This window comes from Lactuca serriola, chromosome 5 (assembly GCF_051521515.1).
Source record: "Lactuca serriola cultivar US96UC23 chromosome 5, Lser_US96UC23_V15, whole genome shotgun sequence".
Taxonomy (NCBI): Eukaryota; Viridiplantae; Streptophyta; class Magnoliopsida; order Asterales; family Asteraceae; genus Lactuca; species Lactuca serriola.
Window position 1 is genome coordinate 123,305,757 of NC_136412.1, and position 72,089 is coordinate 123,377,845.

General features: G+C 40.0%; 3 protein-coding genes and 1 non-coding gene across 5 annotated transcripts in view; all 4 read left to right on the top strand.

Annotated features, from left to right (window-relative positions):
- Positions 1-17, top strand: part of LOC145056076 (small nucleolar RNA R71) — a 107-nt gene extending 90 nt beyond the window's left edge. The window contains exon 1 of the small nucleolar RNA XR_013685614.1: positions 1-17. This exon is cut by the window's left edge and continues 90 nt beyond it. This is a non-coding gene — a small nucleolar RNA (small nucleolar RNA R71).
- Positions 18-23,507: 23,490 nt separating this feature from the next.
- LOC145052914 (PH-response transcription factor) lies at positions 23,508-27,330 on the top strand. Of its 2 annotated transcripts, none has more exons than XM_079000836.1 (9): positions 23,508-23,858; positions 23,971-24,039; positions 24,840-24,896; positions 25,016-25,088; positions 25,434-25,529; positions 25,746-25,982; positions 26,071-26,113; positions 26,779-26,857; positions 26,977-27,330. In XM_079000836.1, the coding sequence occupies exons 1-9, from the start codon at positions 23,580-23,582 to the stop codon at positions 27,067-27,069; spliced, it is 1,026 nt and encodes a 341-aa protein (XP_078856962.1). In that variant the 5' UTR covers positions 23,508-23,579; the 3' UTR covers positions 27,070-27,330. The 2 variants fall into 2 exon arrangements, with proteins under 2 accessions (XP_078856962.1, XP_078856963.1); XM_079000837.1 differs by having other exon boundaries at positions 23,527-23,858; positions 25,437-25,529.
- Positions 27,331-28,406: 1,076 nt separating this feature from the next.
- LOC145049778 (uncharacterized) lies at positions 28,407-28,853 on the top strand. The gene has a single exon (XM_078998136.1). The coding sequence runs from the start codon at positions 28,407-28,409 to the stop codon at positions 28,851-28,853; it is 447 nt and encodes a 148-aa protein (XP_078854262.1).
- An 11,346-nt stretch (positions 28,854-40,199) lies between these two features.
- Positions 40,200-40,625, top strand: LOC145049779 (uncharacterized). Its single transcript, XM_078998137.1, has one exon. The coding sequence runs from the start codon at positions 40,200-40,202 to the stop codon at positions 40,623-40,625; it is 426 nt and encodes a 141-aa protein (XP_078854263.1).
- The last annotated feature ends 31,464 nt before the right edge of the window (positions 40,626-72,089 follow it).

Sequence of the window (72,089 nt, forward strand, 5' to 3'; positions counted from 1 at the left end):
ATTGCCTTCTTGAGTTAAGATATTTTTGATGGTGGGAAGAATTGTTCCAAGAATTTCTCACGCATCTGTACCCAAGTAGTAATTACACCGGGTGGAAGTGCTTTCAACCAATCTTTTGCGGCACCCTTAAAAGTAACAGGAAACATCCTTAATAAAATTGTCTCTCTAGGAACATTTGGGATATTGAAATAATATGTAATGTCATTGACCTCGTATAAATGCTTATAATCATCCTCATGATCCTTCCCAAAAAATGGCACATCCTTAAGTGCAGTAAGAATGTGTCCTTTCAACTCGAATGTTACAGCAGCGAGAATTGCGGGTTGTACTAAACCAGGACCAATATCGTCTCTTATCCGCTTCTTGTATGCCCCCATGGACATATCAGCAATGTCTTCCATCTCGTTCTTTATCTCATCCTCGATATCACTTTCTTTAAACTCGGGTTCTGTATCGTATTCAGTTTCTTTTTTATTTGGATTTTGTTCAAAGCTTTCTATTTTGTTGTCTCCCTGTGAAGCACAAAACCCAGTCAATACTCCCTCAAACCACTGATGTCTACTCTCTACTATATCAAAACGCTCGTCCATACGTCGAGTAAGGTAACGTATATCGATCTCTGGCTCAGGTCCCTGTTGTGCTCCTCGAGAAGCAGGCTGACGCCTATGGACTCTCTCTAGCTTAGGTGGTGGTGCGGCATCCCCCGGTCCTCATCATCAGACACTATCCTAAAAATACCATCACCCCCTTGTGCAATCACCTGCATGGAATCCAACATCTGAACACCCATCACCCTCATGTCATAGCGGACCATCGTCCTCATAGTACCCCTGGTCAACAACGAGTATGATGCAGGTAATTGAGTAACGAAATGTCCACCATAAGTCGGACTATCCTCCCAACGCCCTCTGGCCTTCCACGCCATATAATGTTAAAGCCAATGGAAGGTTCAGGTGCCTCCCTGGGGTAATAAGGGTTCATAAAACTGAAAGATCTCCAGAAGGCACCCTCTCACTATTTTTGTGATGAGTGAGAGAGTTCGCGATTAATCTGTGCAACAATCTGTAAGTAATTGATCTAATCATGCTGCCCCGAGAAGAAGATGGCACATACACCTCCCATGTAAGCTGAGCCCAAAAAGTTTTTTCATTATACTCCTCTTGCGTCCTTACAACTCAGGCTGAAAGAAAATCATGAAAATGATCCTCGTCTCATCTGCAGTATATATCCCAACCCTTATGGCAAGCTCAATCGCACTACATTCTCTACTAACACCACCTAATTGAAAAGAAAATGCAGTCCTATCGTTCATAGGCTTTGTAGGATCAAAAGCAATTGTAGCGTAGAACTCCAGCAAAAACTACCGATAAATGGGCTCCTGAATCCTATATAACCGGTCCTAACCCCGACATGTAAGCAAAGGCACGCCACCTGCGTCCAGGTGAGTGTATGTCAAAAAATCTCGGATGAGGACATCGATCCCATATTGGGCTGCAAATTAACAATCAAAATATGGTGCAATATCAGTTCTTTTCCAAGTAATGTACTGAGCCTCCATTGGTGTTTTGAAAGTGTAGTTGGATTCAAAGAACGGGGAAATTGCAAGAACGGGTTGTTCGTGATTTCCTAGGGAGGTTGCTGATTTCTCCTTTCCATGTTCCCTGCAAAAATTGAAGCACAAAAACATCCAAACACCACAGATTCACTGATTTAATCAAAGAATAAAAGTTGGGCAAAAAGACGAACGCATGGTGCTCGTTTGGCGAACGCAGTGCGTTCGTTCGTTGCCTACAGTTACATTTCGTCCAAAATCAAAATTAATGCCAAAATTTCAAGCTAGGTTTTGGTCTACGGGAAGAATTTGTTCCAATAACACAATAATAAGTATCAATTTGATCAAAATCGAACCATAAATCAAAAATAGCATAAACCCTAGTTTTTCTATTTAGCACAACGCAACACAATTTAAGAAGTTAAACTAACCTCAAGCATAAGGATTACAAAAATCATACCTTTTGAGTCGATTACAGGAAAAAAGAAGAGAATTCAAACACTTTGTGAAGAATCGTCGGAGATAGTGGGCGAAGAACACCGAGAGGGGGACCAGTGAAGTGAAAAAAACAAGGACTAGGGAAAGTAAAAGGTAAATAAGGGTAAGAAAACATAACCTATAACTATGAACAGGGGGCATTCAAAAGTAACACAGCATGTTCACGATGAGCTCCGGGTTCTCTTCATCGCGATTCAAAAGTTGAACGCAATGCGTTCCCACATATTACGCATGGCGTTCGCTCCAGGTTTATTTCAATCATATTATTATTATTATTATTATTATTATTATTATTATTATTATTATTATTATTATTTTTAACTTCATTCAACAATTAAAATTCATTGCATCTTTTATTTTTACTGTTTTCTTTTAATTCCCAACTCCATCGGGTCTATTGAATATTTCCAATCTGTTAAACCAGTAGCAAAATCCTCCAACAAGTGACACATTATCTTTGAAATTAAAAATAAAAATAAAACTAAAATAACTAAAAAGGATATCATGATCACTCGTCTTCGTCGAAATCAAGCAACAATTGTTGATTAAATTCCTTGCATGCAAGAAGTGGTTTATGAAAACTAAAACTTCCGGGACCTATTAGTCTATTTCCTTTGTTTACTTTGCACCATTAACTACTAAGGGGCTGTTTGGCAGGATCTGAATTTTTAAGATCTGAAATTTTAAGAGATCTGAATTTCTAAGAGGGTCTGAAATTTTAAGATCTGAATTTTTTTCATGCTGTTTGGTTTGAACCTCTGAATTTTTGTGCTCAATGATAAAAATGACAATTTTACCCTTTTATATCATTTCTTTCAATTACAACATCATATCTTTGGAAAAAATCCATGGAAGTAGGATGCTAAACATTACACCCAATATTACAAAAAAATACAATAAAAACTAAACAACCTAATAATTCATTATAATTACTAGCCAATAGTTATATACAAGTAGTCTTTACAAAAAAACAATCTTTATTACAAAAAAGTTCTTACGAAAAAAGAAATAGCAGGGATGTTTTGAACATTAATGGAGTTAAAGAAATTTAACTTAATTTCTTTTTGAACACTTTTTGCTTTGACCCTTCTCTTTGCTGCAGACAAATAACATGACAATGTCTTGAGATAATGTACATACCCAAATATGATTCAAAGCTCTACATGATCAATGATGAAATTTCTATAAATCAACATAAACAAAGAAATCTAAATTGGCATAACAAGCATTACAATCAATGAAAATCTAAAATGGCATCCAAGGATGATTACCGATTGACCAACATACCCCTGCATCAAACATTCTTTCATTCATTCCCACATCTCTCTTTCATCTTAAGGAGGTTATACCAGGAAATAGTAAACATTGAATATATGTAACAATTCAAGAACCTGATAAGGATAATTGCTTCAAAGAAACTTTGCAAGCCAATAGCCAAAGCCAACTCATTTTTATCAATATCTTCTCTACTTATAACAGAGACCAAACAGGAGAAATAAATCCATGTTGATTTACCGTCTTTCAAAGCATCTTGGCAAGAATTGTGAAATGATGAAAAGTGAGCATATAACATCAAAATTCAACATCAACATTTGATCATATCCATTGAACACATTCAGATTCGATCATATAACATCAAAATTGAGCATATAACATCATAATCGAGCATATAACATCAAAATCGAGCATAACATCAAATATTGATTTTGATTGAACAAATCAAAAAATGATAGCATAAAAATTTCGATTTTTGATTTTCAAGTTTGAGGGAAAAGAAGGAAGAAACAGAAGATATATGTTGCGGTCGGCTAAAGAACGAGATGGAGACGAAAGACAAGCAGCGGCGGAGGAAGGCGATGTTGTTGGGTGCAGCGTCGTCGGCGATTGCGGCAGCAGAAGAAGGAGGCGTCGCTGGCGTCGTCGAAACTAAGGAGAAGAATATGCGAAGCAAGCAGACGCGAAGTGAAGAAAGAAGAGGAGGCGGTTGATGTGTTTAGGGCAAATAGAACGCGCGTCTCTTTTTTTTTTATTTTTCAGACTTCATTTAATATCTGAAAAAATAAGAGGCATTTTTTATTTTAAGAGGTAAAAAATAATATGCAAACAAACGCTCTGAATCTGAAATTTTAAGACATTGCCTCTTAATTTTGCAATTAAGAGGTAAACAAACGGACCCTAAGTAGAACAAGAGTTGACCTAACTAGTCAAGAGTAACAAGAGTTCGATCTTCCACTTAACCACCTCGATACGTCTCGCTATACTACGCCTCGTGGATTAAGTTGGACAAATCACCAAAGTAGTAGACTAAACAAGTCAAGAATTCCCTAATCGCTTGCAATCTGGAAACCCACGCAAAAAGTAAAACCAAGCAATACGTATGATCATGAATTCCTGCAAAAGAACAACAAAAACATTCGCGACAAGTGACATGATATCAAAGAAAATAAGATAAAAAAAACTAAAATTAAATACAAATAAATAACGAAAAATCAAATAAACTAAATTAATTGAAAACCGTTCCCAGACAACAGCGCCAAAAACTTGATGTGTATATTTAATGCACAAGTTTTTTTATTTATAATTCTTAATTTATCGCATATAAACCACACCTTACAAGCAATGAACCCGCTCGAGTATATTATAGCTTTGATAAGCAATGATGTCGAACACAAGGGGAACGGTAGTGAATTAATTTAAAATGTTTGATTATAGGTTACACAAAACATACAAAAACAGTAAAGAAAGGGTTTTATTAAATTAAATCTCAAACAAACAACTAAATAGCAAATCTTGATAAACTGATCGAAGACAAATCTCTTTAGGTATTTTGGTTTAGAAAAATTACATCTTAAATTCATAGATAATTGCACACTCAAATTTATTTATTCATATTCACCGATTTCTAAAATGATTAGGTTCATATTCATTATTACTAATCCTTTAGCAAACAAATCAATTCAAGTAGTGATCAGTTGATTAAACTAACAAGTTTCCTAGTGTTCAGTTCTTATCAAGCAAGACTTGTAATATTAGTTAATTAAATTTGTCAATTCAATCAACTTTTATGTGGTTGTTCATTACACATGCTCACACATTAACTTACTTATTTTCTAGTTAACCCTAGATTTATGTTCACTGATACCAGACATATAATCTCGTTTTCACAAAACTATATGATTCAAGCAATTAAGATAATGTTCATACAACTCAATAAAATTGATTATTAATAGAAAATAATTATCATTAACACATAAGGGTCTTTAACAAGCTCAACAAGATAAATTAAACACAAATAAAACAATCCACATAGCAATTAATCCATAAATCAAGGTTTATCTAATCATAAACACAAAGCAAAGGGTTTTAACACCCAAATCAGAAAGTAATTGCATATAGAATCATAATGGAATGCTAAACATGTTCACGTTAACAAACTACATGATTACCAACATGAATCTGCTCTCCAACCCTTCAGATCTTCGCTCCATATCAGCTTAACGGCCTTTCGGCCGCCTCCTAGACCCTCAAAGCGACTTACCAGAAGTTACTTGTCGACTAAGGTAGGATAGAAGTCGGAATCTCCTCTTAGATCGAATTAAATGTCGCTATATAGTAATTTTACACTGCCAAGCGAACGCGACGCGTAGGTCCAAGGTACACAGGGCGTTCCTCCAGGCGATCCCGTAATCAGCAAACCACGAACACAACGCATTCATCCTGGGAACGCAGGGCGTTCAGTCCGCTTTCAGCCCAATTGTTCTTATTTTGCAATCCAACTTCGTTTTTCCGGGCTTTTTCTCCATTTCCGATCTAGCAACATCTAATAGCTGTAAATTACAGTTAAAAGCATTATAAAAACATAGAATAAAAAAAATAAGAAAACACTTAAACTATATGTATAAAATAAGCGTTATCATGCGTGCAATCGGTCGAGCTCAAGTAAGTGGTTCCCAAAATACCAATACGTGTTTATTATGTGATATGATATTATTATGTGATTCACATGCTAGATTAGAGTTAAGGATCTAGGAGAGATGCCTTTGTATGCTTATATGAGCTTGTGGATTTGCATGCTAGAACTGATCGGCTAGTGGTAGGATGGCCTGTTTAGTTTATGCCTGATTGTATGAGCCTTCGAATTGGATGCTAGTACAGATTCCTGATTAGAGGATAAAATGGTTTGATTGGAGTATGTTGGTTAGTTTTTCCATTATCCGAATGCTGCTTGCTTTGTGCTTTGTGGGACTCTTAGCAATGTGAGTTTGCTACTAAGTGAGTATGCTAAGTCACATTTGGCATAGGCTGGATAATCTCAAAGTGATGGATTTGACCCTGTTGCGTAGCTCTTGTTTGAGTCCAACTGTTCTAGTGTTGAGTCTTTTACAGTCGATCTCTTATAGTCATCTCTTACAGTCCATTGTCATCCAATACTGCTATCAAATCTCATTCTTAGAAGAAAGATATTATCCTGATGAAGAAGCGAACATCGGCATACCAACCTAACCAATGAAGAGTAACCATCACTACTCTACCCCAAACCCGAAAAAATCAAGACCATGTCTGTCTTTCAGGCAGACGAAATCATTCCGATTCACAACCATAAAGACTCCATTTCGCAACTCAGACCTACAAACTCCTATGAAACTGAATTATCCTACTGATACCGGAAAACAGAACCCTTGAGCATTCGTTAATGTTGATAACCCTACACCCCAAAACAAAGGAAACTCCTAACACAAGTCTCAATGGTGCTATACAACGTACAATCACATCCCGCTAATCAAACCTTCATACTTTTGATTTATCAGAGGCCTCTCGATTTCCGAGCTGACCTACCAGTTAACTAAAGTACCGAATTTCCAACCCGTTGCTGAAGTCGATAACCTTATACACGACAACACCACGAGACTCCAACCAGGAGTCTATCTGACAAAAATCTATCCTAGCTTGCTCGCCAACACGGATCCAACAGTCCTTAATGGACAACATAACCGATCAACACACGAACATTAGATAGCCCACTCTGTTCCTGATGAAGGTTACCTGCCCAGCCGAAGTCTTACATCACACTCGTCCCCAAAACGGCCTACACTCTTCCTCAATCTCATGAATGTTGTGGTCCACCCACAATCTCACAATGTTTCCTGCCATGGTCTAACTCTACATAATGAAGGCTATGAGCCAAATCATAGATTTACAACACTGTATGTAGCAATTGTGAAAATTGTTACTGATCGTTAATCACCAAAGGTAACAAGTGTCAAGTATAATAGAGTTAATACGTAATATTTATCAAACTATGACAAAATACAAGTTTCGTATAGTGAAAATCAACTAAATCATCCGTAAATCGTAAAAATTAGTGTGCCGAAACACAAACACACACACACACACACACACACATATATATATATATATATATATATATATATATATATATATATATATATATATTGAAAGTACACGTCAACGTGATCCCGAAACATATAAATTACATAGAAATCCGAATTCGTATGAAATTAGAAGAGATAAAAATCAACAACACATGTAAAATTTCAATGTCAAAAGCTACGAAGAGAATGATTGACTTTTAACTAAAGTTAGTAATCCTCGAGATAAGAATTTTAAGAAAAGAACGCCAAAATCAGAGTCCATATGAGAGAGATATGATTTTTGCAAAATCATTTAAATTAGTTTCTTGTATACAGGACGTGGCAAGAGAGCACATGAGTGATGGTCTGATGAGAGATCAATGGATTATAGGTCACTAAAATAAATAGATGTTGTAAGGCATATGTTGTTTCTGTTTATGCTTTGATCTGTATTGACAATGACATCCCGAAGTTTTTAATATAATGAAAATACATTTCTTCGGAAACGCTTTGATAAATTCTTTACCATAAGACAAATATTTATAATTGTAATTGTATAATTATAAATAAATAGTTATTATTTATAATTGTAAAAACTACATCTAATATTTATACAACAAATAAATATCAAATATATAGACATAGTTTTAAAACATATGTATATTTGGTTTAAAAATACTAGTCGTTTAATAAACTGATATATAACAATTTTTATAATTATATAAACAATTTAATAATAATTTAACATCTTTGTATAAAAATAATAACAAGTAAATTACACGTATTTTCCTCCAAAAACATTACAAAGTTTAAAAGTGGGGTCGTGAACCTCACTTTCGTAGCGAGCGTCGAAACCGTCGTCGAGTTTGTTACCATAGGCGGAGCTACTTTGTAGCCCGGGGTAGCCCGGGATACCCCTCGAATTTTCCTGTCAAATGCAAATTTCCTGTTATTTTTAGAAAATCCGTCACAAATCCGTTAGAAATCTGTCACAAATCTGTTACTAATCAGTGAGCAATCCATCACAAAGTCTTGATAAATATAAATTTAGTGTAAATTCACTGGTTTAGTGACGATTTTCTGACGGAAACTTACTTCGGTAACAAAAAAATTTCTAGTAGTGCAACCCTAAAGAATTTGTGCAACCCCTAATTTTTCTTTCTGGATCCGCCACTGTTGTTACATAGGCCGGATTCGGACTTCAGCTCGAGATTTCACAAATGACACCTTGTTTCTACGAAACTTCGCACAAGGGTTGTAGATCAGGAAAAAATGAATTGCGAAATCTGGAATTTTTAGTTGTCAGAGTCTTGCTGGAGCTTCAATGGAATACCATCGGCGACGGTGGTTTACGGCGGTTGGCTATTGTTTTGGCTTCGCCGTAACTGCATGATCGGAGGGGAGGGACGACATCAAGGTGGTTGGTCAGAGCCTGTCATCGGTGTCAGCAACATATGTGGTAGAGGGACGGTGGTAGCCGACTGAGTAGCGATGGTGTAGGGCGGTGTAACATCCATGAAAACAACCAATTTAAAACTTTTTCCAAACATTCAAAAGCCATAATTTATTACAATTTGTATTCAAAATAGTTCCATATCATAGTATCCCATAAACAAATCATAAAAATGCGAGGAGGTGAACGATCACGCCTTCGCCTTCCCACGATCATCCGAAGTACCTGAAACAAAATCCAAAACTGTAAGCCCGAAGCTTAATGAGTTTCCCCAAAATACCAACGCCATACAATCATAGCCATAACATAGCAAGTAAACAACAACGTGCATACTAAGCCATCAGCCTGACTGGACCACCTCGCAGGGCCATTAGCCTATCTGGAACGCTCTTTGAGCCATCGGTACGTCTGGACTGCCTCGCGAGTCTTCAGCCTATCCGAACCGCTCGTCGGGCATCCGGTCTAGCTAGTACGCCCTTACCGGGTCTGCAGTCTCTCCGGTCCGCCTTGGGTTTGTTGGCCTTCAGCATAAAACAAGTCCGCCTCAACCCATCCCCAATCACACAATCAACACATAAACATCAAATACTAACATATACAACAGTCAGACCGATCTCACAGATCACTAATCATAGCATCATCCTATATACCAGGATACCGACCTAACAAGTCACTAACATAGCATCATCCTAAATACCAGGATACCGACCTAACAGGTCACTAAGCATATCAACATGCAATAAACTCGGATACAAATTCGAAAAGGATCGACATTGGTGCCTTCAACCCTGTTAGTATAGTGAGGACAACTCACTTCACAATGTTGATCGGAACTGAAATGTCAAACTCCCGAAATACGGCTCCAAACACCAACATCTTCAAATGGATGCCAAAATGATGTAGATACTGGATCTACAAGCCCCTTCTCGTTCCAAGCTTCTAGCTCTTCAAATCTCTTTAAGAAATGCACCAACAACACACTTTTAGCCTCACAAACACTCAAATGGGGTTAAATTGCTTAGGGTTTTCTTCTGAACATGAAAAGGTGGTAAGGAGGCTGGAAGGAAGGACTTAAGGTCCTTTAAATATAGTGCAAACCCTAAAATTAGGGTTTTCATGCACAACCTCTACTCGTTGAGTTGGGTTCCTCCAACTCGTCGAGTAGGTTCCATAAATTACGCGGCCATATCCATCTCTACACGACGAGTTGTGGGCAACCAACTCGCCAAGTAGGTTCTAAAAATGTGAATTTAACTTCAAATTGATACATGGGAGTCAGAATGTTACAATTCTCCCCCAATTGAATTATACTTCGTCCTTGAAGTCCGTTGCAGCAAACAAATCCGGTTAATACTCCCGCATCTTAGCCTGAGCTTCCCTAATCAAGCCCACAAGTGGAGAATCCACTGATATCCTCATACATGTTGTTGGGATAGAAGATCCAACTGACTTGCGGCTCAGGGAGTCTGCAACCACATTCGCTTTACCTGGGTGGCAAAGGATATCACATTCGTAGTCCTTGACTACATCCAGCCACCCACATTGTCTTATGTTCGGGTTCGGTTGATCCATGATGTGTCTCAAACTTTTGTGGTCCGTGTATATGGTACAACAGAGCCCATAGAGACAATGTCTCCAAATCTTGAGAGCGAATACCACCGCTCCCAACTCCAGATCATGAGTGGGGTATTTCGTCTCGTGCAGCTTCAGTTGCCACGATGCATAAGCTGTTACCAGTCCTCTTTGCATAAGGACTGCTCCCAATTCGGTGATCGATGCATCACAAAACACCAAAAAATCCTCGACTCCCTCAGGTAGTGTCAAAATCGGTGCCTTGCACAGTCGCTGACGCAGAGTCTTGAATGCAGTCTGCTGCTCAGGGCCCCACCGGAAATCCACCCCCTTCCTCTTCAGACAAGTAAGGGGTACTGCAATCTTGGAGAAATCATGTACGAATCTATGGTAGTACCCTGCGAATCCCAAAAAACTCCTGATATCCAAGGGAGATTTCGGAACCCCCTACTGCATAACCGCATTGATCTTGGCCGGATCGACCAAAATCCCCTCGTGGTTAACGAGATGTCCAAGGAACTGAACTTCTCGTAACCAAAACTCTCACTTCGAGAACTTGAAATAAAGCAGCTCTTGTCTCAAAACTCCCAGCAACTCCCGGAGATACTCCTCATGCTACTCTCTGGTCTTGGAGTACACCAAGATATCATCTATAAACACAATGACTGAGCGATCGAGCATCGGCCTGCATACCCGATTCATCATGTCCATAAATATCGCTTGTGCGTTGGTGAGCCCAAACGGCATCACCACGAACTCGTAATGTCCATAACGAGTCCGGAACACGGTCTTCTTCACGTCCTCCTCTCATATCCTAACCTGATGGTACCCGAGCCTCAAATCTATTTTAGAGAATCAAGATGTTCCCTGCAACTAATCAAAAAGATCATCTATACTCGGGAGTTCATAACGGTTCTTTACCGTCAACTTGTTCAACTCCCGGTAGTCAATGCACATCCGGTGTGAACCATCATTCTTCCTGACGAAGAGAATCGACGCTCCCCATGGAGAATTGCTCCGACAAATGAATTGCTTGCCCAACAGTTCCTGTAACTGAGATGACAGCTCCTGCATCTCTGGTGGTGCCAATCGGTACGACGCCTTGGCGATAGGGTCCGCACGTGGCACTAGGTCGATCCTGAACTCGACCTGCCTTTTTGGAGGCACTCCGGGTAACTCCTCCGGGAACACATCAATGAACTCTCTGACAATTAGAACATCTAACATCAAAACTTGATTCATGTCCCGCGTATCTACCACGTACGCTAAGTAACCCGCACACTCGTGCTGAATATACTGTCGAGCCCTGGCAGCTGAGCAAAACCCGGAACCCAATCTGGTGCCCTCACCGTAGATAATCAGTTCTCCCCCACTTGGGGTTCGAACTACCACTCGTTGACCTTCGCAGTCGATCATGGCACCGAAGCGACAAAGCCATTCCATACCCACAATCACACATACATCCCCCATGGGAATCGAAATCAAGTCTATCAGGAATGATTCCCCGAAGATCTCCCACACACAACCCCGATATACTGAAGAAGCGGAAACCCCATGTTCGTTGGCGATAGAGACTCGCAACGGACACTCTAGCCCTCCTACTGAATGACTGAGGGTGTCACACCCCCAAACCAAGGATGTCGGAGACGTCCTGGGGTGGAGGACTTCATGTATAGTATCATTACAACAATTTCAATAGTGATTAAAGTAAACACAACCAACATATATATAACTGAAAGAGTTACATCATTGTATGAATTACATGTTTCCAAATCAATTACAATATGTTGACAAAATGTGAAATGTTTGATGCCTTAACGTCCCATCCTCAAAAGCACTTGGTCACCTGTTTAGTGATTTCATGAGAATACAAGTTGTTTGAGAAAGTGTCAACACAAAGGTTGGTGAGCTCATAAGCCTTTGTATGTAGTTATGAAAACCTTTTCTTGTAAAAGTCGTGATCGTTCCAGAAAATCCAATATTTTCCTTAATGTGTAAATGTAGTCTTAAAATCCAAAGACCGGTATGTACAAGTAATTTGTCATATTTATAGTAAAACAATGCAAGTTTAAATCGACATAAACTCGTTTGATTTCAATGAAATCCCCGTAAATTCTATGTTTGTTAATACTTAATGTGAGTTATAATAACCATGCTATGACCTAGTTGGCCCGAAATGACGTTTTTCAGGCGTCAGAAATGTTATGACATTTGTCACCTCAGACCTGCCGGTCTAGCTATTGCATGCAACTAAGGTGTGGGTTTGTCAGACCCAATATAGATCTATATACAAATATCACGCTCTCCCTCCAGGAGACTCTGGTTACAATACATGACTTATTTTATAAAGTGAAGCGAATGTCTCACAAAAGTCATTAACGAATTTACGTGTAATGTAATGAAAAACCCTTTATTTAATAATGTACCCTTTAGTAATGAGTTCGTTACGTAAATGTATCACAAACTATACCTATTATAGTTTATCACAACAAGGGTAGTAGTAGTGTTTATAAACTATAGTTGTCATAGTTTACCAAATGTTCGTGTATAATAGATGTAAACATTTTGTTTAAATGATCTATCATTTAGCATGCCTAATGTAGCAAAATCCATTTGTCTACTGATGTATGTCTATATACTAAGACAATATGTCATACGTTGCAATAACAATCAATCACATAAAGATATACATCTTGCTCAACATGTTACAAGGTGAAATGAAGTTGATAGCATTTTTCTATTGTTAACATTTTCTATTACTGTTCTTAGGAAATTTGTAGAAAATTCATCAAAAGTCCAAATCAGAATCCGTAAATTTTGATAGTTTGGAAAATGAGTCTAGTTTGTTCATAAATTTTCTCATGATTTTTAGTGACCTCCAACTCGTGTGAAAAAGTCCATAATCACAGACTGGTCCAGATTTGTTCTTGAAATGATAGACAGTTTTGTAAAAATCACCATAAATTGTAGTAAATTGTAGGAAACTCTTATGGAGATGTGCAAGTAGTCATTTTAAAGCTAAGAACTTGAACTATTTTCAACTAGTACAGTTTTGAAAACTTAAATGTTTAAGTTGTCCAAAACAGTCCGTGAATGGAGTCTAATTTTTCTGATGAAAGCTGTTAGAAGAATTTAGTTGTGTTCTTGGTGTTTTAACTTGTATTCCCCCCCCCCCTTAAAAGTTAAGAAAACATGAAAAGATAGGGGTATGAACTCATCTTGTGTGATTTCAGTGGGTGGATGTTGAAGGAGAGAAGTTTTCAACTCAAGAACACTGGGAGGATTGCTTGAAGATTCGAGAATTTAACACAATATTGATGGAGTTTGTGTAAGGAATCAATGATCTGAGTAAAAGGAAATGTAATAACCATAAGGAGGGTGATGATACTTACCAAATATAGGAGGAAATCTTGAAAAATGCCTTGGAAATCTCGAATTTGTATGAGAGAATTTGAGAGAAAAGTGGTGTTTGATCTTTGGTGTGGAAATGAGTGAAGTGAGTGAAGTGAAGAGAGAGAATGGGTTTTCCAGCTCTTTGGACGTGGGAATGGAGGGAGAATGAGTGGGAAAGGACTATGAAGTGACTAGGGATGGTGGGGAGGACAATGGCCGGTCATGGAGTGGGTATGGGGGTGGTTGCTTGTGTCAAACATTATGGAAGAGTCAACACTCCACCACAAAATCTTATTTAATGGATTTTATTCTTAAATAAGGATTTCCTTAAAAATATGCTGAATTTATGAATATATGGGACCTTATATGTCAAAATATAAGTTTGGGTGAAAATCCCCCGTTAAAATAATTAAAAACGGGCTTAAAACGGAGTCGTGGTCGAAAACCGGGAAAAAGGGTGGGAAATTTGAAGTCTAGGCGAGGACTCGGTCTCAACAGCCTTAGAACCGGAGTGAAGGTTTGGCTGGAGGATTGGATCCGAGGTGGGAGGGAACTGCGGTCCGAGGAGATACCGCAGGCGGTTCGTCAGGAGGGTCCGGAGCGAAGGTCGGATGCAGTTCGGTGGCTTTGGCTTAGTGACTACAGCTCGGAGGCTTCGGCTTGGTGGTTGCGGCTACTCAAGGGGACTTCGGTCTCGGTTCTTGTGGCCTCGGTTCAAGGAGGGTTTAGCCCCTATAGAGAGGTTTTTCACTAAGTCAAGTGTCGGGATGCCCCAAATGATTATAACACTCAAAAGAGGTTTTGAGAGAGATTTGGGAGAGATTTGACACACTGGGAGAGATTTGACCTACGGAGAGAGATTTGGGAGAGATTCCACATTCTTGGAGAGATTTTTAATAAAGAGAGATAGAGTGAAATAGATTGAGAGAGGCTTCTTTTGTGACCTTATTGAGTGCTTGGCTTCGTAACGCAAGGTCCGTAAACCCCGTTACACCGTGTTTTAGCGTCCTACACACTCCCGATGAGTGTGCAATAGTGTTTTATCGCTTTGGTTCATTGTTTAGCACTATCGAGACTAAGGAAAATTAAACACACGAATTTTCCAAATGATGTTTTCTCATTAAAATAGCGAGTTGTACAGTAATTGCATAACGTAAACCCTAACATACAAGGATTAATTGAGTCGACCGGTTTGACTTGTTGACTTTGTTTGACTTTGACTTGAGCCGAAGTTGACTATTGTCACAGAGGGAAAAATGACCTACTCGCCCCCGATTCAAATAATACCAAAGTAGGTAAGGAGTTGACTAAAAACGTACTTGATCACATGTACAAACATATAAGCATAAAACATATACAATTATAAGGTGAAGGATAGAAACATACCAACAACCACATCCGGTGCTGTCCGGGCCTCCTCGGCTGTAAGCTGGAAGGCACATCCCCGAGCCTTTGGAGGTTCTGCTATACCCTAACCCCCGTCAGTAATCCTCAGTGTAGCCGGCGCCGGACTGGCTACAAGCTGTTGACAGTTGGTCTTCACAAGACCAACCTGATTGCAGTGATAACAGATCCTCATATCCTGAACCGGGACTGGCTGGCGACAATCCCTCGCAAAGTGCCCCTCCTTGCCGCATGTGCGGCACACACTACCCGGTCTACAAACTCCCGAGTGACCCTTCATGAACTTCCCACAAGTGCGGCCGTGCTGGCCCCCAGACCTAGAATTTGCGGTCTTGGGCCGATTCGGCGCAGGCTGCGACTGCGCCGGGGCCAGCCTTTGCTCCCGCAACTGCAACTCAATCTCCAACTCACGCTGCCTAGCGGCCTCCTGTAACTCCAGCAGTGTATCACAACGCTGAGTATCAACAAACTGATGAATGTTAGTCGTGATCATGCTCAGATAACGTGTCCTCTGAGCCTGCTCGGAAGGAAACTCCGGGTAGAATATTTCCCTCTCAGTGAACATACGAGTGATCTCTGTCACCGACTTCTTAACGTGCCTCAGATCCAAAAACTCTTGTGCCGGTCGCGCGCGCTCCACCCGTGGAATGTAGCGAGCGCGAAACATGTCCCTAAACTGATCCCAAGTAACCACAACTCTCTGATCATCAATTTACGACCCAGTCATCAACCTCCACCAGTCCTTTGCTCCGAACCTTAGCAGGTTCAGAGCACATCTGACCTTCTGGTCAGCAGGACATGAGCATGTGAAGAAGCATCCCTCCACGTCAAATAGCTACCTCATGGCTACATTCGGGTCCTGAATCCCGTCAAAAGTCTGGGGCTTCGTGTTATCGAAGTACCGGTACTAAAAAGCCCAGCTGGTCCTACCACCAGTAGCTACTACGGCTGCAGCGACAGCCGTCTCAACAAGAGCTGCATAATGCTTATCAAAGTACTCGACCATGGCGGTATTGATAGACCCAAACATCTCCAGAAACTATGCCCGTAACAGTGCAGCAACCTCATCCTGCAGGATCTCCCGAATCTTGGAGTCCATCTCATCCGGTCTCATCTGGCCAATAGTCTCGAGCACTACTGGTCCCTCCTGATGTTGACCCGGATCCAGTCACAAATCTCCGCGTAACCACGATGTTGAAAATATACCAGGAAGATATCAGACATCCCATATAATAACGGGGAACCAACTCCTAACAAAACTCTAGGGGTTGTGACTTCCTTGATACACGTATGGGTCCTGTGCTTTCAGTAGTACGGACATATACTACCTTCCACACCTACCCACATTTGTCTCAAGTATCATCACAACGCCCTAACAATATATATATGCATGGCGAGCGCTCAATCCTCACTCCTAGAGGAAGGCTAAATATCTCGTAACTGGCTGGCGGACCCCGTACAACTCATCCTACCACAACTGCCACACGACCCTCCATTGGTGCCTGATGACTATCGCATGAATACAATCACATACCCCGTATTTAAACAATCACAGGCTAAAAGATCCAATTCCACAACGGTTAGACTCGGACAAGAGCTGTGCAGCAGGACCAAACCTCTCAGCCTAAGATCCCTTAAACCATGCAGTATGTGACTTATCGTATCCACTCAATAGCCAGTTCACAAGCGAAAGAGTCACACATAGTTAAACAAGGGAACTCTATAAGAACTAAGGCATCACATAATCAGGCAATTCTACCAAGCAATTCCTGAAGATCCCTAGCCTATTACTAGTATGATGTTCTAATATATCATAATATCAAATATTCGTATGGTATTTTGGGGTCTACTTACTAGCTTCGACTGATCGTACACTCTGCATCCTCCTTTAGTATTTTGAAAACCATTTGAAAATCATTTTAAAAAATCTTTTCCTTGGTTTGAGACTGGATTCACACGAGTGTTCCTCCAATTCACTCAAACCAAGGCTTTGATACCAACTTGTAACATCCATGAAATTCAAGCCAATTTAAAACTTTTTCCAAACATTCAAAAACCATTATTTATTACAAAATGTTTTCAAAATAGTTCCATGTCAGAGTATCCTAGAAACAAATCATAAAAATGCGAGGAGGTGCACGATCATGCCTTCACCTTCCTGCGATTATCCGAAGTACCTGAAACAAAATCCAAAATTGTAAGCCCGAAGCTTAATGAGTTTCCCTAAAATACCAACGCTATACAATCATAGCCATAACATAGAAAGTAAACAACAACATGTATACTGAGCCATCAGCCTGACTGGACCGCCTTGCAGGGCCATCAGCCTATCTGGACCGCTCTCCGAGCCATCGGCATGTTTGGACCGCCTCGCGGGCCTTCAACCTATCCGGACCGCTCGTCGGGTATCCGGTCTGACTAGTATACCTTTACCGGGTCTGCAATCTCTCCGGTCCGCCTTGGGTTTGTTGTCCTTCAGCACAAAGCAAGTCCGCCTCAACCCGTCCCCAATCACACAATCAACACATAAACATCAATTGCTAGCATATACAACAGTCAGACCGATCTAACAGATCACTAATCATAGCATCATCCTATATACCAGGATACCGACGTAACAGGTCACTAACATAACATCATCTTATATACCAGGATACCGACCTAACAGGTCACTAAGCATATCAACATGCAATAAACCCGGATACAAATCCAAAAAGGGCCGACATTGGTGCCTTCAACCATGTTAGTATAATGAGGAAAACTCACCTCACAATGTTGATCGGAACTGAAATGTCAAACTCCCAAAATATGGCTCCAAACACCAACACCTTCAAATGGATGCCAAAATGATGTAGATACTGGATCTACAAGCCCCTTCTCATTCCAAGTTGCTAGCTCTTCAAATCTCTTCAAGAAATGCACTAACAACACATTTTTAGCCTCACAAACACTCAAATATGGTTAGATTGCTTAGGGTTTTCTTCTGGATGTGAAAAGGTGGTAAGGAGGCTGGAAGGAAGGACTTAAGGTCCTTTAAATAGGGTGCAAACCCTAAAAATTAGGGTTTTCATGCACAACCTCTACTCGTCGAGTTAGGGTCCTCCAACTCTACGAGTAGGTTCCATAAACTACGCGGTCGTATTTGTATCTACATGACGAGTTGTGGGCAACCAACTCGTCGAGTAGATTCTAAAAATGTGAATTTAACTTTAAATTGATACATGGGAGTCCGAATGTTACAGGGGGTTCGGTGGCTTGAAAAATCCAGAGAGAGAGAGGTGGAGATAGATAGTCGACATCATCCTTTTATACAGAGGATAGGGGATGTGTGGATTACTATTCTTGCAACACTTGGCGCCACGACTTTCTGACATGTGTTGCGACCACAACACGCCAAGCAGCTCCACTACGAATGTGACAATTGTCGCGATCTCAAACCACATGCAAAAATATGATGAAAAATGACATCTCACATTTTTCGAAAAAACTAGTTTGATGTCCCGGAATTGGTGTATCCAAATATGTAAATGAACTTTTCTAATGATAGACGTAACAATGCTAAAAACGCGTTTAAATTCTTTATTTAGTTGTTTCCTGGTTGCTGTGATTTGACAGTTTTTGTAAAAGTGAAACAAATTTTTAGAGTATTGTCTGATTCCAAAAATATGTTAAAAAATACTTAACAAAAATGCGTAACTATCCCTACGAATCGATTTAAAGTTCCTTCAAGGGCAAATTAGTTATAATGTTGATTTGTTTTCGTTAGATGGTCATAACTTTTGCGTACGATCTTCATTTTCAACGTTCTTTATATCAACAAAATCGTGTTCTCATACTCTATCTGTTTAGAGTGTTATTTGTACATAAAAATACTTTATAAATAAATCTTATTTTTAATTCATTAGTTCATTACTTATGTATTGTAAATAGTGTTTGTTCGTTATCAATCTAGATTCATCGAAGACTATAATGGTATTTCGAATGCATTTCTAAGTATAAAAAACTTCATTGCCTTAAAAATTTGGAATATAATACAATAGATCTATCATATAAAAGGTTTGCGGTGGTTTGACTAACGAATGTTGACCTAATTTTACCGATTGTCACAAACTTGCTTCTTGCTTCCTTGCTTCTAAAAATGCACAGTCTCCTCCTTTAAGGTGCATAAACAACCATGTTAAGTTTAAATATCAAAGAGAGAGGCTAAGGTTTTATGGAAGTGCTTTGAGGGTGATAGAGGCTAAGGGTGGAACAAACCATAGACATCACATCCTTTAAGCAGGGCTCAAAGCCCGTGATCTAGCATTTCGAGCCCAGGAGGCTTCGTGACGCTAAACATGGCCCCCTCGATGCTACAGATAATGTGCCCATCGTTGATTGAGTCAAGTCTAATCTCGACGCGATTTTCATAATTGACCAAAACTCAAACTTAAACAATTTCATCAATTTAAATAATTAACGCTTGAAAATGGGTGTTACACACCAAATTTGTAGATTAAGTGGGTCAAGAATTCCTTAATAGCTTGAAATTGTCAAACCCACACAAAAAGTAAAATCAAACAAAATGTATGATCCATTTCAAATTTCGTGGCGCGTTGCGTAAATCGTGTTGTTATAAAGGTTGAAAAATTTTAGTTGCATATCAATAATAATAATCGCGATGCGATTTTGTGTTTGAAAAAAATTATACTAATTTTGAGTAAATACCTTTGGTTGTAATAATATTTCTCTTAGAGTAAATTACACTAATGGTCCCTATGGTTTGGGGTAATTTTCACGTTTGATCCCTAACTTATTTTCTTAACTCGGAAGGTCCCTACTGTTTGTTTTTGTTGCGCGCTTGGTCCTGTTTTACCTAAAAAGACTATTTTGCCCTTGATTTTTTAATTTATTTAAATAAGGTGAGGTAGGTAAGGTAAGGTGAGGTAGAGGTGGGGTTGGAGGTGTATTTATTTAAATAAATTAAAAAATCAAGGGCAAAATAGTCTTTTTAGGTAAGACAGGACCAAGCGCGCAATAAAAACAAACAGTAGAGACCTTCCGAGTTAAAAAAATAAGTTAGGGACCAAACGTGCAAATTACCCCAAACCATAGGGACCATTCGTGTAATTTACTCTTTAGTTATATTTACTCATTCATCTCGACTGACTCTCTCTCTCTCTCTCTCTCTCTCTATATATATATATATATATATATATATATATATATATATATATATATATATATATATATATATGAGTAAATTACACGATTGGTCCCTATAGTTTGGGGTAATTTGCACGTTTGGTCTTTAACTTATTTTTTTGAACTCAGAAAGTACATACTGTTTGTTTTTGTTACGTGCTTGGTCCCTACTGATTGTTTTTGTTATGCACTTGGTCCCTCTATTACATAAAAAGACTATTATTTAAATATGGAAAAATGATGGGGTATGTAAGGTAAGGTGAGGGGTGGGGTTGTGTGTGTTTATTTAAATAAATTAAAAAATCAAGGGCACAATAGTTTTTTTAGGTAAGACATGGACCAAACGTGTAACAAAAACAAACAATAGGGACCTTCCGAAAAAAAGAATCAAATAACACTTCCTAGGCTTAGAAGAACGAAAAAAGGACCACATTGTGGTAGGTACAAAGTACCCAAATAACCACCATGCACACCAAATCTATGATCGCCTGTTCCATTCTAGCCATTTGCCTAATATCCATCCATTCCACCAAATCTGCTATCGAGTTAAACAAAGGGATGTCAGCATCGAGCCATAAGAAACTCGTCTCCAAATCTGAGCTGCAACTGTACACTACACAAACAAATGAAAGACATTCTCTTGGGAGGCTTGAAAAATCGGACACAAAACAGACTCCAAGTCTACGTCCCTCTCAACCAACTTAGTCCTAACCGGTAAACGGTCAAGCAAATCTGAGCTGCAACTGTTGTGCTTTGGTGTTTTCCAACGTTGTCTGTAGTTAGCAACCATATGTGGAATGTCTAGGTATGGCATGATGAGTGGGCGAGATCCATGTAGTCAAAGTTTATTTGTTCCTTCTACTTTAACGGGAGAAGTGATATCTCTTTGGCCCCTCGATGATTTGGTATTGAAATCAAATGTACGGTCATACTCGGACTAAGTTGATAATGGATCAATAGTGTAGCTTGTTGTTGGAAATAAAAAATCTCTATCAGAAAACATATATACTTCTATACCTTACGTTTATATGGATATCACGAAGCAAAGGAATATTTGATAACTTACTAAGGATTGTTCATACTTTTAGATTATAAGTAGAGTTGTAGTCTTAGATGACATACACCTTGCTAGATTAAGGAAGTTATGACTATACATTTGTCGTGACATGTGCAAGTAGGAGACTGTTGAAAATATTTTCATGGTCACAAATTAGTGACTTTCCATAATTAGCAGGGTGCTTTTGGGTTACACATAATACATGATTTAAGCATAAATAACAAATGAGAAATTAGAAGGACTAGTTTATTAACTTATCATCTTACAATGAGTTAATTAGAATCTAAAAGGATTAAAGGATCTTAGTGTAATTTTCCTTAGTTTGAATTGGTAAGTATTTATCTCGTAGATTAAGGGATAAATACACTAATTATATAAGGATAATTGTGACACAAAATCCCAACCAACTCCAGCACATACAAACAATTGATCCCTCTTCTCCCCCCCCTCTCTCTCTCTCGTGGTTTCCTCTTTTATTTCGAGTTTTAAAGATCTAGCTACATTGTTTGATCATTTCACAAAGATCCAACGGCCGAGATGTCTTGACTTTTGGGCAGAGGTTTCCTAACATCCATACCAACATTATGTATGGTTGGATTATCAACATCACCTTTGTAGGCTCCGAAAACTCTGTTCTGTTTGTTTGGTAGACAACATCATTTTCTGGATTTGATTTTGACATTAAGAAAGAGAAGGGTTGTTGTTTTACTTGGGCATTGTCTCGGATGCGACTATATTAGGAGAGGAGGGGGGGGGGGGGTATCCTTTGTGATCTAACTCATCCAAAATCCATGATGGAAGATAATGATTAAAGTTTTTGTTTGTTATTGCTCCCATTACTATTTGCTTAAAATCATCATAACTTAACGCAGGGGACTAGGGGTGCGTATGTGGTGGTTTGGTTCAGTTATTAGCCAAAACCGAACCATAACCAATATAAGTGGTTAATGCATTTCGGTGCCGTTGGATATCAGTTAATATTGGTTTTGGTTAACAGTTTTAGTCGGTTAATGGTTAAGGTCAATGGTTAATATCAGTTAACCATAAAGTCCAAAATGATATAAAAATAAAAAAATTAATAGAAAGCGAAAAACATAAAATGCATAGCTATAAAAAGTGAATGATTGAGTGTGTATAACTACTAATCTCATAGAAGATTACGTATCCCATACAATTTTAAAAAATCCCCTCTAAATTTCAGTTCCTAATATAATTACATATCATATATTTAATATTATATTATATAAAAAATATTTACTAATATTATTAGTTCGGTTCGGTTTATAGTGGTTTGGTTTTAGATGAAAACCATAACCGAACCATATGTATTTGATTAATCAAAATTAGAAACAACACCACCTTTTTTAGTAATGATTCGGTTAAAATAGTTCGATTATATCGGTTAATTTGGTTTTGGTTCGGTTTTTCGGTTAATGTGGTCACCCCTATTTAAAACAATTGAGCCCATCTTTCATGCTCTTAATAAACTCAAATTATAATTATGCCAAACGTGTAATTAGAATCACTAACATTATTTAAGTTTACCAATAAACATATCTTAAAAAAATGATAAACATATCTTAAGATGCAACTTGCTTTGTATTCGAATATTTATACACATGAAACGAGGTAATCATTAATACTAATTAAACTGGTTATTATGCACCTCAAAATTCGTAATCATATTTAACAACTCTATCATTTTTGACCATATTGTAATCATATTTAACAACTTTATCATTTGTGACCATTTTGGACAACCAACTATCACTCCTTTTTTGGGATCGATCATCACAGTAATACTGATAACATAACAACATATCGTAACTTTAATATAATTTTTAACAATAATTTATTATTTTAATAACTTATAAATAATAAATTACTTAGATTAATAAAAATAAAATAATTAATTACTCCACCAATCAAATTGAAGCGCAATGGAATACCACCCACACAATATCTACCAAATTGAAAAATAAGTTAAAACGAAAAAAATCCTTATCTCAGTTATTCCATATCAGCCTCAAAATATTAAAATGCAATTTCACACATTAAAATAAAAATTCTAAGAACCCAAAAAACTTGGAAAATATGTTGGCGAAAGAATCGCTTCCTTCGAGCTTCGATCTTCCAAACGAGGTCTTGGAGGTTTTACCTTCTGATCCATTTCAGCAGCTCGATGTCGCTCGCAAAATCACCTCTCTCGCTCTCTCAACTCGTGTCTCTGCCCTTGAATCAGAGTCCTCCGACCTCCGGCAGCAGCTCACCGAGAGAGACGCTTTCATCGCCGACCTTCACTCTCAGCTTGATTCCCTTGACTCTTCTCTGTCTCAAAATCTCCAAAAACTGTCCCTTGCCGATCAGGAAAAGGTGAGTTTTGTATACTGAGAATGCGAAATTCATTTTGTAACCTGTCGTTTACGTGAAGGGAATTTTTGGGTTTTTTCTTTTTTTCTTTAAGAAGTTTGGTTCGTTATGTTAGGAAAATCTGTTGAGAGAGAATGCGTCGCTGTTGGAAACTGTTAATAAGCTCAAGCGTGATGTTACTAAGGTATATCAGAAACCTAAATTCCTTGCTTAATTCATGTGTTTCAAACTCTTTATTTGATTTGTATATGAATTGGAGTGATATAACAAACAGATTAGCGAGTGATTTATTTGGTTCTATCTTGGCTTCTTGGAATTTACATGGTTTTGTTAAGCTTTATCTACTTTCTACAGTTTATGCTGATTCTTGCTATTTTTGGATTGAGAAATGAGAAAGCTAGTAAAGGATGTACCCACCCTTTCCTTATACTTGCCAACACTTTTCACATGAGAAGCCCCATTAAAATTGCAATGTTTCTTAAAATATCAATCCATTTATGCTATAATTAGTGTGGTTACTTCTTTGATTAAGAGGCGAAAAGTAAAATGGTAGAAAAATATTGTTTTTGTTATAATTATTGGATAACATTGGTCATATCTCATACCCAAAATCTTGCTAATTTGGGGGAGTTAAGTTGAAAAATGTAGAAGAATGCTTTTGAGATTGTACAGTTATTTATTTCATCGATGTTTATCATTTTGTTGAGGGTGTTATTCAAGATAATGCTAGCTTTCTTTGAAATTAGTTTACAATTGCAATAAATGAAACGGAAAATTACCAAAAAGCATAATTTACTTTGGTTATTTTACCAATTTAGCCACTTAACCATTTTTTCTAGTGTGATTAAACCATTGACCTTGTACTTTCGACTAATGACTTTTATTTTGGACTCGTATATTTGTTTAATAAAATGGTGAAAGTACATTGTTTTTTTTTTTTCCCTTTCTGATCCATCAACTAAATCATATTTGTACTTTTTGCAGTTGGAGAGCTTTAGGAAGACTCTCATGATGTCACTTCAAGATGAAGAAGGAAGTTCGGTAAGTAGTTTCTATAATAAAAAGGTCTCATTTATGAAATATAATAATTTTGAGATCCATTTTCGTCTAGTTTACACATTAGTGCTTATTTGTTTATATATTTTGTGAGACTACTACAGACAACAGGTCCTCCCGTTGTTGCAGGCAATGTCCAAAACCATTCAAGCATATCATCTCAAACGTTTTCTGGAGGTCATTTGATCTCTTGCTCTAATTTAAATATATTTTTTTTGAGTTAAATGCTAATAATATCAACGTACTTCACTTGATTTGTTTATTATTGAAACTACCCAATTATAGCAATGCCATCCGATTACCAATCAATGTTCATTCCCATAATTGGTTATGGATTTTAAAGTACAATGCTATAATTAAAAAGAATAAAATTGAAAGTATAATACTGTAATAGAAAGATATGAAAGTATGATGCTATAAAACACAAATAAATGCAAATACTTTGCTATTTCTTTCATTTAGCCCCTTTTTAATCGGAAGAAAAGCTTTATTTGACAAAAAAGTTGATCTAATGTTATCCAGAAGACGAGGAAACCATGCCACCTTCAAGCACTTCATCGATCAAGAGCCAGACCTCAGACATACCAAATTCATATCACGATGAACCTGTGAAGGAAGGTAAATGACCAAAGTACCTAACTAAGAAAATGACCAAAATACCCTCCATTAACTCCTCTTTTTGACATATACTTTATTTTTATCCATAATAGCAACATATTTATATTTATATTCTTTACCTGTAACATTAACATTAACATACTTATATTTGTTTACCAAAAAGGAAATGGTGTTTTAGTTGTGATATGTATTTTTTTTTTTTTTTTCTGTTGTCAGCCTCAAGGCCTCGCATACCACCAAGCCTTTTGTTAGCATCCCAAACAACCACACCTCGGCTTACACCTCCTGGGTCCCCACCAACTCTCTCAGCATCTGCTTCCCCAACAAGAACACCAAAGCCAGTTTCTCCAAGAAGACACTCCATTGCTATTACATCCTCACGACCATTTAATGATGACAACAAATCTTCCGTTTTTTCATCTGCAAACTCAACCCCATATGGCTCGATGTCAGGTACCTTTTTTTTTTTTTTTTTTAAATCCAAAATATTAGCAATGTACTTACTTTTTCTTACCTATAAAACCGTAAAAAACAATTTCAGGAAGGACTCGAGTAGATGGTAAAGAATTTTTCAGACAAGTCAGGTAAACATGTTCAATTTTAGTGAAAATAACTTGTAAGATAAATCAGTTTGTTGTTATAGACTTATAGTAATTAACTTCTCGAATCATCAAACATTTTTTTGAAGTTACTAAATAGCAATCAAGTTTTGAGATTTTTTTTTTAAACGACCCAGCTTTCAAAATTTGTTCCATTGTTATGAAATTATATGTTTTTTTTTTTTTTTTTGTTGATGTGGACATATGACATGGGATGTTCATTGAAACAGTTTCATTAAATGGCAACCAAGTAATCTGAAAACGTTGAAACATTATATAACAATTTGGAAAAATGTTACTTTTTGATGAGGGTGTTTCGATAACCTGCCATGTCATATGTCCACATCAGTGCCACGTCAAAAGTATTTAATATTTCATAATAATGGAACCAAAAAAACAAAATAGAACAAAACTGAAAGTTGAGTGGTGTAACCTGTTAAAGTTTGTTAAATAAACCTGTCACGACAACAAAAATATATAAAGTTCTTAATAATGGAACATTTTTTTTTCACAATAAATAGAATAAAATTAAAGGGTTGAGTAGTTGAACCTTGAAAAAATGTTTGAGGCACCTAGGTGGAACAAATATGAAACTTTGTTACTATATAATGACAATCCTTTTTGTTTTTATTTATTTTTTTTTTCATCAGGAGCCGATTGTCATACGAGCAATTTGCTGCATTTTTAGCAAATGTGAAGGAGTTAAACTCTCAAAAGCAATCAAAGGAGGTATGTGTTTTCAAGCCATTGTGAGTTTTTTATTTCATATATATATATATATATATATATATATATATATATATATATATATATATATATATATATATATGTGACTATTTTACTTTTAGGAGACTTTAAGGAAAGCGGATGAAATTTTTGGACCAGACAACAAGGACCTTTATGTTATATTGGAAGGCTTAATCACTCGTAACTTCCATTGATCCAAAAATTATGCTCTAACTATTTGCACCATTTTGTATATTGTTTGTTTTTTGATGCATTTGTTGTATAATACATAAGGTTAACTACAATGCATCCAATCTTAAATGTATTTTTTGTTGTAAAGCAAAGCATTGATTACCATGCCATCATTGACTGGGATAGTCTTAACTCTTAAATGTCTACGCTCATTGCACATCCATCTTTAAAAGGGGGAGCCTAGTGTTCAATGTTAGCTACATATAGTATTATTTGTTTCTATACATGTTGGAGTCTTTCTCTTCTTAAGGAATTTATTTATTTATTATATATATTTTTTGGAGAAAATATTATGAGACCACACACTGAGGCGGAGCTACATTGGGTCGGAGGGGGTACAAAATTACAATGTTGGTCCTTGTTGTGGTTTGCAAATCAACTATGAAAGCCTTTAGACTAGTGGGTGTGTTCGCGGTTTGTGCCACCTCAGCCATGCACATCTCCCCAGGTTGCGGTTTTGGCCGCACTACGGCTCAAGAGGACCGCGACTCGTGATTGGGTGTCGAATGTTTGACCGGTCCTCTTTGTGCATTAATTTTTTTTTCTTTTCTTCCTTTTTGCCTTTCTGTCCTATTTATACACATACATTTCATTTTTTTAAACAACACAAACCCTTCTTTCTAAAATTTATTTAAAAAAAAATCACCAATCTCTCTCAAAAAATGTCATCTTCATCTTCCAAAGAATTTCAGACTATTTTTGATGTCACTGTTGCGTGTGTTCAAATGGCGGAACAAACATACGATGCTTTATGCAATAACGCAGCTGAAAGTTCTCAACGGAGAACACGAAGATATATTTTTAGAAATCGTGAAGAAGCCAACCAACGTTTGGTACAAGACTGTTTTTAAGAGAATGCCACTTATCATGGTATTATTTTCGTAGGCACTTCAGAATGTTCAAATGTTTATACGAACGTATAGTTGAAGATGTAACGAGGGAGTGCAGTTTTTTCAACAACGCTATGATGCTAGAGGTACATCCGGTTTCATTCCCTTACAAAAATGTACGGCCGCACTTCGTCAATTAGCATATGACATTTTGTTTGATGTGTTAGACGAAAGTTTTAGGATGTCTGCTAGGACCGCACGAGATAGTCTCCACTATTTCTGCAAAACTGTGATTCAGTTTTATGGTCCAAAATATTTACGTAAGTCTACACCTAATGACATCTTGCAATTGCAAGCTCATCATGCTAATGTGCATGAATTTCCTGGAATGCTAGGAAGCTTAGATTGTCTCCATTGGGCATGAGAAAATTGCTCTACGTCATATCATGGACAATTTACCTGAGGTAATCATGGTCATACAACGGTCATACTTGAAGCAGTTGCATCACAAGATCTGTGGATTTGACATGTTTTTTTTTGGTTCCCCTGGTTTGATTAACGACATCAACGTTCTTAACCGTTCACCTATATTTAACAACATATATGATGGATTTGCACCATATTCTTCTTTTGAAGTGCGTGAAATGTCATATAAGTATGATTATTATCTGGTCGATGGAATCTATCCTGAGTATGTTGTGTTTGTTAAATCGTTTACGTGTCCACATGATTCTAGACGAAGAAAATTCAAGAGAGCTCAAGAAAGAGCTAGGAAGGATGTTGAACGGGCTTTTGGAGCTCTAAAGAAACGGTGGTTCATATTGAAAAAACCAGCAGTTAATTTAGGTGAGAAAAAACTTCAAGAAATCATGTATACATGTCTCATACTGCATAACATGATTATTGAAGACGAATGAAGATCGATATGTGCGTTTAACGATAAAGAAACCATACCAGAGACAACCAATAGAAATTGGTGGTGAAAAGTATATGAACAGGAGAGCAGAGATACATTGCACTGAAACATTTCACAATCTTCGTAATGACTTGGTGGAACACATTTACGAGGTTCAAAACATTAATCTTAATTTGGATCCACCGGATGACTCCGAAGACGAGTTCTCGGAGAGCGAATTTATGTAGTTTGCTTTAGTTATTTTATCTGTGTGTTTTTTTAACTTTCTAGGATTATTTTAATGTTATGTGTGTTATTTATTATTATTATTATTATTATTATTATTTTTTGTAATGCAATGTAATGTTTTTTTTTATTTATTTTTTTAATTTTCAAGTAATGAAAAATTATGGTTTTTATTAAAAAAGAAGTTTTATTAAATTAAAATACTTCAAAAAAATAAAAAAATAAAATAAAATTGTGGCACCATTCCTTTCGTGTGACAATAAATCACACTTGTATGGTAAAAAATAATGTGGCGCACATATGGCAGTGAAGGGAATGCGGTTCGATGAGACTACTCCTTTTGGCCATGTGGTTTCAGTTTATTGCATGATTGACCTTTAATGCATGTAAAATGACTTATGTATCTTTTTTATTATATTTTTTAATTGATTTTAAATAAGTTAAAGAACTGACAACATAATAAATTAAAACCATATTGACAAACACTTAGAAGTTTTGATAGTTGTTATCAATTAGTTAGTTTTGACAAACCACACAAGCTAATCGTGTAATTTTGTATATCGTAAATTATGAACTTGTGATACATCTTCTAGTGGCAAGCTTGTATTCCATTGATTGGGGGCTGATTTTCTTTCTTTATAACCGAGCATCCGACTACCAGTTGGCAAGTGCTTTCCTTTTTATCAAGAAACGACTACTAACCAGCAAGTGCTTTTTTTTTCAAGAAACAAAGTACAAACTATTTTCTTTATCTTTTCCGCTATGAGTGTTACATTCACATAGCGAGTTCGTGATTGTGGATTTTTTTTTGTCTTGTTCAATTACCAATCAAAGCCATTATCACATTCATGTATGTTTTTTTTTTTCAATAATTATATACTAGTTTATGCTTTTTATTAAATTATAATTACGAAGTTAGAGTGTGAATGTGTGATTTGTATGATAAATTCATGGGAATTGAGTAATCTAATATTTTTTAATGATATTTAATAAAAATAATAAAAAAGGTTTTTCTAAAAAATGACCCTTCGGTATGTCCCATTATGGGTTGTATTTCACAATGGATAAATGAGTATGTGGATCCGACGTGGTAATGCGGCCCTCCTATAAATACAATTTCAAACCTATTTCGGACTTTATTTCAAACTTCATTCTAAATAACTTACTGTTTTCAGACCAATCCAACTAAAAAAATGTGTTCTAGCAATGAAGAAATTCATTTTTTTGTATGTATGTTTCAATTATCTTTATAATTATATATTTATTTTAGATTTAAAAAGGGTTCTCGGCCGTACACAGGTTCTTGGTCCTAGGTGTTTTCGGTCACTTGAAGATTTGAAGGATGTTCTCGGTATTCTTGGTGAAAATATGAAGATTTGAAGGTTTTTCTTTGAAGGTATGAATGTTCTTGGATGATACTTGGAAGCAAAATGAGAGCGTTTTTGAGTGAAATGGGTGAGAAATGATTAAGTTTTCGAGGAAAAACTTATATATCGGTTGAGTTTTCTCCCGGAAAGGTGGTTCTTGGCCGAAATCCGTTTGCTGTCCGATAAATGTTTCGGTGGGGAAGTTTTCGGTCCGAGGTTCTCGGTTTAAAAGGAAAAACTTGGATTTTTAAGTGTATTTTATTCCAAATACATATATAACATATCATTTATATAATTTAAATCCTATTTAACCCTTATGAATTTAACGAAATGAATAAAACCTTGAATTTTATTTAGCGGATTTAACTTTTGTTCTTGGAAAGTATACACTATCCATTTGAAGTAGTGTATGGTGTGAATCCTTACAAGCCTTTGGATTTGATTCCATTATCAAAGGATGTATTGGTTATAAGGATGCAATTGTTAAGTTGAAAGCCACAATGAAACTACACCAACAAATCCATGCATGGGTCATGAAAACCCAAAATGTGATGGATTAGTGGTTACTAGTGATCTAGAAGGTGGTTTGGGCTCAATGGTTGGATTGTGCATGGTAACCCACAAATTTAATTAGGGTTGCATGAATGATAGGGCAACATTTTTAAGGTATCTTAAATGCTAAAACCCATTACTTTTTGCTTCATAAAGCCTCCTAACCGTTTTTGACACTCTTTGGTGGATTAGGGTTACGTTTTAATGCTTCTTATGGCTCCTTAATGAAGCTTGGACATTTTTTTTCATTCTCAAGTGCCTTGGATGTTTTTTTTGTGTTATTTCAAGAGTTTCCTTAATTTTCATTTAGCAGTTTTAATGAGTAGTTGGTTGGTTGGCTTGTAACCACCAACTTTGTAATAAAGGCTTCATATAAAGCCAAGTTTATGCATGGAAAAGTGATAGATGAATTTAATCAAAGAATCCTTTTGTTCACTTTGAATTATTGTCATAGTTCACAAATTATCATCTTTTGGATGTGATCCTTAGTTGATCAAATTCAAACTAATAGGTCTTAGGTTGTCTTCAGATTTACAAGATATAGGTCTAGTTTGTTTATCAAATCTATCCTTTTATTGTTTTTGTCTTAAACACTATCCAATCTCAATACAAAACAACCCATACACGTATCACCCGTACTACTAAAAGCATAAGATCTGTACTCAAATCGAGGAAAGTCAATAGGATTCTAAAAAGCCTGTAGAATGAGGAATTCTTTGGGCATGTTCTAATCATTTGGATGGTTGCTTTTTAGTATGGTGATGAGCACTCGTGGAGGAGGTTCTAGTTCTAGTTCAGGCTCAACTCTGGTGTTGAGCCGATTGATGAGAGGATTCATGAGTTTGTTTGTTTGAGATCACTCACGGTATTATGGATGCGACTGCTATGATGTTTGGTACCATCAAGAATGGGATCATGGAGTTGCTAGATGAGTGAATTAGGGCTTTTCATGCAAAGATTATGGCTGGTAAGATTGGGGTACGAACTCTCTCTTTTTGGGAGTTCAAGGCTTGCAGAGCCCTATCGTTCTTTGGGAAGGAACCTATTCCTAGTAGATGGTGGATTGTTAACATGAAGAATGCTCAGCATATGAGTTTCTGCCTTGAGGGATCGGAGGTGGTATTTGCATCTTGACTTCTGAGGGATGGAACCCGCGATTGGTGGGAGGAGGTTGGTCACTCTTTGGGAGCAGAGGCCGTAGGGACCATGTCTTGGACATATTTCTTGATGATATTCAGGGCAGAGTTTGCACCGAACATTAAGGTGTAAAAGTTGGTGATGGAGTTTCAAAACCTTTGCCAGACGAAAAAGACCATGGCTGAGATCACCGTCAAGTTCAAGGAGAGGGATTTGTTGGTTCCGTAGTATGCTCGAATGAGGAGATGAAGAAGACGAGGTACCATGATATGAAGTGGGATGATATTCTGGAGTTTACGAGCCTATCAAGTTGCAAGAACTTTTATGAAATGATTGCTAGAGCCCGAAAACGAGAGATTGAGCTGGAGCTTTAGACGAAGCATGGGTCAGAACAAGATCAGACTATAGTGGACTGGACGAAGAGTCCCAAGACTCAGGATCCACGATCAGGAGGCCATCATGGCGGGACTGTTGTATCAACCGTATTCCAGGTACTTTTCAATTTTGACCTTAAGTATGAAATTATTGCAAATTCAGTCCCTACGTGGGGCGTACCTTATGGGCATGCTGTGCGTAGCTCATGAAATGAAGTCGTGGATTCCCTTGCATACGTTGGGTGTACGTATGAGTACGCTGGGTATACTCACGCAAGTCTCAAACCATAATTTTTAGGGTTTGAACCCTATTTAAAGGACATGATGGTCTTAAACCCTCCCTTACCTCTAGCCTCCATCCTTTTTTTCCATGAAAAGGAATAAATGTTGCAACTTTACAATTTTAGATGTTGATTAGGATTAGATTTGAAGTTTAGACGTTAAGTCTTTAATAATTAAGACCATAGTTAAGATTTTGGACTTCTGAAGTGTACGTTAGGCGTAACCCTGAGTATGTTGGGCGTAAAAGGTTGCTGCCTGGTAATCCTTCCAAAACCAAGTAGTACGCGAGACGTAGTAGGTAGTATGCAGGGCGTACTCCCAAAAAACCCATTTGGGCCATTTTGGGCATTGTGTCGTTAGGGTTTTGGGCCTCGTATATTGGGTCATGTATGGGTGGGGAAAAATGCTCAATTACCCTTAGTATGATAGTATATGATTTGGACCATTGATTATGGGTTAAAACCCTGATTATTAATTAGGGTTGTCTTTGGGTTTTGATTAGTGTGAGGAGTCGTGATAGTAGCATCTTGAGTGTGTGATTAAGTTATATTCAGTTAGAGGTGAGTCTCCTTATTGTGCTTGTGGGTCGAAGGCATCACTTCCGACCCACCAACTTGTGTATGTACGATGCTAGTTGTTTTGTTACTCTTACGTGTTTGCATGTTGGGTTGAAATAAACCCTAGCTCTGGGCCCATTACTGACTGATTGGGTTGAAATAAAACCAGAGCTGGGATCATGAGTATATGATGGGTTGAAAGAAACCCTAGGGCTAGGCCGATGAGTATATATTGGGTTGGAGTATACCCCACAGCTAGGCCCATATGTATGTTTGGTATGTGGTACTTTGGGGAACTCACTAAGATTTGTGGTTACTGTTTATTTTATGGTTGTAGGTAATTCTGGTACTAAAGGGAAGGGCCTGTCATGATGGCACAACATCCTCCCCTCATAATTTCCACACTACTTATATATTTTTACTTTGATGATTTTGATATTGTATTTTGTGATTGACTTGGAGATATTTGATGTATGGAACTAATGGTTTAAAAAAATTATCACTAATTTTTGGGTCGTTGCAAGTTGATATCAGGACCTCGTTTTGTGGGATTTGGGCATACTTTCGGGTGTGTCAGATTTCAAACTGAGGAAATGATAATCTTTTCAAAAGAAAAATTAAATTTTAAAAAGATTTTTACTAAGTAAAAAGGGGGTGCGATGCATGTAATCAGTTAGGCTCAAGTAAGTGGTTCTCAAAATACCCATACCCATGTGTTTCAGATATGTGAATTACATGCTAGTGTAGGGCAAAGGATGCCTTCAGGAATCATATGATAGAATTTCCTGATTTGTGTGATGCCTTATAACCTAAGAGGATTGGATGCTATGTGTTACTTAGAATTTATATCGACTCATTTATTTACTAAGTGTATTCCTTAAAGTTGTATACAAGTAGGTTCATGTAGCCATATAATGATCGGTTTATCCTCTTTTCCTGTTCCTTGTTTGGTAATGGACTGGGGGCCTGAGCAACATGCAACTTTTGAGACCTTGAGGTAAAGATTGTGTGAGGCGCCGGTTTTGACCCTGCCTGAGGGTGTGGAGGATTTTATGGTTTATATTGATGCATTGATCACGGTTTAGTGTGTAGTTATGATGTAGAGCGATCAAGTTATTGCTTATGCTTTGAAACAGCTAAAGCCACATGATGCAAACTATACTACACATGATTTAGAGCTGGGGACGATGGTGATTTTCCTCAAGATCTGGTAGCATTACCTCTATGGGGTTTGAAATCTATATACTCACACATGTCGATCATCAACAATATCAACCTCTAATCGACAATCCAGCTCCCCCGGTGCATCGACAAACCTCTTGATGAGCGCTGGTGACGTGCCTAGGGCAGCACGGCAAAATCGCGTCTAGCCTAGGAGCCGGGCACGCCAACCAGGCTTAGCCCAGCAGGCTTAGCGCCCGCTGTCGCTCCTGGGAGTGGAACGCACAGGCGGAAGGCTCGCGCCCGCCAAGGGACGCTCCCGGCTCCAAGACAAAAGAAACGGTCGGGGGACAACCAGAAGAATCAGGCCATTACCATCAGAGCCAACGAGAGCGCCCTAACGGTTGAAGGCGCATGGCCCTCCAATCAGCACCCCTGATATTGTCTCCCCAAAAAGCGATCTTGTCTAGTATGAACCAGGAAAGGGGGCTAGGTATAAAAGGATACGCTCTCAGACCTACGAGGTAAGCTCTCTGGACTCTCTAAGATCGCACACCCAAAGATCCTAAACACTCTCTAAATTGACCGTCGGAGCGTTCTTCCGGGAGCTCCTCCCGGAAAGAGGCTGACGGCCTCCTTTATTTGTGATCTTGCAGTGGCAACCGAGAATCCAAGTGAACAATACCGATCGAGCCAAGCCAAGGTCGCAACATTTGGCGCCATCCGTTTGTGAGATTAAGAACACAAACTAAAAGCACGAAAGTGACAAGTGAATGGTGTCCAACGACAGTGAGGGACAACAGGCTAGTCCCATACGTCCCATGGCAGCGTTGGACAAAACACTGCTGTCTACAACGGTCAGCAGGGCTGCTACAGGAGAAGGAAGCTCAACGGTAACCACTAAAGGTGCCCCACAACCGCCAGTTCACCAGCCAAGAATAACTCCGGTGGGGCCATTTCCAGCAACGTCCTTTCAGATGCCACCGTTCTTCATGCCGCCATTGCAAAAAACACAACCGGTTCACTCAGCGATGCTTCCACCAAGCCACGTTTTCAACATCCCACCGTCGTTTACAGCTACACCGCCGTACCAGGTGACAAGCGGACAAAGTTCAATGCTTTCAGTGCCACCGTTGGCGCAAACCATGATAGCTCATACGCCACCTGTCTATTCACTGGCCGGCACATGGACCGGACCAACCATCACCGCCAACAATAACTTACAGCAGACAACAACGGTTAGCCCTATGACCCTTATACACCCTTTTCCCTCCAGTTACTCCCTCCAACTACCATTCCAGCTGTACCCCTTTTACGGACCAATCCCTGGCTATCACACGCCGCCACCATATGGCTTAAACACACAATACCAGCAGCCGGGAGCGTCCACCATCCCAGGCCACGAATGCCTTTCCTATAGTGTCACATCTCCGTTTGTCAAAGAATTGTTGGACCACGAAATACCAAACACAACCAAACTACCGACGCTCAAGACATATAACGGAACCACTGACCCGGATAGCCACATCGACACATATGAATGGACCATGACGTCATTAAAGCTTGATGAGAGGTTTTGGTGCATGTATTTCCCAACTACACTTGACGGCAACACCGACACATGGTTCAAGACGCTACGACTGGGCAGCATTTCCAATTTTGCCCATCTTAAGTATCTTTTTCTTACCAACTTTATGCAATTACGCAAGTACAAGGGAGACTCTCATTCAATCATATGTTGTAAGAAAAAGGAGGGTGAAACTGTATGTGAATACTTCACAAGTTTCATAAACGCCACGTTAGACGTACCGGGGCATGATGAGGGGTTCATAGCCGACGCCTTCACGTGGGGGATTTTGCCAGGCCCTTTAACACAAAAACTCATGGGAAAGAAGCCTCTAACATGGGCCGAATTGAAGGAAAGGGTGGAACGATATTTGAGACAGGAGGATGGCAAAGCAGCAAAACAGGCCTACTTGAATGCCATGACTGCCACGCACCACAACCCGGGTCACATGGATTTCCAAGGGGGAAGTAGGCACTACGGCCAAGCAAGAAGACCACAGGCTCAGTTCCGACCGTTTGCCAAGGATGACAGGTGTGGCCGTTGCCCGAAGGTGTACACAGTGTCGGAGTAGTAACAACCAGCCAAATCGCCAAAGAACCGGTACTGCGAATACCACAAAAGTAAGACGCATGATACAAATAACTGTTCGGTATTAAAAAAAGAAATGGAAGAGAAGAAGCTTAAAGGGAACCTGGTGGAAATAGCACGAAGCTTGCGTGCCAAATTTGACGCCGAAAACGCTAAAAACACGCCTCGCGAAGGGGTCCAGCCTAAGGAGATATTCATGATACGGAGTAAGAGAAGCAGGGGAGAGCAACAAAGGGAACATGGGACCATTAGAACCTCGATACGTACGCTCACATTCTCTGTTCAAGACCCTGGCCCGGAGGGATGGAGGGGAGACGACCCACTAGTAATCCAAGCCTCCATCAGGAATGTAACCATACACAGGGTCTACGTTGATACAGGAAGTTCGGCGGACATCATCTATGAGCACTGTTTCCGGCTTCTCCCAGATCGTTGGAAAGACAACCTACGGCCAACGACGGGGAGGCTGGTCGGGTTCACCGGCCATAGCTTATGGCCTGATTGACTTTGTGGTCATTCGACATGAGGCGGAACACAATATCATTCTGGGGAGAATAGCTCTCTTAAAGCTAGGGGCAGTTCCATCAACCATGCATGGATTCATGAAGTTCGACAGTCCAACGGGCACAACCACAGTACTGGCCACTCCACCGAAAGAATTGCAATGCTTTACAATTATGAAACCAGTAGAGATAACTAAAGAGGCCAAGAGGCTGAGACGTGACCCCGCAAAAGGAAAGGAGGTGAGCAACGAGGAACACCTTGACCAGCCAGTCAGTATTGGATGCGATCTCCCGAGTCACATAAGAAGAGCGTTGGTTGACTTGTTCAAGCGGTATAAACACGTGTTTGCATGGACCCCCACGGACATGGGGGGTAGAAAGGAAAGTCATTGAGCAAAAACTGTAATTAAACCAAGAGCAAAGGAGGTTAAGCAAAAGAAGAGGGTCCAGGGTGGGGACCCTAATAGGGTAATCAACGCCGAGGTGGCGAAACTAGCGGAAGCTGGAATAGTAAGGGAAGCAATATTCCCGACATGGATCGCCAATCCGGTTATGGTCCGCAAGCAAGATGGGTCATGGCGAATGTGCATAGACTTTTCCAACTTAAACAAAGCATGCCCTAAAGACTGTTACCCCCTCCCGGAAATTGACCAGAAGGTAGAGTCATTGCAAGGATTCAAGCTGAAATGTTTTTTAGATGCATATAAAGGGTATCATCAAATCTTGATGAGAAAAGAGGACGAGGAAAACACATATTTTTACACGGACCATGGAACTTTCTGTTACACCAAGATACCTTTCGGTCTAAAGAATGCAGGGGCTACGTACCAGCGCCTAGTCGACTTAATCTTCGCCAAACAAATTGGGAGAAACATTGAGGTGTATGTGGAGGATATGGTGATCAAGAGTCCACACGATGACAAGATGTTACAAGACATCGAGGAGACTTTTCGAACCCTAGAGAGGGTAAAGATGAAGCTAAACCCGACCAAATGCACGTTTCGAGTGAAAGAGAGGCAATTCTTGGGATACTATGTCACCAGGCAGGGCATCCAATCTAGCCCGACCAAGGTGGACGAGTTTATCGAAACGCCAACCCCAGGAACCCTCAGGGATGCGCAGGGTCTAAACGGGAAGCTTACAGCTCTGAGCAGGTTCATCTCGGAATCCGTTGACAAGGCCATGCCGTTGTTCACACGTTAAAATGCTGCATCGAAAAGAGCAACGTCTAGTGGACAAACGAAGCAGAAGTAGCACTCCAGAAAATCAAGGAGGCATTACACAAGTTACCCACGCTGGCCAGTCCCGTCCCGGGGGAGACGTTGCAAATGTAGCTTTCGACCTCAAACGAAGCGATATCCTTAATATTGACTGTAGAAAAGGAAGGAGAACAGAGACCGGTGTACTTTGTAAGCAGGGCACTATAAGGGCCAGAACTCAACTACCCCACCATTGAAAAGTTAGTCCTGGAACTCATCTACATGGCACGACGACTGAGGCGGTATTTTCAAGCACATCAGATCGAAGTGCTAACAAACTGCCACATCAAACAAATACTGCTTAAACCAGAGATGTCGGGCCGGCTAGCGAAATGGGCAATCGAATTAGGGGAGCATGACATAAGTTACCACCCGAGAACAAGTATTAAGGGACAAGCATTGGCCGACTTCCTGCTAGAAATCCTAGACGAAGGGGGCCCTGTTAAGGAGAAAGTGTGAGCAGTTGAAGGAGCTCCAGCCGACAATAGTTCGTGGACACTATATACGGACAGGGAGTTTAGCAGGGAAGGCTCGAGGGCGGGGCTAATCTTGACTAGCCCAGAGGGGGAATAAGTGACTTACTCCCTCCGTTTTGATTTTCACACATCAAACAATGAAGCGGAGTACGAGGATCTGCTCGCAGGATTGCGACTAGCCAAGCAAATGGGTGTAAAGGCTGTAACGGCCCTGACCGACTCAAGGCTAGCAGCGAACCAGCTCAATGGAAGTTTGGAGGTAAGAGATCAGAGAATGGGAAGGTACGTGAAAATGGTGAAACAACTAGTCGAATCGTTCAAGCAGTTCACAATTAAGCAGATACCTAGAAGTGAAAATAAGAGGGCGGATGCCTTAAGCAAATTGGCATCTACGTGCTTTGATCACCTATCGAAGAAAGTCTTGGTAGAGGTACTCCGAGAAAGAAGTATAAACGAACGACAGGTGAATGCCCTAACGACCACTGGACCCACGTGGATGACACCATTCAGGGAATACCTACAAAGGGGGGTGCTGCCGGACGATCACGGCGAGGCCAGGAAGATACGTATAAAAGCGCCCACATATGCATTAATAAATGGATAATTATACAGGAAATGGTTCACAGCGCCATGGATGAAGTGTGTAGACCAATCCAAAGGGAGAGAGATGCTACAGGAAGCACACGCAGGCCAGGTGGGTGCACACGAGGGGGCACGGGCCTTAACAGGCAAAGTACTACGAATGGGTGTATACTGACCCACAATACAACAAGATGCGCTAGAGATAGCCAGGAGATGTAGGGAATGCCAATCTTACGCTCCAGTCCAAGCAAAACCCCACCACCATTGCATAACATATCTAGCCCGTGGCTGTTCTACGGATGGGGTATAGATATAGTGGGCCCATTCCCGGAAGCACCAGGGAAGCTAAAATACATAGTGGTGCCCGTAGATTGTTTCACAAAATGGATTGAAGCGGAGCCGTTAGCATGCATCTCAGAGAGACACAGGATAAAGTTCATATGGAAGAATATTATAACAAGGTTTGGGATGCCTAAAGTACTCATCAGTGACAACGACCTATAGTTTGCTGAGAACCCATTCAAGGAGTGGTGCGCCACCAAAGGGATAAATCAACGATTCATATCAGTAGCACACCCACAAGCGAACGGACAGACGGAGGTGTCCAATCGAACTATCGTGAATGGGATGAAGAAAAGGCTGGGAAATGCAAAAGGGACATGGGCAGAGGAGATACCGACAATGTTATGGTCATACAGGACCACACTGTGAACAAGCATGCAAGAAACCTCGTTCAACTTGACATACGGGATAGAAGCTATGCTCCCCATGGAGTTAACGGTGAGTACACTAAGGGTGGATAGCACAGATGAAGAAAGCAATGCACGGGACCTGAGGATAAACCTGGATATCCTAGAAGAAAAATGCAAAAAATTAGAAATACGCCAGGTTGCATACAAGCATGCAACAGAAAGGTACTATAACCAAAGGGTAAAGGAGAAAGCGTGCATAGTAGGTGAGTATGTTCTAAGGAAAAACGAAGTGAGCCGAGCCCAACCCCAAGTCAAATTGGGTCCAACATGGGAAGGCCCTTACGAAGTCACAAAAGCAAATTGGAATGGTGCATATGTTCTGGAAACAATAGAAGGAAGGCAGATTCCAAGAACATGGAACGCCAGAAACTTGAAGAAGTATTTCTTTTGAAAATAAAAAGATGTAACCTCGGTTGATCAACGTGCTGCTCAGCGTAGCAGATCCCGAGTGCTTAGTGTACATAAGTCCATGCTTAGTGACATGAGTCTCATACTTAGTGTATTTAAAGTCCTCAGTCAATGTAATGGGATGATCCAAATGCTAATCATTAATACTTAGTGTATTAATTCTTAACGATTGAAAATTCGCATGTAAAGCTCGATAGTTGGGTACTAAGAGCACCCAATACCGATACTTAGTGTGTCGACAATAACATAGGCAAAGCAAAACGCCTAGCACATTAGAGCGATGTATATTTTTCACAAAAAAAAAAGAGAGAGCAAAAACAAAATAGCAAACAAAGCAAACAACAAACAAGTAATGCTTAGAGCACATAGTTACATACTTAAGATAGTAAATATTGTTTCAAAGTTCATGAATATTACTAACCAAAGGCATCATATGGCTACCAAAAGGAATATGAAAGAAGGAAACCAAAAAACAAGCGAATAAATTTTTTACGCCCCAAGAGGGGTAGCACACAATGCCGGAGCATCATTAACAACATCATTCCCATCACCTGCAACTTCACTTCCCACAACAGCCACCTCACTTCCGTTACCATCACCAACACTCGCTCCAACGATACGATTACCATCATCCTCACCACCCTCATTACCTCCTCCACCATCAACCTCAACTACCTGCACCACCTTACGACCCACCGAACTCTCCGGGGTACCCTCTGAGCCACCAAAAGAACATAATTCCCGGAGACCCTCAATACCCAATTCCCCTAAACCCAACAAGGACGCATGGTCCATACTAGCAAAAGACAACATAACATCATTCACGCTAACCACGAGACCAACAGAAGTAGCACCAATACCAACATCCCCACCACCAGCACCGACATAAGTTTTTTGAACATACTCAACCCCGACCACAAAAGCAGCATGTTGGATGAGACTTATTGCATTAGTAAATCCTGGGTGCTCAATCAATTTATCAATAATGCGAACAACACCAATGTGCACCTGCCAATCCAAGTCCCGACAAGAAGCGTCCACATCCGATTGCATCAAAGAAATAAGTTTATCGCGATCAGCGACGTCACGCTCAAGACTTTCCACCTGGATCATCAAACCTTCATTCACTTGAGTAAGGGAGTCGATCTTAACCTCCAAAGCGGCCTTAGTTTCATCAAGGACAGTCTTCTCAGAAGCCAGCAATTCACACTTTTGCTCAGACAAATGGAGGTCGTTGCCAAGCTCGCCAAGGTGACGCTCCAGCCCGGTCACGCGTGACTCGTAGGTAGCATGTAAGGCCTCCATCCCTCCAAGGGCATGGTCACGTCAGGAACCTGCAACAAGATAAAACATGGCCTGCGCCGCAGCGTAAACCATGTTATGAGAAAGGTCAGGATTACTCATAGCCTCCATATCGCCAACTGCAGCTGGAGGCAAAGCATGGCGGGAAAATTCCAAAGCATTGGCACGAACAGAGAGTCGGGAATCATTATGGAGATCCCAGGAAGGAACGAAGACAGAGGACCCAATAGAACTGTCCCCGGAAACACCACCTAAAGAAACTGGAACTTGACCAAGGCCGCTAGAACCTTTAACCGGGGAAAAATTCAAGGGAACAAATGGAACACCTGGAATAGGAATAGAGGAGAAGGTTGAAGCAAGGAGCTGTTCAGTTGCCCTGTCGATCCCTTCGGACCGTTGCGCGTCGTCATCAGGGATCACAACCACACCGGTCGGTATGGAAGTCATAGAACTCAGCAGACGAGAGAAGCTGCGCCTGGTCTGAATTCTCTTGGTAGCAGCAGGTGCGCCGGTAACCGGCTCACCCATGGCTAAGACAACTTTTCTCTTCGCCTGCATCCGCTGGACATCAGTGATAACCCCTTCTTTACTGTCTTCGCTACCTTCCACGGAGGAGGATCGAGTGCTACCCAGGGGCATGACAGCAGAGATGGGGTGAGCGTGTAAAGGATTCTCCTCCGACGCTGACGAGCCTGTAGGCAGAACGGAAGGGGCAGCAGTTAAGGCAAGCTGATCCATCCGGCAAGGTGGAGGAAGCCGATCAACTAGATCCACCTCGCGATACTCCAACTTGCCCCGATAATGCTTCCGTAACACCTCATCCATGGATAGGGAAGATTCAGCACCTAAGGATGTCAGAACAAGGAACATCAATCATATTGCAGTAATAAGGGGAAGAAGGAAAAAAGAGGGGTGCAACACTCACCGTCAACGACGGAGGAAAACACTGCCATTTTGCCACGATGCCTCCAAGAAGGGCTCATCCCTACACCAGAAAGCAGAGCCTCAGAATAATCTCCAGGGGATACTTGCACACTCTTCAGGTAGTCAGCGACACCTTGGTTATGAGGGAAGAATTTGGGGATGGTATCGGCAAAAGCATTCGCACGGTACCGACCACTTCTGACCAACTCCTGGTTCACCCACAACCATTTATCCTGCCAGTTCTTAGGGGCCTGCCCGTTGGGAACCAGGGCATGCCCCCCTCGTCGGACTGAAAAGGTGCATTTGTCTCCAGTGATGCAGAATCGGAAGAAAAACTTGAAAACGAAGTAGTCCGGAAGATACCCGTTAGCTCTGCAGATCATTTCAAATGCAACCACTTTGTTGACTGCGTTGGGAGTCAACATTTGGAGACTGCAACCGTCTTTTTGGAAGACCTCTTCTTGAAAATCTGTCAGAGGAAAACGGATGCCAGCATCTAGGGTTTTCAAATAAACCCCAATCTTGCCAGAGGGAGGGGATGAGATACTGGAGCCAGGTGAAGGAAACTCTACACCTTCTGGGGAAGATAAACCATATGTGATCTCTAGTTGATGATACTCAGTGGCGGAAGGGAGGATACCAGGAAGATTTTCCATGAGAAAGAAAGAAAGAAAGAAGAAGATAAACCCATAAAGAGGAAGACGAAGAGAGAAGGAGGAAAAGATAAAGAGAAACTGTGTAAATGCTTCTATAAAGAAATGATGAAGAGGCGGGACATTTAAATGGTTGAATGACGTAACTGCCAGTCACCATGCGCAGTCACGTTGCCATTAAAGACGGAACAACGGGTAAAGAAAAACCAACATGCGTAAGCTATCTAAGTCCAGAATGCTATAACTAGCGCTGCAACCCAATGGCTACTGGACTGGGGGACTTGATGACGTGCCTAGCGCAGCACGACAAAATCGCGTCTAGCCCAGGAGCCAGGCATGCCAACCAGGCTCAGCCCAGCAGGCTTAGCGCCCGCTGGTGCTCCCAGGAGCAGAACGCATAGGCGGAAGGCTCGCGCCCGCCAAGGGACGCTCCTGGCTCCAAGACAAAAGATACGGTCGGGGGACAAGCAAAAGAATCAAGCCATTACCATTAGAGACAATGAGATTGCCCTAACGGTTGAAGGCGCATGACCCTCCAATCAGCACCCCTAATCTTGTCTCCCCAAAAAGCGATATTGTCTAGTACGGAACAGGCAAGGGCTCTAGGTATAAAAGGATACGCTCTCAGACCTACGGGGTAAGCTCTCTGGACTCTCTAAGAACGCACACCCAAAGATCCTAAACACTCTCTAACTTGACCGTTGGAGCGTTCTTCCAGGAGCTCCTCCCGGAAAGCGACTGACGGCCTCCTTTCTTTGTGATCTTGCAGAGGCAGCCGAGAATCCAACTGAACAATACCGATCGAGCCAAGCCAAGGACGAATCAAGCGCAAGATATAAAAAAGATTGGGTAGCCCCCGAATCAAACAATACCAAGGCCGAAATATCGTTAATGAGGAATGATCCTAAAATAAAACACATAAATATAAGCAGAAAATCAACATAAATAAAGAGATAAGGTGAAGATACATACCTATCACCACATCTGGTGTTGCACGAGCCTCTTCAGCTTTCAACTGAAAAGCCATACTCCTCACAATAGGCACATCCACCTTGCCCTGACGGCCATCTATGATCCTCAAGGTCGTCGAAGTGAGAGCTGCAATCGGTCTTGCCGCTGCTAGACTCAAATAATCGGCCTTTTTATGGCCTCTCTGATTGCAAAGGAAGCAAATCATGCTCGATCCTTGGGTAGTGGCCATGCAATCCTAAATAAAATACCCAGTCTTGCCGCACTTATAGCAGCTTGAACCACCACCACCCTTGATGTAAGTCCCTAATTTGCCCGTGTATCAGTCAGATCCGTTTGATGGTGCGGAATCCCAATCAAACGGATGATGTCAGATAAAAATATAAGAGAAGGAGAAGAAGAATTAATATGAATCTTGTATGTATTGATATGAATTATGATCCGGATACAAGAGATTCACACACACATAAAAGCTCCTGTTTCTCTCTGGCCGTAAACTCTCTACTGTTCATCAATCTTTACTCCTCACCCTAACACCTCTATTTTTACTTGAATATGGGCCGGACACACATGGGCCGTAAATGAGTTTGCGGCCGTAAGGTGTTTACGGCCGTAAACTCAGCCGTAAACTAGGCCATAAATTCATAAACTATTACACAAAAATATAATTGCCCAGAAAAGTAAAGTATAAACCATATTTTGACCCAACAATCTCCCCCTTGGTTTATAGCTTTCTTTTCTTAATGACCCAACAAACTCCCCCTAAAAAGTAGCTGACTTTCTTGATAATCTTCATTGGGAACATGGCTTCAGCATTAACCTTTGATTTCTTCAGAGCATCAGGATGAGCATATGAATCTTCAATGAATGACTTCATCTTGAGCACTTGAGGTTTTCTTCAGAATTTGGCATTGAACGCACATTGGGTGAGGAGGCTTGACGTACTGATTCTTGAAAAATAGCGCTTTCAGCTTGAGAATCTTCAGAGAGAACATCAGAGAGAACAAATCTTCTGGATCACTTCAGCAGGTACAAAGATAGCATCAGACTGATTGAGGAGGCTTCAATGCAGTCCGTCACATAATCTTCAATTGCAGCTTCACCTTGCTTCTGGGGTTGAAGGATTGAATGTTGAAAGAATAATCTTCATTTCTTGCTCCTTTGAATGCGAATTCTTCGATGCTCACAGACGAGGCTTTGGCTCAGAAATCTTCAACACAAACTCCATGTGTCTTATCTATACCTGAAATCACTTTTCAAGACAAAACAAAACTAAAAGAAAACTTAGCACACAAATTAAAATAGAAACAAAAATATTTTTGGATTTTTGATTTTTCTGAACAAGAAATAAAACAGAAATAACACTATTTTTGGATTTTTAATTTTTTTGATTTTTCTTTGATTTTTGAATTTTTTGATTTTTTTTTTTATTATTTTTAATTCTCCCCTAATATTTAAATTAGAAGAAACTATGACAAATTTAACAAAATAAAATGATATCAAACTTTAAGAGTGATTTGGGATCAAAGTTTTTAGACAACCTTTATCCACTTGTCGGTACCTTCCATATTCACATCTTTGTCTGGTCGATCGTCGGTATTGTGGTCCACTTAAACACGAAAAATTTGTGACAGATTTAGGACATACTATTTGTTACAAGACAGGTGAACTTAAGTTCCTAAAAAAATTATATCTGATCCTAATTTCTTAGATATTATATCTTAAGGACCATTCATCTGACGACGACCAGGGATATTGTTGTCCACCTAAATCGAGCAGCGAGATCTATAGACAATCTGTATGTGTTCAATTTTAAGTGTACTGGAACGTGTTTCTCGCTTCCTGATATGCCTCATCCATCAAGAACTTCTAGAGTACTCCTTACACTGGGTGAGCAGACAACCATTCAGAGAGAGAAGAGATTCAGAATTCTATTGCTAACTACTTCAGAGGGGTTGAGAAGAAGAAGGTTGCATATGCTGTGTACCAGGTCGGATTAGAAGTCGCGCAAAGGAGACAACATATGGGTAACATATGAGAAGTATTTCACACATATATTTCACACACATATATATATCCTGCAGAGAAATAGAGTTGCATATGTTGTGTACCAGGTCGGATTGGAAGTCACGCAAAGGAGACAACATATGACTAACAGACGGAAAGAAAGAAAATGATATTCTATAGACCTAATTTATCGGAATTTACCAGTCACCCCATCCAACCGGAATTAAGGATAGAATCTGCACATCGAGGAAAAGTTAAGCCACGGTTCCAAGTACAGGTTCAATTATTGTGACGAGTAGATTCTCATGTTTATCTCCCTGCTCAACCTATTCGAGTGTCGTGACATCAGGTTAAACGGATCTAACTAGGTCAAAGTTCGTCAAGTCCTCAAATTCATTAGGTTCAACTTTTCTAGTCAAGTCCATTTAAAATTTTTCGTGCCTACCGACGCATCAAACCAGAGCATAGACCCTTAAACTTCGGGTACGTTAAGCAGACTCAGGTTGCCTGTTATCACATTATCATATCACTACCCAAAACAACCCCTGCAAGCACATTTCATAACCAACAATTTTTTAATTTTTTTTAATTTTCTAATGTTTTTTTTATTTTAATTTTCTAATTTTTTTTGTTTTTATTTCTCTCCCTAAATTTGTGCATAGGAGAGAAACGAAAGTAAATGCGCAAATTTAAACTATCCTAAAACAAAAATTAGTCTTTAAAGCGAATCAACTTAAGACAAACTCAGGAGTATAGAGAAGAAAACGCAAACCGTAAGTCACCGATTGAATTTGCATCCAGAAGGTCTGAGAACAGCACACGTAATCTCAGAATAGATCCGAAAATTCTTCATATCATTAAGCACTAACCCTATTTGTGATCTCTTCCTTTCTTCCTTTCCCGCAAAGGACACATTCTCCCAAACAATGTTCTAAGTGTTGTACAATTGAGAGATGCCTCCTATCATGTGCCTGGAACAACTACTACCAACAAACCGAAGTCTGGTGATATGCCTCCATAGCTGCTCCGACACAGGGCGGGATCAGTTGGTCTTTGGAACCCAGTCCATTTTGAAACTGGGTCGACCTTTGTCATCCTTGCAGGGTACTCTCTCCCATGACATATCCTGCTTATCACAAACAGAAGATGATGAAATATTAGAGTCATTAGAAGATTTGGGAGTTTTCACCTTTGGTACCCATCTATATTCAGGTTTAACCCATTTCTTGTTCGATCCGATGGGTGCCTCGGCACTTGCTTTGGAACTTGAAGCCGACTGCCGAGATGACTTTGACCTAACCGGTCTTGGCTTCACAGGAGTATCTCTTGAACTGGGCTTGTTGGCTGAAATTTCCTTCTTGCCCTTGGGATTTAGATTCTTGGCCTTGTGGGATTGATTTTTAGCCTTCTGCGCGTTCCAATTAGCATTTTCTGAACGAGACCTTGAGGGGTTTCTTTTGGAGTATCTCCCTCTTGGTGCATTCTGCCACCTTTGTGCATAGTAGGGAACGTATGCGCGATTAGGACAGTTTCTGGCAATGTGTCCAGGTGTTCCACAGTGAAAACAAGTCCTTTTCTTCACTGGGAAATTGTTTCTTCCTGCCCCTGGTGTCGTATCCTTGCCTCGTTTCTTGTTGTTTCCACATGCACACTTGCGACAGGCACTCTGTTGCGCTGGAATTGGAGGCCTGTATTTACCAACGGCAGGTTGATTAGAAACAACAGATTTAGAGCTCAAGGGGTCGTTTGTTTGTTCTGAAGAACTCTCCTTGTTATCATCCTCTGCTACTTTACCTGCACATGAAGTAGCAACATTAGTATCTTCAAAATTAATAACTCCTCTTGACATAAATCCAGCTGGTTTTCCGTATTTAAGATGTGCCTCCCTGTCAATTTCTTCTTGTTTCATAGGGATGGATGTGTAGTTATGATTGTAAGGAGGAGGTACACTATCATACCCTAGACCCTTGTTTTGATTCCTTTTAAACTGCATGCTTTGGTCTATCATATTTGCAACCACCTCACTTGAGAAATCATATTTTCTAACATCAAGTTTGGCGGTTTCAAACTTTCCTTTCAAAGATTCAACTTCAGCCACTAGCTCAGCATTTTGTTTGACTATATAATCATAGTTTTCACATTTTTTACTGTAGTCTTCCTGAAGTTTCCTAAAGTCCTTGGTTTTTGCTTCTAATTTAGCCTTCAGGGGTTTCTGTCCTTTCCTGAGTTGATATCCTTTATATCTCAGGTCCTCAACTTCCCTTTTTAATACATCAATTTGTTCCTGAAGAAATTTAATCGTGGCTTCACAAGCTGGAGTACATGTAACTTCAGTGACCGAAATGTTTTCAGAACTCATTGTTTCTCTACACTTCAAAGCATCAAGTTCTTGAATTACATCAGCAAGACTAAGATGATTTAGATCTTTTGTCTTCTTGATGATGGCCACGTTCATATCCCACGATTTCGGAAGTGAATTTAGCAGCTTTTTGTTGATCTCGGACTTAGTCAAGAAGATCCCGACTATATTCATCTCAGTAGTAAGTGTAGTAAATCGCTGCAACTGAGCTTCCAGGGTTTCTCCAGGGATATAATCGAACATGTTGAAATGTTGTCTTAAGATATCCTGACGACTCTCTTTCATGTTTTCAAATTCCCTCGTAGACCTTAAAATCGATTAAAAAAAAACTAGAAGCTAAAATAAAATTTAAAAGTCAAACTTAAAATGCCCTTTTTTTTTAATCAACCTTAAAAGTCAAAATTTAAAAAAAATTAAACTTAAAAGTCAAACTGAAAAGCTAAATTTGAAAATTTAAAAGTCAAATGAGAAAGTCAAAGCTTAAAGTCAAAGGTCAAACTTGAAAGTCAAAGTCAAAATTTTAAAGTCAAAGGTCAACCTTGAAAGTCAAATTTTAAAAAAATTAAACTCAAAAATCAAACTTGAAAAGTCAAACTTAAAAGTCAAATTTAAAAAGTTAAACTCAAAAGTCAAACTCAAAATTTTAAATAAAAAAACAAAAATAAAAGTTAAAAATAATATATATATATTTAAATATTTTATTATTATTATTAATTAATTTATTTTATTATTTATTATTTTATTATAATTTTTTTATTTTGAATGAAAAAGGAATTTAAAAATAAAAGAAATTGAGTTTTTGGGTTACATTTGACAAAATTTCGAAAGTTGGATGCGACCGACTGGAAGTGTTTAAGTTTAATATTTCGGAGTAATAAAACAAGATTCAAGCTAGTTCAACTAGTAATTCGTTGGTCTTCTATGCGGGAGACCCGGGTTTGAATCCCGACACCCCCTAAAATCGCTGTGCGCCCTTATTTTTATTGAAACGCTGTGCGGCTTGCTTAGCCGGCTTCCCTAGCCGAGCCGAAATCCGAGCCGCGATTCACCAAACCGAGCCTCCACGTCTGAGCCGAGCCGTCGTCCACCGAGCTGATCTACCGAGCCAATCTGCCGAGCCGAGCCGCAAACTCCGGAAACCCTAGCCATAAACCCGAACCCCGCCGCCGGCCGTGAACTGTTTCCGGCCGTAAACTCTGGCCGAAAACCCTTCAACGATTTCGTGAAAAACAACGATTTTTTGACTTTGAAGCTCCAAAACTCAATCAAAAACCCCTTTTTATGAAAAACACAAAGAACAAACCCCCCTTATTTTTGCGAGATCTATCCAAAAACGTAAAAATATTTCGAAAATAAGATCAAATATTGCTCCAAATAGAGTTTACGGCCCAAGAACTCGGTGTTTACGACCGTAAGCTTGGACCGTAAACACCAACTATTCAGATTCCAAACGAAACAATAAAACCCTTTGACTGATACAACTTGGCTCTGATACCAATTGTAAGTCCCTAATTTGCCCGTGTATCAGTCAGATCCGTTTGATGGTGCGGAATCCCAATCAAACAAATGATGTCAGATAAAAATATCAGAGAAGGAGAAGAAGAATTAATATGAATCTTGTATGTATTGATATGAATTATGATCCGGATACAAGAGATTCACACACGCATAAAAGCTCCTGTTTCTCTCTGGCCGTAAACTCTCTACTGTTCATCAATCTTTACTCCTCACCCTAACACCTCTATTTATACTTGAATATGGGCCGGACACACATGGGCCGTAAATGAGTTTGCGGCCGTAAGGTGTTTACGGCCGTAAACTCAGCCGTAAACTAGGCCATAAATTCATAAACTGTTACACAAAAATATATTTGCCCAGAAAAGTAAAGTATAAACCATATTTTGACCCAACACCTGAAAGCTCCATCGTACGTCTTGCTGCAACTACCATAACGACCACGACGCAAGACTTCAGATCAGCAGTTGAGGGGGCATTAGGCCTAGGGTTGGTGTAGTACGTACATTAAGCAACACGGTGGGGTCTGACGATATAGGGGTATGGGTTTCTAAAAGTGTGGTAGGATTGATCATTTCAGCAGGGAATGTCCACAGGGGATGAGGTCGGTATGTTTTCAATGAAACCAAGTGGGCCACAAGATATCCGACTGTCCGGAATTGATGAGACGAGCGGTGAAGGCACCTACTGCTGCCACTCTGAGGATCATTGATGGTTTAGACATTTTATCTTGAGAGTATTCATATGCCATTTTTCATACCGAGAGCCTTGTTTGTAATGTCCCAAAATTTAGCACTAAAAATTTCAACTTTTATAGTAATAAAACCATCATTCAAAACTTTTTTATAAAAACCATAATGAAATCAGAGTATGTCAAAATCATACAAATACATCAGAGTCAAATAAAATGTAGAACAATATGGCGTCTACAATATGATCATCCCGAGCTCTTCCCAAAATACCGCATACCATACATATCCGCCAGCTTAAGGCTATGCCTGGTCTATTTCATCCCTGGGTCTATTTCACCCCCGATTCTATTTCAACTCATATGTCGGTTCAAGGCCATACCAAGTCTATTTCACCCCCAGGCCCGTTTCACTCCCGAGTCTATTTCAACTCATGTGTCAACACAAGGTTATACCAAGTCTATTTCACCCCTGGGTCTATTTCACCCCACATACATATAACAAACATGCACATAGACATATAACAAATACAACAGGAGTCACAAAGACTACAAGCACACAACATGTCCTAGTGTCCAGTATAGTGAGCAAACTCACCTTAGTCTGCTAACAGTCATACAACTGATCGGGCTATTGAGCTGGAAATCCCCATTAAATCACACGTAAAGAAACACTAATTAGAAATTAGGCCAATAATCTAGCCCGAAAGTCCAAACCCTAACTCCTGGCCTTAAGGGAAAAGTTACTTACTCCTTACCTTATTGGGCCTTGCCCCTCATGTCCCAAATGCTACTAGCAACGAAGCCCAACATATAATCTATGTCTAAAATGGGCCTAAGCCCTAAAGGCCCAATAAAGCAAAAGCTTAAGGCTCAACAAGATCCCAAAGTCCCTAAGTCCCTCACATGGACCAAAACATGCCCAAGACTCACTCTGATGAGTACGCTTAGCGTACCAACTAGTACACCCGACGTATTCACAACCTTCGTATCATTGGGAGCTCAAATGCTTACGCACAACGTACCCTAAGGTATGTTTGGCATATGCTGCAGCTGGTCAAAACTTGATTCAAGATCTTAATATGTTAAGACCCAACTTCCAATCTTAGATCTAGGCTTGTTAAAGTGCATTAAGACATAAAGTTTCCAACTTTATGCTTTTGCATGTCTTAATGGTGAAAATCATGGATTAAACCACATTATCTTCATAAAACCAACTTCAGTCCATCATGATTGAACTAAATCCACCAAGACTGCATTTTTTCTCAAGGGACATTAGAAACAGTAGGATCTAACATTATAAGTTTATGGAGTAGCTCATATTCTTAAGAACACCTTAAAGGACCATTTTATAAAGAAATAAGACCTAAACTACAAAATAACACATGAGGTCGTCAAGGTTGATGCTTTTTAGCTTCAATAAGCTAGAAATGATGAGAAACATATGGATCTACAAGCTCTTTCTGATCCAATGCTTCTTCATAAATCTTTTTCTTCTTCTCTAAGCACTACACACACCAAAAACACACATACAAGCTCAAACTTAAGTGAAAATAGATTTGGGTTTTGAGATATGACTTAAGAGGCAAGGGAGGCTGATAAGGTGATGGTCTTGAGGTGCTTAATGAGTTCAAATAGGGTGTAAAACCTAAAAATTAGGGTTTTCCCCTGGATTGAGTACGCCTACGTATGCATGGGTACGCCCAACATACGTAGGGATCACCTCGATGTGCACATGAAAAGGAGTACACCGTGCGTACCTAGTGTACGCTCAATATACTCATGGACTAGTCTTTGATTTGAATTCAAATAATGGCTAAACTTAATAGTTAGCAACTCGGGTGTTACAATTCTTTCCCACTTGAATCAGACTTCTTCTTGAAGTTCGCTACTGGAAATAACTCTGGGTAATGCTCCCTCATCTCTTCCTCAGGCTCCCAAGTCCACTCCAAACCCTTCCAATGCTGGCACTGCACCTTTACCGACTCAATAACCTTGTTCCTCAAGGTTTTTGTCTTCCTGTCGAGGATCACTATCTGTCTCTCAATGTAGTTGAGGTGACCATACAATTTTATATCCTCTAATGGAACCACTGCGGAATCATCAACGATGTGAAAAGTATAGTGAATCTGATTGCGTTTCTCCAGGAGATCCTAACGATACGCTACCCTGCCCACCCGGGCTACAACCCTGAAAGGACCAATATACCTGGGGCCTAGCTTACACCGCTTCTTGACTCAAATGACACCTTTCTAAGGTGACACCTTTAAGAGGACCATATCCCCAATCTGGAACTCTAGGTCTTATCGGTGCTTGTCAGCATAGATCTTTTGCCGACTCTGAGCTGTCTGAAGTCTACCACGAACGTTCTGAATCATCTCGGTCGTCTTAAGTACCACCTCGGAAGTCCCCATGACCCGCTGATAGACATCGCTCCAGCATATCGGGATGTACACTTCCTCCCATAAAGCATCTCAAAAGGAGGTCGATCGATGCTAACATGATACCTGTTGTTATACGAAAATTCCACTAACGGAAGATACGTATCCCAACTCTCGCTGAAATCCAGAACACATGCCCAAAACATATCCTCCAACATATGGATGGTTCGTTCACTCTGACCATCCTTCTGCGGGTGAAAGTTCGTGCTGAAGTGCAGACAAGTACCCAACTCCTCGTGGAATTTCTTCCAGAATCTGGTAAACCGAACATCCTTGTCTGAAACCACTGAAACCGACACCCTATGCCATGCCACAACCTCATGCATGTAGATTTCGGACTACTTCTCTGCACAGACACTCTCATGAATTAGAATGAAGTATATGTTCTTGGTAAATTAATCCACGATGACCCATATTGAGTCCACCACACGCGCCGTCTGAGGCAATTTGGTGATCAAATCCATCGTGATCTCTTCCTATTTCCAGACGGGAATATCCAACGGCTCCATGTTTCCATGAGGTTGCTAATGCTTGACCTTCACTTTCCTACAAGTCAGGAAGCTCTCCACACACCAAGCTACATCCCGCTTCATACATGACCACCAATAAACAAGATGAAGATCTCTATCGATCTTCGTCGCTCTAGGGTGAATAGAGAATCTCGGCTTGTGCACCACTTCCATCAAAACCTGCCGTGCACCACCCCAGTAAGGAACGCACACCTTCTGACGGAGAGTCTATAACCCTCGGCTATCATAATGAAAGGAAGCCACCTGACCCACAATGCGCTCACTCTTTCAGTTCTCTTCCTTCATAGCCTCAAACTGAGCCTCCTGGATCTACTCTAAGATTGGAGTAACCACCATCATCCTCAGGCACATCCCTAATCGGAGCCGCGACCACTTTGCGGTTGAGAGCATCGGCCACCATATTGGCCTTTCCCGGATGGTAAAGGATCTCACAATCATAATCCTTTACCACATCCAACCACCTACGCTACCACATGTTCAGGTTTGGCTGATTCATTAATACCTCAGGATCTTGTGATTCGTGTAAATAGTACAAAGAACCCCATAGATGTAATGCTACCAAATCTTGAGGTCAAGTACCACCGTCCTCAGCTCCAAATCATGCGTAGGATAGTTCACATCATGAGGCTTCAACTGTTTCAAAGCATAAGCAATAACTTGATCTCTCTGCATCATAACTGCACACAAACATGTTATCGTCGCATCACAATAAACTACAAAATCCTCCACACCCTTAGGCAGGGTCAAAATCGGCGCCTCACACAATCTGTACCTCAGGGTCTCAAAAGCTGCTTGCTGCTCAGGCCCCCAACAAAAAGTGACAATCTTCTTCATCAACCGAGTCAAAGGAACAACTATCTTGGAGAAATCCCGAATGAATCTCTGATAGTAACCCGCCAGTAGGAAACTATGAATCTCAGATGGAGACCTCAAAATTTCCCACCTCATCACCGTCTCAACCTTGGCCAGATTGACTGGAATACTATTCTGGTTCACAAAGTGTCCCAGAAATTGTAACTCTTGCAATGAAAACTCACATTTAGAGAATTGTACATACTACCTCTCCCTCCTCAGAGTCTCCAATACCTCCTCTAGATGCTCCTTATCCTGCTCCTTGGTTTTAGAGTAGACCAGGATATCATCAATAAACACAATTATAGACCGATCCGACATAGGTCTGCATACGCGATTCATGAGATCCATGAATGCGGCTGGAGCATTGGTGAGCCTAAAGGGCATCATCACGAACTCGTAATGGTTATATTGAGTCCAAAAATTTGTTTTCTATACACCTTCCTCTCCGAACCTTATCTGATGATAACCCAGATGCAGATCGAAGATGCACACTGAAGCTAGTCAAACAAATCGTCAATCCTTGGGAGTGGATAATGGTTCTTCACCATTAGCTTATTCAGCTCCCAGTAGTTGATACACATTCGATGTGACCCTTCTTTCTTCTTCACAAACAAGATCGACGCTCCCCATGATGAAAAGTACTTGGCCGAATGAATCCTCTGTCTAACAGCTCCTATAGCTGTGTAGGCAACTCCTGCATTTATATAAGTGCTAGACGATAAGGTGGTTTGGCTATTAGAGCTGCACCAGTGTGACATCCCCATTTTCATGGCCAGAAAAGACTGATTTTGTTTATGCTTTATAAAAATCAGCGTATTTCTTTTAATAAAAACATTGTGGAATTTGTTCCCAAAAAAACATGATAATTTCATTATCAACGCATTTTTGAAGAAATGTATTTTATTCATTTTAAAACATTTGGGATGTCATCGTCAATACAGAAACATAAGCATAAACAGACGTTACATTTATTTACACTAGTGATCTATACCTCCTTAATCTCCCAGTGTAACGTAACTTCACTTCGTCACCTGTGATACAAGTAAATTGAGTGTGTCAGGGTGGGAAACCTGGTGAGTACATAAGGTTTTCAACCCACAATAATATAATTATTATGTTTAATGATCAAACAATTAACCCAATTACCCATCTCCAATATCTTCTTTATTCTTAAGTACCTTCCCTAAGGATTTATCCTAGGGATCGTCTCCTACATCATATTTACCTCTCATCTCCTTACATCGTATTTCCTTATATGTTTGTTCCTAAGGACTCTCCCAAAGGATCATCGCCTACATTGCATAGACAGTATTGATTCATGGATTACTCCCTCAATACGTGCCCAACAAGGGTTAGGGCATTATCGCATGAATACGTAGTTACAACATTGCCTCAACTCGTAATTCATAGTGAGGGGTTAGAGTATCATCGCATGAATACGTAGTGACAACATCGTCTGAACTTGTAATTCATCACCTACAGGTTATGGGCCTACTGGTGTTTCCACGGGGTTGTCTAGAATAGTCTGTGGTTGCCATCTATACTTTGGTAGATGACTACATCGCCACGTTGCCAGTTAAGGTTATGGTATCTCCTTTCATCCTACATTACTTATTCATCATCATCTATTTACCTAATTATCATCACCGATCTCTCATCATTTTATATCATCACACACCAACTATTTCATCTACCCATGTTTCATCCGCAACATATTGTAGATATAAAATAAATATACCGTTTAAATCTTTTAAAACATGTATAAAATCGTTCATCCAGCATAGACATCAAGTATTCAAATAACATGCACACATAGCACGTAATTTATATAAAATACATCATATCTATGTGTAAGATGAAAGTAACTATGCATTCACTTGAAAATGTGGCGATTCCGAACTCAGACAGCGCTTCGCTTCTTAAAAATAATTTCCTTCGACGAAACCTAGTATTATTACCACTAGAGTTTAGTCTATTATTCACCGAGACTAATTAATAGTCTAGCTATTATTACTATTATATAAGCATTAAACAATACTTATATAACCCATAATAAAGCCCAAGTACTTATTATAAGTTCCTAATAACGTTACTATAATTAAATAAAAGCTATATTAAAAATAGCGTAGACGTAGCTCACTTACAACGGGTTTTATAGAAACCGGGCTTCGCTTGGAGCAGCGTTCCCAAGCCGAAAAGCTCTTCTTCTCGGAGCCGTCGAGTACTCCGGGGCTTCCGCCTTGTGATAGGGAGGTTCCCTAGGCTTTTCGGGGGGTTTCGGGGCTAGAGAGAGGTTCTAGAGAGAGAGTAAAGAGAAGAAAGAATAGGAAAGGTGTGAAGAAAATGAGGGTGGGAGAGGTTCTATTTATAGGGTCAAAATATGGCCAAACTTGGTGCCACATGTACCATCTGGTGGCAAGACTTGGCGAGAAAGCAATGGCCAAGATTGTGCCACGTCACCCATTTTCGCACATCACGCTTCCGACTTCTAAAATCCGTAACTTTCACATATGAGATCCGTTTTTGACGTTCTTTATATCCACACGTAGGTAAAAATAAGATCTACAACTTTCATTTTGACTGTGTCGGCTAATTCTCAACCGATCTTAAATTTAATAGTACGAGAAGATTAGACTGTTAAAGGACCGCGAAAAATTCGTAACTCCTTTATATAGACTCTGGTTTCGTCTGCCTTTTTACCTTTGAGTTCCTATTAATGAGATCTTCAACTCTCATTTAGGTCGCGTAAGCCAAAAACCGCTCAAACTAAAATTCGAGTTTCGGGTCATGCACTGCTAAGCCAAATCTTAGTAAAATCATGACTTCCTCATACGAAGTCAGATTTGGGCGTTCTTTTTATGGATGCTCTCAGGTTAACATATTCTATGAATTTCATTTAGATCACTAAGGATAAAAGTCACTCTATCATAAATTCATTATTTACGTCTCCCCGATGCCGTGCAAGTTCCGTCGCGAAACTTCGACGGGTCATTACTTCTTCGCTATAACTCGGATTTCGGCGCTCTTTATATGTACGGAACCCTTGAGACATATTATAAAACTTGGTTAAGATTATTTATTCTAAATAATATTTTGTAGAAAAGTCGTTTTCGACCCCTATTATCTCTAAATTGACTAGCCCGGATCTACGGGCGTTACAACCAGGAACTTGGTCAATCCGAAACTGCACTTGCCTCTCTGGTGGCACTCCAGGAAAATCATCTAGGAACACATCCAGGTGTTCCCGAACAACCAACACATCATCCACAGTCGCCTTACCCTTCTCTCAGGTATCCATAACTTAGGCGACAAATACATAACAACCTTGCTGAAGATAGTGCTTAGACCTAGATGTTGAACATAAAATTGGCCCACACTAAACACCCTCTCCCTAAACCACCAACTCACCCTCACTTGGGGTTCAGATACGCACCAGCTACTACTCACAATCAAGCACTACCCCATTGGGCTCAGCCAATCCATCCCCACAATAACCTTGCTCTCACGCAGGGGAATAGGAACCAAATCAATTGGATACCGCTTGTTGACCCTAGATACTCACACATGTCGATCATCAGCAATCTCAACCTCTAATGGACAATCCAACTCCCCCGGAGCATCGGTAAACCTCTTGCTGAGCGCAAGATATAAAATAGATTAGGTAGCTCCCAAATCAAACAATACCAAGGCCGGAATATCGTTCACGAGGAATGATCCTAAAATTAAACACATAAATATAAGCAAAAAATCAATATAAATAAAGAGATAAGGAGAAGATACATACCTATCACCACATTTGGTGCTGCACGAGCCTCTTTGGCTGTCAACAGAAAAGCCCTGCTCCTCACAATAGGCACATCCACCTTGCCATGACAGCTATCTGTGATCCTCAAGGTCACCTGAGCGAGAGATGCAACCGGTCCTACCGCTGTTAGACTCGAATAATTGGCCTTTTTATGGCCTCTCTGATTGCAATGGAAGCAAATCAGGCTTGAACCTTGGGTAGTGGCCATGCAATCCTGAATAAAATACCTAGTCTTGCTGCACTTATAGCAGCCTGAACCACCACCACCCCTACAAGCTCCATCGTACGTCTTACTGCACTTGCCATAACAGCCGCGACCCTTTTGGCCTCTCGATCTCAAATCAAATACCTTGTGCTTCTTTCCCGAACCCTCTGAACCCTGAACCTGATCTGACTTCATCTTCCTCTCCATCTACAAATCAATATTCCTCTCTCTGGCGCACGCTATCATATCCTTCAGCGTCTTGTAACTGGATCGACTCACGAACTGTCGTATATCACTCTTTAACATCTCATGGTACCTCTCCTTCTTCATCTGCTTATCCACCACATACTACAGTATGAGTAACGCCCTTTCACGGAACATAGTAGTGATCTCCGTCACTGTCTCAATATTCTGGAAAAGGTCCTAAGACTCCCTTACCAATTGTTGGACCTCAATCACAGGTGCAAAATCGGCCTAAAACCTCGTCACAAAGTCCTCCCAAGTCATGGAATCAATCACCCCACCTCTTAAGGCATGCCTAACCTCTTCCTACCAGTCTCAAGCTATGTCTTTTAGAAGACAGGATGCAAGTTTGACCTTTTTCTCCTAAGGACAAAGACTAGATCTGAAGGCGTTCCCGACGTCTGCCAACCAATGCCTGCTCGCAAGTGGGTCCTTCTTCCCAAAGAACTCTGGAGCCCTACATGCATGGAACTCACAGAAAGCCAAAGAGCAGGCTCCCACCATCGTCGTCATCTTAGTATGAATGGTGTGCAAGTGCTCATCCAGATTCTCTAGAATACCCTCCTTGATCGTACCGAAGATCACATGAGTCTGCTCAAGAATGTTGCGGGTAATCTATGATGAAATGAACTCCCGTATTTGATCATCCATATGTCCGGCCCTAGATGCCAAACCCTCATCAGCACCAAAACCACTACTAGATCCTCCTCGAGTGACCACCATACTGAAAATAGACCATTTAAACCATCAGTAACACATAAATACATATACATCGAGGAATCCTATATTGTACAAGCTTCCTGGTATCATCACGACTTTCCTTGAAGTGAGTAGATATCCTTTTCTTCCAGTAGTACGAGCCCTTACTAACTTCTATATCTATCCATACTTTCCTCAAAGATCACCCCGAGTCCTCCAGGTCACTTCCTTATCAACCCAACAATTCTCAATATAACAAGGCTCTCAGTAATGAATCACCTCCTAGGTCTTCCTAGGCCAACCCCCACATTACTCCCCACCATCAGCTGCAGAAGGAACTCCTCTAACACCCTTTAACTATCTTAAAAATATAATTACATATTACCGACACCAGATAATTCTTCTAATGGTAGGTCTCACACTACAACGGTTGGACTCAAACAAGAGCTGCATAATAGAGTTAAAACCTAACCTTCTAAAATTATCCAGTCTTAGTGATATGTAACTTATCATATTCTCTTAGTAGTTAGATAAAGTTAATAGGAATCCCTAAAAGCACAAAGCAAGTTGCATTCGAGCATTGAGTAATCGAAAACAAGAATAACATAAACATACCATCCTATCACTGATTGATCAGTATTAGCATTCAAGTCTACAAGCTCTTACAACATGCATATACATGCATCTCCTCTAGCATTCTATCATGCAAATCCCGAGCATCTCCTTAGTCCTAATCTAGCATGCGATTCAAAGATTTACAAATCAAGGCATATCATAAAACATGTATGAGTATTTTGGGAAAACTTACTTGAGCTCGGTCGATTGCATGAAGCACACCATTTATTTTATTAGAGACCTTTATTTTATAAAACATCTCCTTTTTGAAAAATCTACAAAATCCTCAGTTAGATTTTAGACACACCCGAGAGTATGCCTGAATCCCTCAAACGAAGGCTCTAATACAAACTTGTAACGTCCCAAAATTTAAGACTAGAATTTCAATTTTTATAGTAATAAAACAATCATCCAAAATGCTTTGATAAAAATCATAACAAAATCAGAGTATGTCAAAATCATCCAAACACATCAGAGTCAAATAAAATGTGGAACAATATGGTGTGTACGATGGTATCATCCCGAGCTTTTCTCATTTGATCCGGTAGTACCTAAAACATAAATTGAAAAACCTTAAGCATGAAGATTACATATTCGCAAACTCAAGGCTATACCAGGTTTATTTCACTCATGAGTTTATTTCAACTCATATGTCGGCCCAAGACCGTACCATGTCTATTTCACGTCGATTCTATCTCAACTCTTGTGTCAGCACAAGGCTGTACAGGGTATATTTCACCCCCGATTCTATTTCGCCCCACATATATATAGTAAACAGGAACAAATGCATATAACAAATATAACATGATTCATAAAGACTACAAGTACACAAATATCCTAGTGTCCTATAAGATAGTTAGTAACTCACTCAGTCTGCTGACAGTCAAACAAATGATAAGGCTGTTTAACTAGAAATCGACACTAAATAACAAGTAAAGAAACCCTTAGTAGAAATTAGGCCAATAATCCAACCCGAAAGTCCAAATCCTAAATCCTGGCCTTAAGGGAAAAAGTTACTTATTCTTTTTGTATTAGGCCTATCCCAATCAAGGCCCAAATGCTACTAGTCACGAAGCCCAATAGATAATCTATGTCTAAAATGGGCCCAAGCCCTAAAGGCCTAATACAACAAAAGCTTACGACCCAACAAGAGCCTAGAGTCCCTCACATGGATTGAAACAAGACCAAGACCCACTCTGATGAGTACGCTCAGCGTACCAACCAGTACACTCAACGTATTTGCAACCTTTACATCATCGGGAGCTCAGATGTGTACACACAACGTACCCTAAGGTACACCTGGCGTACGCTGCAGTTGGCCAAAACTTTGATTAAAGGTCTTAATTAGTTAAGACCCAATGTGCAATCTTAGTTCTAGGCTTGTTAAAGTGCATTAAGCCATAAAGTTGCCAAATTTATGCTTTTTCATGTCTTAATGAGGAAAATCTTGGATTAAACCACATTATCTTCATGAAACCAACTTTAGTCCATCATGATTGAACCGAATCCATCAAGACTCCATTTTTTTGCTCAAGGGACATTCGAAACACTAGGATCTAACATTATAACCTTTTGGATAGCTCATACTTTCAAGAACACCTTAAAGCACCATTTTATGAAGAAATAAGCCCTAAACTACAAACTAACACATGGAGTCATCAAGGTTGACGCTTTTTACCTTCAATAAGCTAGAAATGATGAGAAACATATGTATCTACAAGATCTTTCCGATCCAATGCTTCTTTACAACAATTCTTCTTCTTCTTCTTCTTCTTCTTCTTCTTCTTCTTCTTCTTCTTCTTCTTCTTCTTCTTCTTCTTCTTCTTCTTCTCTAAGCACCATGCATACCAAAAACACACACACACACACAAGCTCAAAATTAAGTGAAAATGTATTAGGGTTTCAAGATATGACTTAAGAGGCAAGGGAGGTTGATAAGGTGATGGTCTTGAGTCACTTAATGAGTTTAAATAGGGTGAAAACCCTAAAAATTAGGGTTTTCCCCTGGCTTGAGTACGCCATGCGTACGCATGGGTACGCCCATCGTATGTAGGTATCAAACTGATACGTGTAAGAAATGGAGTATGTCTTACATACCTAGTGTACGCCCAACATAATCATGGGTTAGTCTTCGATTTAAATTGAAATAATAGCTAAACTTAATACCTGGTGACTCGGGTGTTATAGTGTTTAGGGAATGTTGGGGTGAGCCACGTTTGGTTATTGATGTGGGAGGCATCAACCATCGTCAGAAAAAGGTTAAAGTGAGAAATGATCAGCAGAAGATTTTATCGTTGGTAGTGTCAACAAGAATTTAAGAAATTCACGAGGTGGGCATGTCGGGTTTCGAATGTAGGATATGTAGGGGTTCTTCGTGGTTTTGAGGCAATAATGAATGGATTTGACCGTGGCTGTAAGATCAATAGTTTCCAAATTCAGACATTCGTATTGTGGTCAGTTGCATGTTCACACGGGAATTGTTCTAAGGGCAATCAGGTCATGGAATTGGTTGCGTACCCATTGCGATATTTGAAATATTGTTCTTATACACCTGATGGGTCTCTGAGAACTTGTAGTAAGGTCAACAGGAAGCACTTGTGATGGTAGAGCTCGATGTGATTTCAGTAAGCATTCATCCGATTTAGGAATGCGTATGATCATGAAGATTGGCTAGTAATATGCTAGTTCTTGTAAGTTCAGGTTTTTGACAGTTTGAATTGTAAGGTTGTGAGATGGACTGGGAATCCATAAAATTTTGTGGATTGGAAGAGCGCAGTCGAATCCAAATGGGGGAAAAATCGTTTGGTATAAGGTTTGCATAAGAATGGATATTCAGGTTTCATTGCACATCAATAGTAACGCTTGGTGGATATGTGATCAGGAACATGTTGAGGGTTGTGTTAGAGCCTCTATGCATGTTCTTTTCGGGTTAAGGCTTTTGGGTTTGAAGCATAACCCGAACACTAGATCGAGTTATGATCGGAGATGGGTTCGTTTATTGATGATTATGATTGGTATAGTAGATGAACGGTAAGACCATGGTGGGACCATGGCAGTATGGTAGTGTTGTAAGACTACCGAGTAGCCATAACATTCACCAGGTTGATAGGCAGTTGTGGAAGTGTTGTAAGTCTACGATGGGATCGTAACATTCACCAGTATAAGGTAGGCCATTATGTGAATGGTCGGTTAGACTGAGGAAAGATTAGTGCATACCTGGGTCGAGGCAGATAGTATTGATGAAGAACCTACTCCTTGAGTGGCATGAGGATTGTTGGATCTAAGGCAAGGGGGGGCCCTTCGATTGTGTAGTATAGGTAAGATATGGTGGGATCAGTTTGATCATGGTTTTGGATCACATTTAGAGTGGGATGACCATGTAGTCAGTGGTTGGTATATGTGTAATGGTTAGGCCAGGGTGGCCTAGTAAGTTAGACTTTTAATCGAAGCCTTGTGGTGGGATCAGGGGAAGACTGCCAATCTCAACAGTTGAGTGAGGAGTTTATATCATAGTTCAGTGGGAGGACACCATGGAGGCAAGAGATCTTGGACGAATTGAGTTTTAAAATCTTTGATTATCAAAATGTGAGTTCTAGTTTGGTCTGGTACTTAGGGGCGGACCTTGCCTTGGGAAGTTACCCTTGGATCTCATTTGAAGGATTCAGTTGTGATTAATGGTTGGTTATGTTATCCTTGGTTGGATCAGGAGGACTGTAGGAGCCATTATAGCAAGCGATCTAGGACAACTCTTGCCAGATTGATCTTTGTTCAGGACTCGCAAGGTGCGATGGTGTGAGTCTATTAGCCTCAACAACCGGTTGGAAAATATGGTGTATCTTTTTATTGGAAGGTAAGTATGAGACCATGGAGGTCTTGGTTGCATTAGAAATGGAATTATGGGATCAAAAGATGATCCACAGTTAGAAGAGCTTATGCTCAGTTTGGAATATAGGGTGGAGTTGAATTGGTAGTGATTTATTTTGGGCTGTCTATCAGGGAGCAAGAACAGGTTTTGGGATTTCAGTTTTTAGGCAGCGATGGTTACTCCTCAGTCCGTGTCAGGGTTTTAGAAGAAATATTCAAGATGTCTGGCGTATCTGGAGGGTGGTAAGGCATGATTTCGAGGATTAAATCTAATTTAAGTAGGGGTGGGGGGAGTTGTAACTCCTTGTTTCAGATCGTTTTGCGATTTAGAAATGTGGATTGTAATTCTGTTATGTATAGGATTTAGGGCTTTAAAGAAGTAAGTTTGGGCCTTATTGGAAGATGATATTTTTGACAATGGGACCAAGGCTTGGGAATTTTGTATTTGGACTCGAGGTTGGGCTGGGGGGAAATTATGTGTAGGGACGCTTGCGAGGGCTAAGGTTATAAGTTCAACATGTGGTGAGCTTAAGAAATAAAATAAAGTTGTATAGCTCTTCAAGACCTTTCTGTGGATATAAATAACGTCGAAATCAGAGTTGAAACGAAGATGTTATGATCATGTGAAGTTGAAGGCGAAATAGGGGAAAAATAAGTGTCATGATGTGGGCCATAGGTAGTCACGACGTGACAAACCAAATAAGGATTGTGTATCAATACCCTTCTCACGACGTGAGTCATGGTTGCTCACAGCATGAGAGCTGATGTAGCCCAAGTCTATGAACTTTTAGGGTTTCCTACGTATTTAAGTCCTCTTAACTCAATTTTAGGGTTCATTTCTCAGCCGCCACCTCCCTCCAAATCAGAAAGTCCTAACCGTAATCCCTCTTGGTGGTTTTGGATTTATTTTGGTGTTCTAGTGACTAGAAGAAGAAGAAGAAGATGTTCTAGAGTGTTGGTCCAACAAGGAGACTTCATCATCATCTTGTGCACATTCTAGACCTTTGTAAGTGTCTAAGATTCAACCTTTGTGAGTTTAAGTTACTAGATCTAGGTTTGTGTCCCTTCTCTTTCATGATTGTTGAAGTTTTCATGGAAGTGATCCATAAAGTTGGCAACTTTATGGCCTCTAAGGGTCCCTTGAGCATCACATCTTATGGATCTGGAGTTTAGTTGTGATTTGTGAATCTTGCATGAGTTTGGGACCATTTCTTTCCATTTCATCTAAGTTGGGTTTAGGACATGCATGGGGCATGCATGTCCATCAAGTAATCATTTTTATTGACCTTTGGAGTCCCCTTTAGGACTCTGTAAGAGTTGGGTTTCATGGCTAAATGGATTAGAACATTTAGCCTTGGTTTATGACTCAGGACGCTCTCACAACGTGAGAAATGAAGTCTCACGACATGAGCATGAAGAACCTGAGTTGCTAAGTTGTCTGAGTGGGGCGAGTCATTGGAAGCGGATCAGATGGGTTCTCATGACATGACCGAGGTATGGTCATGATGTGAGGTTTGATATTTGGGTTGTTGACCGTTGACTTGGACTTTGACCATTGACTTGTTGACCTGGGTTGACCTTTTTGGACCGAATGGCTGGATTCAGGATTTTAAACCAAGGTTGGAGCTTATTGATGGTTTTTAGCTATAAGAACATCCTATGTGCTCATACAAACCCTAATGCTTGGATCTAGGTTTCTCTATTGTACATGCAATTCATCCAAGACTTCAAACCCTAGATCTAATATATGATAATCAATATAACATATGAATTAGGATTTACATCATACCTTGATTGTTATGTAGTAATAAAAATCTCAAATCCTCCTTGTAATGACTTTAGAAAGCTTAGAGTCACAAATGTCACTCCTCTAATGGTTCACAAACACCAAGAGCAAGAGGATGAAGAAGAGAAGAGAAGGAGGCTGCCCAAAACGTGTGGAAACCCTAGAGAACAAGTTCACCACGTTTTTGGGGCTTAAGGGTTCTTTAAATAGTGAGGCTATTAGGGTTATCTAACAAGGAAACCCTAATTTGGATGCTTAGGCCCTAAGCAACCCATGGACTCCTTCCTTAACAAGCCTTGGACGATTTCTAATGGGTTTCCCCATAGAATTTTTCCAGCCTTATAATATAAGGTAATCCATAGCCCAATTGCAATTATCTTATAATTACAATTCCAGTCCCTTAAGTTTAATTAATCTCTTTCAGCCACAAACTTAATTCTTATTAATTCTTGACTAATATTAATTAAACAATATGATTTCTCCTTTAATATATTATTCTCATAATATATTAATAAATCATATTTAATCCTTTCTCTCCATAATTCATCCTATCAAGTTGCTTTGGTGAAGGCAACCCAAAAGGACCATGCACCATCGGGTCAAGTACATACCAAAATAGTTATGGACTTAGACACTAATCCAACACTTATATGATTTGATATGTGAGTTTTAGTATCAGATACATGGTTGCGAGCTATAGATTAGTTGACCTTGAGATTCGGGTGAGTCTCCTCACTGTGTTTGACGGGTCAAAGGCACCAATGCCGACCTATGATTTGTTATGATAAGGATGTTAGTAGTCTATGTGACTCTTGCATGTGTATTATGTGGTACGTATACTGGGCGGGGTCATATTCCAGGAGTGGCCTGATGAGTGTATTTTGTTCCATATATCTTAGTAATTCTTTCATGTATGTTATTTTTCAGTATGTGTACCGAGCGAGGCCCGATGCCGGGTAAGGCTTGACGAGTATGATTGGGCGAGACTCATTTCATGTTATAGACAAATCTGTTTTGGTTGGGCTTGATGTCGGGCGGGGACCAATGTCAAATGGGGCCTAATGGTTGTCAAGCAAGGCCCATTGTATGTTATGTAGGGTGATAGGTATCTCTGTGACTCTTGGATGTGTTTTCTATGTTTGTATGTGTGCCGGGAAGGGGCCGATGTCAAGCGAAACTTGATGAATGTACTAGGCAAGACCCGATGTCGGGCGAGGCCTGCAGTATATATGTATGCATGGTATGTGTGGTATGTGGTATTTTGGATAACTTACTAAGCCTTGTTCTTACAGTTTTATGTTTATAGTTTCAAGTACTTCCAGTATATAAGGGAAGGGCCTGACATGACTGCGCTGCGTCCACCCATGTTTCTACAATTTTATCATTTTGGGATTGTACTCTAATAACTATTTTTACTCTGATATATTTTCGAATGATTGAAAAGTCTAAATGGTGTTTATGGTTGAAGTAAAAATGAAATTTTTACATTAGAATTTTTAGGATGTTAGGCATATAGATCTAGTGTCGTGACTTAAGGGATTCGGGATGGTTCTTGAGGAAAGTAAAGACAGGTGTGGAAGGTAGTATTAGGCCCGTACTAATGAAAGAACAAGATCTATACATGAGGAAAGAATGGTATTGAAACTTCTAAGGGTCTAGTATAGGGGTAGTATCCTCAGATTTGTGCTGATCGTTTGTATGTTTGTATTTCAATTGAGTATGGTGTCTACTCGAGGAGGAGCTTCTGGATCTAGTTCAGGCTCTGGTGTCAAACCCATTGACGAGCAGTTGTGTGAGTTTATCACTTCTGAGATCACACACGGTATCATGGAGGCCACCCTTATGATTTTTGTTACCATTAAGGAGGGGATTACGAAGCTTCTAGATGAGTGGCTCGGTGCCCTTCAGACATAGATCGTTTCAGGGAAGTTAGGAGCTCGAAATCCCTCTTTTTGCAAGTTTATTTCATGTGGAGCTCCAAAGTTCTTTGGGGATAAAGACCCTTGTGCCAGCCGCCGGTGGATCGCTGGCATGGAGAGTACTCAATGAACAAGCTTCTGCCCTGAGGGATTAAGGGTGGGATTTGCCTCCTCTCTTCTAAGAGACCGAGACCAAGATTGGTGGGAGGAGGTTGGTCGTGTATTGGCGACAAAGGAGGTGATGGATATGTATTAGGAGGAGTTTGTTATGAGATTTCATGAGGATTTTTCACATGCAATTGATGTGTAATAGCTGGTGAGGGAGTTCCAGGTCCTTCGCTAGACTACTGAGACCGTGGCAGAGATCACCACCATGTTCCTTGAGAGGGCCCTGGTTCTGCAGTATGCTGCAGATGAGGAGATGGATAAGACGAGGTATCATGACATGATGAAGGAAGAAATTAGAGAGTTTGCCAGCTATTTGGAGTGCAAGACCTTGAATGATACGATTACGAGGGATTGGGAATGGGAGATCGAGTTGGAGCTTCAGAAAAAGCGCAAGCTGGTGCAGGTGCAGATAGCAGTGAGCCAGGCTAAGAAGCCTAAGAATTCTGATTCACACACCAAAGGCCATCAAGTCTAGAGCTATTATGGCAAGTATAACAGGTCGCACGGTGGGGCATGTCTAGTAGTGGGTTCATGTTGTTTCGGATGTGGTCAGACGAGTCATTTGAGTAGTGACTACCCCCGAGGTGCAATGATTTGCTCTCATTGCAATCAGACCGGCCATAAAAAGGCAGATTGTCTGAGATTGTTAGGAGGGGTAGTGGCGACACCTGCACAAGCCACCTTGAGGATTACCGGTAGCCACCAGGGCAAGGCAGAGACACCTGTGGTGAAGATCATGGCATTTGAGTTGATTACTGATAAGGCTCGTGTAGCACCAGATGTGGTTACCGATACATGATTTTATCATATCTTTATTGCTTTCCTTATTTCTTTTCATGCTTATGTTATATATGATCTTGTATACAGACTTTCTTAGTCAATGGTATGACTGCTCATGTTTTGTTTAATTCGGGTGCTACCTAATTCGTATATCTATTGTGTTCAGTAAGAAGTTTAGTGATGCTCCTGGTATTATGAATTATCCGTTAGAGGTTGAGATTGCTGATGACCGTTCTATGAGTGCTTCGAGAGTTCAACTTGGGTAGGTCCTGAACTTGTTCAACGAAAGATACTATATTGACTTGGTACCAATTCCTCTGCAAGGGTCGAAGGTTATCACTGGGATAGATTGGTTGGGTCCCAATGGGGGCCATGATGGATTGTGAGCATCAGCTAGTGTGAGTTCTAACCCCAAGTGGGGGAGAACGAGTTATTGTCGGCAAGGGAGCTTCGCATAGGCCGACTCTTTATTCACCTGCGAGGGCTAGGAGATATCTTCAGCAGGGTTGTTATGGGTTTTTTGCTAATGTGATGGATACTTGGGTTGGGGGCACGGTGATGTTGAGTGACATGCCCATTGTTTGGGATTCCCCCGATGTGTTTCTTGAAGATTTGGTAGAGTGCCACTCAAGAGGCAAGTTGAGTTCTGAATTGATTTATTCACTGGTATATCCCTAATAGCTAAGGCACCATATCATTTTGCACCACTGTAGATGCAGTAGTTGTCTACATAGTTTCAGGATCTGCTAGACAAGGGGTTTTTCGGCCGAGTAGTTCACCATGGCGAGCACCGATCCTGTTCGTGAAAATGAAGGAGGACTCACACATGATGTGCATTGACTACTGGGAGCGGAATAAGCTAACGAAAGAACAATTACGCACTTCTGAGGATTGACGACTTATTTTACCAGTTTCAGGGCGCATCTTGGTTTTTCAAGATTAATTTGCAGTCAAGTTACCATCAGATAAAGGGGAGGGACGATGATGTGCAGAAGGCGGACTTTAGGACTTGTTATGGTCGTTACAGGATCGTGGTGATGCCATTCGGGGTCACCAACGCACCAACAAGGTTCATGGACCTCATTAACCGGGTATGCAGACCTACATTGATCGGTCAGTGATCGTGTTTATTGAGGATATTTTGGTGTACTCCAAGACCAAGGATCAACACGAGGATCATTTATGTGAGGTGTTAGATACCCTGATGAGTGAAAGGATGTATGTGAAATTCTCCAAATGTGAGTTTTGGTTGCATGAGGTGCAGTTCTTGGGGCACATCGTCAACCAGAAGGGTATATTGGTCGGCTCGGGCATGATCAAGGCCGTGAGGCAATGGGAGGTTCCGAGAACCCCATTTGAGATTTGGAGCTTTCTAGGCCTCGCAAGGTATTATCGGAAATTTATCTAGGGTTTCTCCAAGATTGTTGTGCCATTGACCCGCTTTATGAAGAAGAATGTTACTTTCAGTGGGGGGGGGGGGATCAATCATCAGTTGGCTTTTGAAATGCGGAGGTAAAGATTATGTGAGGCACGATTCTCATGCTTCCCGAGGACATGGATGATGTTTTGGTTTATGATGATGCATCTATCTTAGGTTTGGGAGTTGTCCTCATGCAGAGAGGTGTTAGGGTGCAAAGTTCTCGTTGGATGTGGCTTACCCTCTTGTGATGTGTAATGGGTATAGCCTTTCCTATAAATAGAAAGTGAGTGGCTCCGATTTTAAGTAAGACCCATTTTGAGAGAATAGTTTAGTGAGAGAAATTACATTTCCCAGTGGTAGTCTTACTATTCTAATGGAGCTTAAAATGATTTTATTTACTCTTGGTGTTCTTGATGATTGGTTGATTCACTTGATCTTTACTATTATGCACATGTCATTATACTAAAGGTCACTATAATTGGTATCAGAGTGGGTGTTCATGAAAGTCTCAAGAATTTGATCCAGGATGACAACATGATTTGGTGAATATCAAATGGGTGTAAGTTCTTCATCTTTGAGAGAGGATTTTTTTTTCTAGAAATCGAATTTGTTCCTTGATTTTATTCAAAATTCGATTTTCCCTCTCTAGAATACTTGTTAATTTCACTTTCTCTCTAGAACTTGGTTCATATTCACTTTCTGTCTCCATAAAAATTCAAGTTCTTGTGAATCTTTATTGTTAACTAATCAAAGATGGTGTATTTTCATTATGATTTGTGGATCGTGATGATTAAAGATGTCAAATACAAAGTCAACGAGAAATAATTTTATGAGTTATTGTTGAATGGTGGGTTGATTAGAAGGGAAACTTTGATTTCTTATGGAGACTTGAAAGATGATCATGGAAAGTTTATATTTCAACCTCTTAGTAAGATTGGAAGTTTGATTGAAATCATCATGAATATGTTATCTTGGTGTGAAAATCAAAAGGAAGGAAAAGAAAGAGAATTATTCAAAAGGAATATGTTTTTCTTATTGAAGACCCAACTGATCTTCATGTTCTTAATTGTTGAATTTCACAAAATTGGAATTCAATGTGATTTTCATGAAGATGTGAAAGGTTTTTGTTCAATTGGAGTTCAAACCGATGAATGCTTGAGTTCTTGTGATTCATTTGAAGTTGTCAATAATGATGTTATTCTTGAATTCAAAACTTCAAGATCCAAAAAGATGTAGAAGAAGAAGAAGAAGATCAAAAATAAGAACAATTGAGTTTCTAAACAAAAATCTTTAAAAGTTGTCTTGAAGCCAAAAACTATGAAGCAAATTTGGGTTCCAAAGCAACAATCATCAAATGTTGCAATAAATTCGAATTCCATACCCAAAATTGTTGAAGATTCTCATGACGGTGAAGTTATATTTTGAAAAAAAATGAGAAGAACGGATTGTACAAGATACATCGTGGGTGGTACAATGTGAAATTTGGAGATTTTCTTGTTTCAATAAAAGAACCGAGATCTTCCATAATTGATTCGAGTATTCCAAATGGAAAAAGAATTATCAAGAAAGTTTCTAAAATTCTCAAATGGATTTTGAAGAATTCATGTTGAGATCGATACCTTGTTCTTGAAGATCCATTGATGAACTATCCGGGTTTTCTCGAAATTCAATCATCATTTTGATTCCTGATTTCGTTTTTC

Coding starts and splice junctions, on each gene's coding strand:
- LOC145052914 (XM_079000836.1), top strand. CDS start 23,580: ATGTTGGCGAAAGAATCGCTTCCTTCGAGCTTCGATCTTCCAAACGAG. Junction 24,897..25,015: donor AAGATGAAGAAGGAAGTTCG/GTAAGTAGTTTC, acceptor AGACTACTACAG/ACAACAGGTCCTCCCGTTGT. Junction 26,114..26,778: donor GAATTTTTCAGACAAGTCAG/GTAAACATGTTC, acceptor TTTTTTCATCAG/GAGCCGATTGTCATACGAGC.
- LOC145049778 (XM_078998136.1), top strand. CDS start 28,407: ATGGTCATACAACGGTCATACTTGAAGCAGTTGCATCACAAGATCTGT.
- LOC145049779 (XM_078998137.1), top strand. CDS start 40,200: ATGCAAGAAACCTCGTTCAACTTGACATACGGGATAGAAGCTATGCTC.